Below are 72,089 nucleotides of genomic sequence, written 5' to 3' on the forward strand. Positions count from 1 at the left end.
GGCCTGGAGGTTCGTCATGCACATAATGTATCGGCATAGATGCGCTGCATGGAGATTGAGGGGCTGGCGGGGTGTGTGGCAGCACGAGGACCACCTCAAATTCATCCTGCTCAACCTCACGGCAGACCGGGCCTCCTCATGTGACCCCCTCGGGCATCAGAGTAGAAGTGGGTGGGAGGGCACGTGATGCTGAATCGTCCCTCAGAACGAGGTCGATTCACAACGCAGCGTCTTGAGACTCATGCCCTCGCAGTGAGGGCAGTCTGTCTCCACGAGAGCTGAATCTGCGTGGGCGCGGCCCAGACAGTGAATGAAGCTCTCACGCTGGTCTGTTGGCCGGATGTGTCTCTCACATATATATAAATAAAATATACAATAAATAAGGATAAATGCTTTGTAAGAATACGTAACACCTGCCGAAGCGCTGTGGGGAAATGAAAATATCTTAATAATCATACATCATTATGAGATTTCTATGGAAATCGTGGAAGCATGGAAGAAAATTAGATGGAGGTTGCAGATTTGGAGGGCGATACCACTTATTTTCCTTTTGCTAATACCACGGTATTATCAATGTCGATATTGTAGATACCGATAAACAAATCAATATTTAAGTCCTTTTTTACCATAAATCTCCACTTTTACTTTCAAAATGTGAAAGTGGAGATTTATAGTAAAAAGGACTTAAATATTGATTTGTTTCTCACTCAAACTTATTGGATCACTTCTGAAGATATTAATTTAACCATTCAAGTGCATTGGATGGACCTAAAGAGCTGAGAATATCTTCTACAAATCATCATTTGTGTTCAGCAGAAAAAGGAAAATCATACACATCTGGGATGGCATGAGGGTGAGTAAATGATGAGAGAATTAAACATTTTTGGGAGAACTATCCCTTAAACCCTAACCTTCCCAAGTATCCATAGTATTACCATTGTAGGCCTATTTTGTGATAAAATCATAGTAACCACAAAATTAAACATTGTTACAATGTTTACACCAAATTACTATAATAACACCATTTTGACTTTTGCCAAATAACATTGTTACTATAATATTACTATAGTTAAACCATGGTTAAATTAAACCAGATTAAACCTTCACCGTGACCAAATCACTGCGAGGAAATCAGCCTTTCATTTCATTTTTATATATCATTACAATTAGTATTAAAAGAAATCTGAGTGGAGACAGGAAACATGATGGGAAAAAGTGGGACAAAAGGCGTCTAACCTGGGTCGTCCACACGACAAAAGCACATCCACCATCATTACTCCCACATTTTCTGCAATGATGTTAGTGGGTGCAGTTTGTCTTCAATTTGTGTGTTTCAAATAGTGCAAATAGCTACGCTTTGTGGTAGGTGCTATTTACATCTAGTGCAAATATTCACTGTGTTATTAATTATAATGGGAGCAGTTGCGCCGCTTTCAGGGTAGATAGAAATTCAAGACTTCTTTCATAGAATATTGTCATAAACAGAAGGAGCTGTCTGATTAAGCCAAAACCAGTTTATTTTTTTGTTTAACTCTTATGTTGTGTTCATGTCTGTAACACATAACGGACAGGCAAGGAGGAGGCGGGAGCCGGCTAAACAGTAAACATAAAGTTTAATGGTAAACTTAAAACCAGCATAAACAAACATCCAGCGCGGCCGCGTGCGTCTCTCTCTCTCTCTCTCTCTCTCTCCAACCGGTGCCCCTGGCTGCCCCTTATCTCGCTCTCCCACTGATCATCTGATTCAGTGCCGGCTGTGCTCCCTCTCGGCCCGGCCACACCCTTCTCCTCATCACATGGTCATTTTGTTTTTACTTAATCCAATTGGAATAAAAGTCCTTGACTTTGTTCACATCTGGTATCTGAAAACACAAAAAAGTTTGGAATAATTTCTTTAAATGTTCTGTCTTATCTTATATAAATATACCTCTAACTGTGGTTTATGGGATGGCCATTTATGAATAACCTGGTAGTAAGCAGCAGGATACAAAGTTTAACACTTCTTCACATTAAGCTCCTGGGAAGAGTAAGAGGAGACACCCAGGTTGTAAAATCTGGTGAAAGTGCTAGGGGAAGCCCAACCTGCAGCTAGGCAGACGTCTTCAAGGGAAACACCAATAGACAATGCCCATGAAGATGCCATGCCTCTAGTGGAGTGAGCTTCTACTCCAATAGGGCTCTATATGACTTGCGATTCATATGCAAGTGCAATGGCATCCACTATTCATTTTGAAAGCCTTTGTTTGGAGACAGCCAACCATTTAAAGTGACATGTGACGCAGACAAAGAGCTGATTTGAAAGTCGCGTTTGCCTTGTGCGATTGATGCATGCAGTGCTCTTATAGGACAAAGTGTGTGAAGCCTCTCCACTTCTTTTAAAGTGAATGGAGGGGGGAAGAAAGCCTGAAGGGTAATAACCTGCACCCTGAAGTGAGTGGTCAAAACTTTCAGCGCTTGGCCTTTCCTTGGTTTAAGAATGGCTTTTGATAAGCCTGGTCCAAACTCTAAGCAGGATTTGTTGACCGACTGCTCTTGATTAGATACTGTTATACTGTTGATAGAACGGCCAGTGGGAAATGTCCGGTTGCTATGGCAGCGACATACACTTTGAGCGTAGATGGGGTGAGATCTGCATCTAAACGTTCTTGTAGAAAATGAAGTATAGGCTTCAGTGCCATAGTGCCATAGTGCCATGCCCGTTTGATGGCTGTCCACCAACAGTCCCCATCCAACCTGACAGAGCTTGAGAGGATCTGCAGAGAAGAATGGCAGAAAATTCCCAAATCGAGGTGTGCAAAACTTGTAGCATCATACCCAAAAAGACTTGAGGCTGTAATCGCTGCCAAAGGTGCTTCATCTAAGTACTGAGTTAAAGGTCTGAATACTTATGACAATGTAATATTTCAGTTTTTTTTTCCTTCTTTTTAATTAATGTGCAAAGTTATCAAAAATCAGTTTTTTGCTTTGTCATTATGGGGTATGGAGTGTTGATTGATTTAAAATATATATATATATATATATATATATATATTAGTATACTGTATTTATCAATGCTCTTTTTATCCTTCCGCCCATGTCTCTACTGAGGTCATAAAGATGAAAAACCACAGTTGAATTGGTGTGTGTGTGTGTGTGTGTGTGTGTGCATCATAAAACCATCAAATGCTTACTTTTCTGGTTGCTAGAGGCTGGTGTTAACATTACCTGAGTTTACTTTGCTAGATTAATTTCCTGTTTGACCAGTGCTGTGTTTACAGAGGGCAGGTGCTGATATTTTTGTTTTTGTTACTCATTGTCTCTGTCCCAATATGATAACAGCCCTAAAACAGAAGTGATTACAACAAGGTTTTCTCTTCTTCTTTAATTTTCTTTTCTTTTCATGTGGGGTATTATATTTGAATATACAGTATTATTACTTTCTGAATGATTTGCAACTTGAAAACAATTTTTTTTTTCTTAATTTCCATAAGGGATAGTTCACCACACACAACCCCAATTCCGACGGTATGAAAAATGCTAATAAAAACAAAAAGGAGTAATTTGTAAATTATATTTACCCTTTGCTATTTTGAAAGTGCTATAACTAAACATTATATGATGTTTTACCTTGTGAATTTCATTGTTTATTTGTTTATGTAAAGTAATTTCAAATCAGATGATTGCCACATACTCCAAAACAGTTGGGACAGTTGAGTGTTTACCATTATGAAACATCACCATTTCTTCTAATAACACTTATTTTCACCCATTTATCTATTATGCAGGTCTTCAACTGTACAATTGTACGGGGTCTTCATTGCCGTATTGTGCGCTTAATAATGAACCACACATGCTCAATTGGAAATGGTCAGGACTGCAGGCAGGCCAATCTCTCTGCTTATTTGGCCAGTATGTGGTTTGAAGTTGTCCTGCTGAAAATTCTGGGACGTCACTGTAAAAGACAGAGCTGGATGGCAGTAAATGCTGCTCCAAACATTTTACAAATCTGTCTGCATTAATAGTGCCCTCACAGATGTGTGAGTTACCCATGCCATGGGCTCTGACACACCTCTGGCCCATACAGACACCGGCTTTTGGACCTGAGGCTGATAACAGCTTAGATGGCCCTCTTCCTCTTTGGTCCAGAGAACACGAAGGCTGTGTTTTTCAAAAATTATTTGAAATGTGGACTCATCGGACCAAAAAACATGGTTCCACTGTTCTAATTTCCATCTAAGATGAGACCGAGCCCAGAGAAGTTGGCAGCTTCTGGACAGTGTTGATGCAGGGCCGGCCCGTGGCATAGGCGGAATAGGCAAATGCTAGGGGCGCCGCCCACCCCTTGGGGCGCCTGAACGTCCAAAGGAGTTTTTTTATTTTTTATTAACAATACAACTTTAATACTACAGATTAAAAAAAAAAAAAAAAAAACGATCATCCCACAAAAACATAACTACATTGCTTTCCCGATCCACCCCGGTGCGAGTGACGTATCAATACCAGATGTAATTATTCTTGCTGTTTGTGTGTTTAATTGTAGTATTTAGTATTTGATTTGAATTCAACCTCTAATAAATGCATAAAAAGAGCACATATGTGCGTTATAGCTCGCAACCACATCACAAATCGAGAATCCATAATATCTGTCTTTATATTTAAAACATTTTCAGACCTTTTTTTCCTCATAAAATTGAATTGGTGTTATCTTTTGAACTCTTGGCATGAAAACAAACATGAGGTTTCAAATGATATATAGTTTGTCAATATTACTTTAGGTTTTTATTAAGATATTATTGTTGTTAAATTTGGAGTCCTCCTCAACTTTCCCAACATGTCCAAAGAAGAGTTGGTAGAGCACTGTCAGACCCTGAGCACAGCTTTAAGTCATGATGGACAGCCAGATATTGATGGCAGGGAACTTGTATTGGAAATGCAAAACTTTCCACATCTGCCATCAAAAAACATGACAAACATTGAGCTCCTGACTTTCCTGCACAAGAAGAAGCTGACGGAAATTTACCCCAATATGTGGGTCGCTCTGAGAATCTCTGCAACTCTACCTGTTACCGTCGCTGCTGCTGAAAGCAGCTTCTCTAAGCTCAAACTGATTAAAAACTACCTGAGATCTACAATGGCTCAAGAACATCTCAGTGGACTTTCAGTCATTAGCATAAATCATGTGGTCTCCCAACAGCTGTCTTACATTTTGCATTCCAGTTTGTGTATAGTTATTTATTTTTTTGTGTATCTTTTTGTTTCTGTATTTTTTTTTCCGCAATAATCTTATAATATAAATTTATTTATATTATATTTATAATTTAGTTGTGTGTGTGTGTGTGTGTGTGTGTGTGTGTGTTTGTTTCCAAAATATTTTCAAAATAAAGAAAAACAAGACAAAGCTGCGCAGTTTGTTTCTGTGTGAGTGTATGAACACAATGATCAGTGGTGGAATTGTCTGTGATTCCAGGGGCACCAGGTAAAATCTTGCCTAGGGCAGCAAATTGGCCAGGGCCGGCCCTGTGTTGATGTAGGGCTTCTGCTTTGAATAGAAAATCTTAACTTGCATCTGTGGATGAAGCAGCAAATGGTGTTGAATAACAAAAGTTTACTAAAGTATTCTCAAGCTCTTGTCATTATATCCATAACAGATGAATAAAGTTTTTTTAGACAGTGACGTCTGAGGGATCAGAAATCATGCGCACTCCGAAGTGGTTTTCAGCTTGCCCTTTACACACCGAGATTTGACCACATTCCTTGAATCTTTTAACTATATTGTGCACTGTAGAGAGTGAAATGGCCAAAATACTTCCAATTTGTCTTTGGGGAACATTGTTCTCAAAGTGCTGGATTATATGCTGAAGCATCTGTTGGCAAATTGACAAGTCTGTTTTTTTTAACTCAAATACTATGGCACGATTGCCTCACCTGTTTAACATCTCCTGTTTCAAAATTCCTTGTTATTTTAACTCAACAATTTATTATATATTAGTCTTAAATTGCCCCATCTCAACTGTCATCTGATTTGAAATTACTATACATTAAAAAAACAATGAAATCCACAAGGTAAAACATCATATAATGTTTAGTTGTAGTGCTTTCAATATAGCAAAGGGTGAATATAATTTACAAATCACTCCTCTTTGTTTTTATTATCATTTTTCATACTGTCCCAAGTTTTTGGAATTTGGGTTGCAAATGAAAATTAGACAGTACTATATAAAGGCACCTCCTTTTCTCATCTTCTTGGGGCAATTGGCTGCTGACAAGTACACTGACATTGTTTTGTATGACATGAAGGCATACACAAAACAGTGATACACAAGTCATGTCTTGTGGGTCAGAGTACATCATTCAGAATGTCTTCCCTTAGATGACTGAGTGATACTGTAGAGGCGGGAGTTATAGAGTTAGAGGATCTCTGACTCTCGAAAGACTGCCATGTTTAATTACACAATAAATCTTTACAACCATAGCAATATGAATATTAAACACACAAGTCTGATAAATGATCTCTGGCTAAATGAATTCTTAATAGGTATTGCATTATTTATAAAGAGAAACTTCCATAGTGCTTTGGATTGGATATATGGGGATTTCGGACACTAAGACCATAAAGCATTCAGTCCTGTTGACTCAGGGGATTGCTGTGCCTTGTGGATGGCAGATGAATAGTCCTGGAGGGGGCAATCTGGCCTGTTAGAGCCCTGTAGATCAGCTTGGACAGATGTGTGGGTGTAAACAGGAAATTACTCTAAAAGATACTTTTTGCACCTTTTAAACACTACTGGTAATCTCATTCATAGGCATCACAACCAAACATTTTTAAAGGGTAAACTGAATACAGGCTGTTGCACTAGTGTGAATTTATTTATGTAAGTCAATATAAGAAGAGAGAATAAGAAAAGTGTTCAAGATCAATATTACTTTAGACTGATTACTGCAGAGACATTGCAATGATGCGTTATCCAAAGGGACACACAAAGCCACCCAAAGCTCTATGTAATGACTATAATTTTACATGCATAGCATACAGTCATTTTATTTAAAGCCAAATATAACATTTGCCTTTTCATTATGACAGTTATCCAAGAAATACACTGTAACATCCACTACAGCATTAGAAATTAAGGTGGGCTCAGGGCAAAAGTGCCACCAAAATTGCCCCTAAAAATCTAAATGTGGGCCAAAAAATGCTCTTGTACTGACCTCTTCAATTTTTTGTTTGTAACATCTGATATAGTTCTTAATATTCTATTTTATTGTGCATAATATGGCCTAAAATATTAGCTGATATTGATTTAATTATTCCCATAAAAGGTATTAAATTCTCAACCTTGAATTGATTAAACTGATGTATTTGACATAAACGAATGAGACACAGTATGTTTTAAATGGTTAGATGGTTGACCTGGAAAAGGTAATTCAGGGTTCAAATATGCCCCTTAATGTTATAGTTAATTCCAGACACTCATACACTGTATAAAAATGATTTATCATCAAAAATCAGCTTCACGTGGTAACATCTAAATTGAAAATTTGTTTTATGTCAAAATATTATTTTATATGACTGATTCAATCTGACTATGCTAGGATACACCAACAACATTTTTAAGGGTTAGATCAAATATTTCTCAATGTGATACTGTCTTTGTATGCGAAGAAATAATTTGATGAAGATCTGATTAAAATTCTCCAAACAACTTCCATGTAAGCTCTCTCCTACTATAGTTAAATGTGTGTGCATGTGTTTATGGATCCTCAGTAAGTGATTATAAAAGGGCTAAAGTTTCATGCATATAATCACTTCTGTATCTCTTTTGAGGTGAGTTGACCTCTTGTTCCCACAGTAACAACAATGCTGTTGATGCGCTGCAGCTAGTGTTACTATGGAAACTGCATTGAGATCATCAGGATTTACCAAAGAATTGAAAGCAATTAAAACAAAGAACAAGTCTAAATAGGGGGAGGAAGGGAGAGAATGAAAGAAAAAGATGAAATTATCCTCTTCAGACAGCTTGTGCTTATTCTGACTGCTAGCTTTGAAGTCTGATCCTGTTTTGGCAGGCATCATGGGTAATATTCACTATTATTCTATTTCATCCAAGTCAGCCAAACAAGAGGCCTGTAACATATTTCAATATGACTTCAAAGAACTAATAAAAATAAGAAAATGTAATTTATTGTTCATAGTATTTCAGAATACCTTGAAAGTATACTGGAATATAAATTATATTGGTAATATCTATTTTGAGTGTTCTGAATGTGTGTTATGCTCGTGTGAATGTGATTAGAGTGTTATACACATTTCTGGATGATTCGGTTGAGAGACCATACTTTCTCTGTCTAATTCCAATTGTTTACATTCAATTTGTAGTACATGTTTTTCTTCAAGAGGGTTTACATTTTGGTAATGATTCCACCACATAAGTACACCTAAAGGACTTCAGTGTGCCTACAGTAATCAGTCACACATAATTAAACGGCTTCATCAAAGCCTCCCACTTTCGAAAGCCGTTTCAATCATTAAGGTTGCCCCAAAAGAACCAATTTTCTGCCTCCTCATTGACGCCCTCCCAGCAAACGGCCCTGTCTACATGGAAGAGTAATTTAATAGTTTTTATGAATTAATTGCATTCACATCGTAAATCTTTATTTAGCTAACACAATAGCGTCATTGCATGTTTTTGCTGTCATCGGAAGATCTTTGGTGAATAGTTCAAGAGGTCAATAAATATATTGTTTGGCATAAAGCTATAGTGTTCTGTTCTTTGACAGAAAAGCTGTAAACTAATAAAGATTTGCAAGCTATGACAGTGTGCAGGCTTTTTCTATTTTTGTCCTCTTGTGGAAGCACCTGCCCCTGATGTGTTTATTTTTTTGGGGGGTTTAACAGCATTGGCCATAACCATAGGTTATCAACAAAATGCAATTTATTGATGCCTATACTGAATTATGAAACCTAAATTATAGAGCTCATATCAAATCAAGAAACTGTGGTCAACCAGTCACATTCTAGAACATAAATGTTTTAGAGATAATCAAACATTGCTTCTTCCCATGGCCTTTATGCACAATGCCAAGCACTTCTGCTGGAAAAACAATATAAAATGTATGAAACAGAGTTGAAAATAAATTATAGCTACTTTGAAGTTAATGTTCACATCAACCATCAGAATGGGGAAAACATTTTTTTGATATCTGTGATTTCAACCATGTCATGATTTTTGGTGCCAGAAAGGCTAGATTGAGTATTTCTGTAACTGCTGATCTCCTGGGATTTTTACACACAACTGTGTCTAGAGTTTAGAGAAAGTGACAAAAACAAACAAAACAAAAAAATCTAGTGAGCGGCAGGGCAGCAGACGGAAATTCCCTATTAATGAGAGAGGTCAATGGAGAATGGTCTGACTGGTTTTAGCTGACAGAAAGGCCACAGTAACTCAGATAACCATTCTGTACAGAATATGTATGCAGAATAGCATCTCAGAATGCACAACACGTCAAATCTTGAGGCGGATGGGCTACAACAGCAACATCTGTCAGCTGAGGTTACAGTGAGCACAGGCTCACCATAACAGGACAGTTGAAAACTGAAAACACGTAGCCTGGTCTGATGAATCTTATTTTTACTGAGGCACACAGATGGTCAGAATTTGGTGCCATTAACATGAATCCATGGAACCAGCTTGCCTTGTGTCAAAAGTCCAGACTGGTGGCGATGTTGTTGTAGCATCTGCTGTTCATGTCGGACCGGGACCACCCGATTCGACCACAAGTTTGCAGGCCTCAACACATCAAGCCATGCGTAACTACCTTGACTATAAAGTCAATGAACACCAGAGTTCATCATAATTTCTTCATTCAACGCGGAAGAAATTGATTGAACACCATCGACTTGAGGAACCATCAAGATGTCCTCCTGCGACTGCATCCGTGCTCTCACAACAGCCAAGGCAATTGCAAGTATCGTACCAGTAACTAACTGCACATAGTTTTAGTGTAAGCTGAAAACCCTTTGTAACAAAGGTGTGCTATTAAGTAAGAAAGCTTGTGGTATAACAGATAATTTGATTGTATCATTAATTCAGCTTAAGTTAATTCTATTAACCGATCCAAATGTTCATAATTAATTATGAGTTTTGATTAATTATTCATATTTCCCTTTTAAAGATATTTTGACTGTGGTATATTTTGATAAATAATCTCATCCCTGTTTCTAAATGATTTTGCTTCAAAGCTATACCTATATGTGTAATATTATTGTCAATAAGCTATGAGAATAAAATTACTCCAATAAGAGAATTAATCATAATTCTCTTATTAAAGCTAATTCCCTACAGTAGAAATTGTGAGCTGATACAACAAGACACGTGTTACGAATTTAATGGTGGAGAATTTTATTTAGACAAATAATCTAGTTATTTGTCATTTACCTAAATTATTGGTTGTCAAACACAACTGATTCCATTATAAATTTCCTTACATAGTAATGTAGAAATAGGACCATTTAATTTAATTCCTAGTGCACACATACTGTTTCCCTACACATTGTGGTGTAAACGTAAATGTTGGTACTTAACCTATACCATGTAAATTTTCACTACCAAATTCGCTACATATATTGGTGTGAGAATTTGGGCACTTAAACTGATTACTGTTTATTTGTGCTTTGTGGAACGTGCTGATGTTCATATGCATCGATTAAACTGTTTTCATTAGTGTTGACCCAGATCACAAATCCCTGGTGTTGGTTGCTATGGCGCCAAAAGTTCACGGGAAGACATAAAGAGACTCTTCCGGGGCAACTAACCGCACATGTGCAACCTGCAAATGCCATATTGTCAACACAGTACAGATAAGCTAATAGCATAACACAGCTAAGCAAGTTATGCAAACTATAACAAGTTAGCAAACACAGTTTGGGCCAAGAAAACATGATTTGATAGTTCAGATAGCTATCCGATCAGTAAAAACACATGAATTGACCAAATATTATACCACCATTGTCATTACAAGCAGACAGACAGACAGACAGACAGACAGACAGACAGTCAGACAGACAGACAGACAGACAGACAGACAGACAGACAGACAGACAGACAGACAGACAGACAGATAGATAGATAGATAGATAGATAGATAGATAGATAGATAGATAGATAGATAGATAGATAGATAGAAAAGGGAGAGAGTGATAGTAATTTAAAGCAGATTAAAGACTTTGTTTGGGTTTGTTTGAAAAGTCTTGGCCCATCTGAACATTCCATCTATGGGATTTAAAGGGATATTCAATTGTCCGCTGCACGATAACTGAAAGTCAGATCAGTTGTATAAACGTAACCAGAACAGTCTGAAGGTCTGTGCCAAGTTTGGTCAATGTCGCTTGGAAGCTCTTGGAGGATTTACAATTGATAATTTTGGTCTTGGTTTATTTCAGAAAAACCCTAAACCAAGTCTGTAGAATAACAGTATGTTGGCTTTGTCAAGTTGACAAATCCTTTCATATACTGTAAATACATGAATAGCTGATTTGTATTGATTAAAGGATGGGAGGTATAATTGCCTTTCTGACAGTCTGCCCATTACAGCATCCCCATTAATTAGCCCTCATTATGAGCTCCCCCTCCCAGTTCAGTCTGGATGAATTGGGTGCCAGATGGTGCCCTGTTTTACTGATAGTACTTGGAGCTCCCTCTGGATGACTGATGAAAAAGAGTGATCCAATCACAGCAGCATTGCAGAACTCTCTCTTGGCACCAAGAGAGAAACAGCACAAAGCTCTTCTCCACAGAGAGATCCTCAGTGACATCGGAAGAAGATGGATAAAAGTAGAAAGAAATTAAGAAAGCCTGCAGAGTGGTTGAAGTTCAGAAATCAGTGATTAAGTAAAAGTCAGCATTATAAACTTTAAAAACAGTACAGGTGAACTTCTCATGTTTACAACAAATGTATATACAGTAGTTCTATCAGGAAGACTTGCAGACTTGAGTGAGATTTAAGATGATATTTATTTGATGAATATAAAACAGAAAAGTAATGTCTCTCTTTGGCGTAGGCCCCGTCTGGCTGTCCGAAGAAGTTGTACTAGGAAACGTCATATCCTGGCGGAGATAGGAGGCAGGGGCGAGGAGCCTACCCTCGAGCAGGACGGGACTCAACTGGTGGTGGTGGGGTGGTGGAGGTTGCCATGTTAGCACACTGAAACAGCAATGTGATAGATTGTGAGCAGACTTATAAAGCAACGGCTTACATGTGATTGGCTGGGAATTACCCAGCTAATGGTGCGATGATGTACAGCTGCGCTTAGTTTTCCTGCTAGAACTACACTGCGCTTACATTTTCCAGACAAATTTAAAAATGTGTCAATGTTGGTACACTCCATTTTGCATTGCTTACAGTAGCATTGGGACAAAATGGAAGAATGAGTTGACTATGGCTTTAATATCTCCATTACACACCCAGCTTCTCTGATTTGGCTTCTGCTGAATCCCTGAAGCCCCTCATGATAGAAATTGCAATGCACCACTCAGGGTTGGTGCCTAGAAACAGAGGTGGACATATTTGTAGTATGCAAAAATCAGTGCAGAAGTAAATTCTTGGCCAGCGGCTGTGGAAATAAGCCAGGACAACTCAAGTCAGCTGCTATTCTCAGAGTGCATGAGAATGTACAGTACAAATGGGAGTGTAGCGTGGGATCATAGGGAAGGGTTTTTTTTTGTAATGATTGCATTGGGACAAAGCTAGCAAATGCTCAATGCTGGGTGTCAGATAATTTCAAAGCTGAAGTCTGTAATTTCAACAGAAGACTTTTCTCCTATCCCAGTTTACTATGCAGAGTCATAGTGTAATTTCTCATGATTGGCATATCCCCCAACTGCATGCATAGTCAGATTTCATTTCGTCCAGCATTGTAGGAGGCTTGGCATCAAAATACCTCAGTGCAATTGTGCCTAGCACCATTAGAATAATCAGGACTATCCACTAATGATAATGAGCAGGCTTATGGTGACACTCCTGAGGCGAGTGTGTGCTCAAAGAGAAGCAGGCCACAGGTGACATCAGAATGTTTTCTAATTAGCAGCAAGATCATAATTATCAGTTCAGCTTCCTCATAATGACAGGAGGGAGGCTCAGAAACATAAATGTTCTGAAACAGGTGCTTGTGGCTGTCTTATGGGCTTGGGAACTGTCATGTCTGTATGAGTAAATATGATGTGGCAGAACAGAAACTGACAGTTAATTTGAGTAGATTTTGAAGTGATAGATTTTTGAGAGTTCTGACATTCACGTGGGAGAATGGAACTTGTAGAGGCAGACGAAGGCAGAGATGGGCATAGATATTGAACGACTGAGGGATGGAAGATATTTCTCCATTATTGCATCTGGAGATGTGATAAAATTTTCCACAATCCTGTTGACAACTTATCTAACACTACAATTAGGTCCCATTTGTTAACATAAGTTAATGCATTAGATATCATGAACAAACAAATAGCAATATATTTTTACATAATTTATTTATCTTTTTTAATGTTAGTGAATAATAATATTATTCTTCAAAGTTCATGCTAGTTCTTTTGATTTTAAAAATCTATTACTATATGTTGAAATGAACATTAACTATATGCTTATCAAGTATTGTTCATTGTTAGTTCACGTTAACTAATGTTGTTAACTAATGTTGTTTTAAAATGTTAACAAATGGAACCTTATTGTAAAGTGTTACCTAGTTAAATTATAAACTTGTAAAATGACAATCTTATGTACTCCATATTGCTGTATGACACTATATTATATGGATGAGGCATACTGAATAAACAAAAGTTGCTGATTCAATTACACTAAGTGGTCCAGGAGCTATTAAATGTTTGCCCTTGCTGTGAGTAAGGCATCTAACCTTAGGTTGCTATATGGGCACTGTGCCTGTAATGTACTGTATATAGTATCATGTACTTTGTATAAAAACACCTGCTATATGCGCATACAACAAATAAATATGAATGTGAACATGATATATTACATAAATTTAATTACATATAAAATGAAAACAATTGATATACATTGGGTATATATATATATATATATATATATAACAAGGGTATACATTGAATACCATAGTAGATACATAAGGGTCAGGACACACATACAGTATGCATTCTATGAGTAGTGATGCAAACGCTTATAATTTAAACAATATTCAACCGAATGTTAAAAAAGTCTGTTTACATACTCAAAGAAAAATTAAGTAAGGAATACCCTGCGGATGAAAAGACCACTTAGTCAAAAGTAGATGCCCGTGCAATGTTTGACCAAACATACTGTATGCATTATATGGTTAAATCATAATTTTAACTTTTAACATTTCTTCAGGAACGCTTCACCCAAAACTATTTTGAGATCCCCTCAGCCAAAATCTTTTGTGACTGCATGCAACATGGCAATCAAAAAAAGAGAGACAGATCTGGGTAAAAGGTTTTGAGCCAAGGTCAGAGTACTCAGGCCAGGATGTTGGTGTAGAAAGACTAACTAAATTGGGTGGCCAATGGGGTGGCCAGGCTTCGGTCCATGGTGGCCATGGCCACCCCCTAGCTTCACCCCTGCCTCAGGCTCTTTAGCCTGTTTGAGAGCACTTGTGGTATAACAGAAAATGAAAAAAAGAAAATGAGCAACAGCCAAAGGAAGATTTGAAACGTGACATGATCACATTCAGCTCATGGTATGAGGCCATGTATTTAAATCCCTGCTTAAGGGTAACTCATGTATGTTATTGAGCAATACATTCAGTGGCATACCCAGCCACTGAATATTACTCAGGAAGGGTGTCAGACTGCATGATTAATTTGCATGTACATTTAACGGATTGTTATTAATAGTGAATGGGTTTAATAAACAGTGGATGGTAGGCTAGATGTGCTCAATATATCACCATCATGAGCAATAAAGATGGTAGCAGCAGATGTTGGTCGAGTCTTTCTCTGATGTGAAACATTTATCACGCATGTTCACAACGTACGTCACTTTTCATATCCCGGATTTTGCACCGTGGCAATAGATGCAGTATGTATGCTTCCTATTTCTTGCGCATCTTTATGAAAGATGTATGATGACGGACATTTTTGGTGTCGCAAAAGGGGCGAAATCTTCTCGCGCAACGATATCATAACCTCATTGACGTAGACAGCGATAATAAATAATGAATTTTGTCCCTCATCACGTGGAGGAATATTTTAACCCCTAAGTTACTACACGAGTGTATGTCTCCTCACTGTGCGTGCCCGAGACAGTGATGAAGCATCGCTCCTGACGACGACCTTAATCCGTAAAATGATAAAATGAAATTATTTCGCCGACTGGTCTTCTTTGGCTCATGAAAAATAATCGTTAGTGTAGCCTACACTGTGTACATTTTATTATACGCAAACGGAAGTGCGTCCTGCTTGGGTACCACCTGCATTTGGACTACACCACCGTATCATTCTGCGAACCGTAGCTCAGCACATCAGCATCGGCACAGCTGGACAGCGGGCACCCTGGAAGGTAAGCGATGCCCAAAGCCAGACACCGAGTCAGCCAATGTGCAGGCAATGTAGGCTACACTATGTTCTGCCAGAGTATTTAAGCCGGAGTTAGGGGCCGTTCACACCGAACGCGCATTTGCGTCCTTGCGCCTGGTTTTTTCAATTGTTTCAAATGTAAACATGCACTTGACGGACATCTTTGACCGTAACGCCGCGTCTCGCTTTTTTCTTTTCAGGGGCTGGCGTTTTTTTAGACGCCGTGTCAAGTTAAAAAGAACTTCAACTTTCAGAAACGCGTCGCGAGACGCCTGCGTAATTTTGTTCTATTAATTGCGGTGTGGTTTTATTTTATTATTATTTATTTGTTAGCCAAAAACGTGATCGGTCTAAACGGCCCATTAGAAACGAACACGGAATAATGTCAGTTCTCAGCTAGAAAGAAACAATGTAAAGGCGCATGCTTTAAAAAAAAAAGAAAGAAAAGGCCATCAATTAATAGGCTACATTATTCGGTCTTTTTAAAGAATACTCTTGGGATATGCAATTTAACTTTGTTTTAAACTAATGTAGACTCTTAATGTTGGACCAAATTGATTTTCCACATACACAAAGACGATTGAAAAAGAAAAATGATCGCATTTTGATATCAGCCGTTTCGTGTTCACGGAAGGGGCGGCAAGAGATGTTATCAAGTGAATGTGCAACATGCCCTTTCATTCCCATTTCCTCAATAGAAGGAAAAATGACATATCTAAATTATTAATGACTGTTTCTGGATATGCCCTCTTTTGATCACACGGCCTGTAGCCTACATATATTTGTTGCCGAGCGCAGTCGTATAGTAGGAGCTGTAGGGATTGAATCGAGGTTAATCTTCAGTGACATGATGGCAGTTACTTATGGATGCACCTTTGTTTATAACCAGGCGTAGAAAAAACTGCGGCGAGTCCTGCTGCTTCCATTTTCTACCAGCGCTGACCATGGTGCTGAAATATACACATTCTTTTTTAATATGTAATGAAGTTGTTGTTAATGTAATAGTACGCTATCACTTTAAAAATAGTTGTCAAGCGGAGAATATATTTCCCCTACTCAATCGAAAGAGAATATGCAATTAAAGGGGTAGTTCAAACAAAAATTTAAATTCTCTCATCATTTACTCTCTTTCATGCCATCCCGGATGTGTATTACTTGCTTACTTGTGCTGAACACAAATGAATATTTTTAGAAAACATCTCCGCTCTAGGCCCATACAAAGCAAGTGAATGCTGACCAAAACTTTGAAGCTCAAAAAAAAATCACATGAAGTCAGCAGTAATCCTTTTAGCAGTAAGACTCGTTTTTTTTTACTATAGATACTACTATAGACTTTCACTTTCACTTCTGAAGATTTATAGTAAAAAATAACTTCAATATTGATCTGTTTCTCACCCACACCTATTATATTATGAAGACTTATGAAGACATATATTTAACCACTCGAGTCGTACGGATTACTTTTATGCTGACAGCATCTGATTTTTGGAGCTTAAATGGTCTGGTCACCATTCACTTGCATTAAAAAGACCTACAGAGCTGAAGTATTCTTCTAAAAATCTTTGTTTGTGTCCAGCAGAAGAAGAAAGTCATACACATCTGGGATGGCTTGAGGGTGATTAAATGATTAGAGAATTTTCCTATTTTGAGTGAACTATTCCTTTAAGACTTTCGTTTCTATCTCTTCCTTTGTAGGAATAAATTGTAGGGATATTCATGTCTGTCACCTCCTTAGAAGTCTGATCATTGGTAATTGTGCATCTAACTGATCTTTAAGCAGTTAAATAGACTGCATCTCTGTAAAACAAGGTCTTAATTAACCAAGAACAGGGGCGTCGGACTGGGGGTAATGATGGACAGAATGGCTTCATTGATATACCATTATATTATCATTTGTTATATAGATATATAGTAATAACATGATATAGGTTGGAATAAAATGTCGCAAGACTCTGTTTTTCACCTGTAAAAATGGGGCATTCACCTATAATCTGTCTTGTCTGAGTACGCGTCATGATGTAATTAGCTTACTCCATTAATGTATCTACAGAAATTAATCCAAAATTGTTCATTCAACAGAAAAATAGTTTTTACAGAGAAAATGTGAGCTACAGTATACCTGTCAACATAGCTGTAGGTTAATATTTGTTTGATATTCATGTCAAAAGCCTCGGTTCATGCATTTTAAGTCTAGGCCTTCAGTGCGATTCATGCCATTAAGAAAACACAATGAATAAGACACTGTATGCCAATCATACATTATGTGGCAGTCATCTACTAATACCAATTGCTCCATTTTAAAAACACGTCCATGCACGAAAACCAGAACCAAAGAGGTCTAATACCAAGAAAAAGCTCTCTAATAATATTTGTGATTTAAATTTTGCTTGCTATAAATTTTGTTTCGTCAGGGTACACGGAATCTTGATCCGGCACTGAATGCTCAAGCAGCCTAATTTACACTTAGAAAACTCCTGATGTTGCTGTAACAATGCCAAAAGCACTTAACAATTTACTTCAAGTGAAAATCAGTCCTCCTTTCCTGTTTAATTAATCAATTGCATGATCATGCAGTATATCTTAGGTTTTTAAATCCAGAAGGATCTCTTTCTCAACGGCAATACCAGCAGTAATGACAGCTGACTCGTCAGCAAGATCTCCTGCTCTTCACTTTCAAATTACGTACATCACTTAAAGCGTGATTGCGTCACTCAAGGTCAGCTAGAAGGCCTGGACTGGAACATATCCTAAAGACCACACCCACAAGAGCACATAAATCTGATTGGCTGATGAATCTGACAATCTGACTTTAGTTGCCCATTTATTTGCACTGTTGAGAGTCTCTTTGGAAATTCTGATGGCCTGATGGGGTGGAACTAAGGCTCAAGTGCTGCTTTGGGCATGCGATTTATGAAACAGTTGTCACACTTTGCTTGTAAGCATAGAGGGATAAATTCTGATTGGATAAATGTTTTTGTTTTTTGCACTTTGTTTGCAGATTAATTAGGAGTGGAAAGCGATTGAAAATATCAAAAAGGTCAATGTGAAATTTTCATCACATTAAGCCACCAAAAGAATATGGCTGTGTCTTGTTTGTAAGGATGAGTCTTCCGGAGGTCGCGTGCTTAGAAAGCTGCAGTATACAGAGTGTCCTTCTTTAAACAAGCCTTGTTTAAATGAGACGCCCTTTGCAGAACGAACACCTTGTATTTGTACATCATATTTACAGGCAAATTGGCGTAATTGTTTTAGACTTTCCATTGAAGCAAAGAATTGTGGGTTGTGAGTGCCCATGAAGGATACACCTCATGCTTCCTCCAAATTCCCATGAAAGAAGGTCTCATTCGAAGGCTGCATTTGAAGTGGCCTACTCGCTTTTCTGAAACCAGACAGCCTCTATGACGTATGCGGCCGACAAATGCAACCTCCAAAGGAGACACAGCCTATGTGAGGAACAGTCCTGTCGTTGCGCTCAGATGCGTTTTCTATTTAAATAGACATTACTGATTTAGCATGTTTTCTGAGCATCAATGTAAATGCATGCAAACCACAAACATGTAACAAATATGTATGCAAAATAATAATGAAGTTTTAACGTTTTTAATTTATTGATGAATTGAATGAATTTAACACTTTTTCAAAAGCTAAAATGCAACCAATATGTTGAAAAACTGACAAAGTATAATTTGTAAAATTAATATTTTCAAATTGTATCTAGAAGGGTCACTTAGAGGGTTTGAAGGTCTATTTTTAATAAACAGAATGAGCAGAGAAATAACTGATTTTATATTTAAGTTAAATGGGCATTGTAAGCAAAATATTATTTAGCAAGTTAAGACTGAAATGTCTCAGGATAGACTAAAAAACGTGGCACTCTTCTCATTTCTGAATGTTATGGTGACGTTGCCAACAAGAAAACTCATACATGTATACAACTATGATTTATTTTGTTAGGAGGCTTTGAATTAGGGTTTGAATCCAGGTCGTACTGAGTGACTCGAGTCAGGCTTCCTAAGCAACCAATTGGCCCGGTTGCTAGGGTGGGCAGAGTCATGTTGAGTCAACCTCCTCATGGTCGCGTTTGCTCTCGGTGTAGCACATGGTGAGTTGTGCGTGGATGCCGTGGAGAATAGCGTGAAGACGCCACATGCACTAGGTCTCTGCGGTAACACGCTCAACAAGCCACGTGATAAGATGCGCGGTTTGACTGTCTCAGACATGGAGGCAACTGAGATTCATCCTCTGCCACTCAGATTGAGGCGAGTCACTAGGCCAACACGAGGACCTAGAGTGCATTGGGAATTGGGCATGCCAACTTGGGGAGAGAAAAAAAGAATGTGAAATAGTAGAGAGAATGATTTATTTCAGCTTTTATTTCTTTCATCACATTACCAGTGGGTCAGAAGTTTACATACACTGTATTAGTATTTGGTAGCATTGCCTTTAAATAGTTTAACTTGGGTCAAATGTTTTGGGTAGCCTTCCACAAGATTCTCACAATAAGTTGCTGGAATTTTGGCCCATTCCTCCAGACAGAACTGGTGTAACTGAGTCTGGTTTGTAGGCTTCCTTGCTCACACAGGCTTTTTCAGTTCTGCCCACCAATTATTTACTGGACTCCAATACCTTGACTTTGTTGTCTTTAAGCATCTTGCCACAACTTTGGAGGTATGCTTGGGGTCATTATCCATTTGGAAGACCCATTTGCGACCGAGCTTTAACTTCCTGGCTGATGTCTTGAGATATTGCTTCAATATATCCACATAATTTTCCTTCCTCATGATGCCATCTATTTTGTGAAATGCACCAGTCCCTCCTGCAGCAAAGCACCCCCAGAGCATGATGCTGCTACCCTCATGCTTCACGGTTGATATGGTGTTCTTCTACTTGCAAGCCTCACCCTTTTTCCTCCAAACATAACAATAGCCATTATGGCCAAACAGTTACATTTTTGTTTCATCAGATCAAAGGGCATTTCTCCAAAAAGTAAGTAATGTCTTTTAATTTTTGTATTTTTTTAAATATCCCCCTTTCTCCCCAGTTTGGAAAGCTTGCTTACTTGGTCCTCATGGTAGCGCGGTTACTCACCTCAATCTGGGTGGCGGTGGACAAGTCTCAGTTGCCTCCGCTTCTGAGATAGTCAGCCCACGCATCTTGTCATGTGGCTCACTGTGCATGACACAGTGGAGACTCATGGCATGTGGAGGCTCATGCTATTCTCTGCGATCCACGCACAACTTACCATGCACCACATTGAGAGCGAGAACCACTAATCATGACCACGAGGAGGTTACCCCATGGGACTCTACCCTCCCTAGCAACCGGGCCAATTTGTTTGCTTAGGAGACCTGGCTGGAGTCAATCAGCACATCCTGGATTCAAACTCCAGGGTTGGTAGTCAGCACCAAAACTTGCTGAGCTACTCAGGCTCCCAAAAAGATCTTTGTCCCATATGCACTTGCAAACTGTAGTCTGGCTTTTTATGGGGTTTTGGAACAGTGGTTTCTTCCTTGCAGAGCAGCCTTTCAGGTTATGTCAATATTGGACTCGTTTTACTGTGAATATAGATAATTGTCTACCTGTTTCCTCCAGCATCTTCACAAGGTCCTTTGCTGTAGTTCTGGAATTGATTTGCACTTTTCACACCAAACTACGTTCGTCTCTAGGAGAGAGAAATACAGGTATTTATACTTGTATTCTATTGTTTGAACAGATGAACGTGGTACCTTCAGACATTTGGAAATTTGTGGAGGTCCAAAAAACTTTTTTCAGAGGTAATAGCTGATTTCTTTTGAGTTTCCCATGATATCAAGCAAAGAGGCACTGAGTTTGAAGGTAGGCCTTAAAATACATCCACAGGTACACCTCCAATTGACTCCAGTTAAACAATTAGTCTATCAGAAGCTAATTGGCTAATTGTCTCAAGGTTTGACATCATTTTCTGCAATTTTCCAAACTTCTTAAAGGCTCGGTTAACTTACTGTATGTAAACTTCTGACCCACTGGAATTGTGTTATAGTCAGTTTAAATGTGAAACAATTTGTCTGTTAACAATTGTTGTAAAAATTACTCATGTCATGCATAAAGTAGATGTCCTAAATTACTTGCCAAAACTATAGTTTGCTAATATGTAATTTGTGGAGTGGTTAAAAAATTTGTTTTAATGACTTCAACCTAAGTGTATGTAAACTTCTGACTTCAACCCTTCAAACTGAGTGCTGTAGTGAAATATTAGGTTTGGTTTTAGTTCGATATTTGTGTCCTGATACTTAGAGATGTGAATTATATGGGAGGAGAAGGAGCAATAAATCTGATGGGCTGAAATTATGTTAGCCTTTGTGCCAAGCAGATTCACTCCACTCAGCATCCAGTTTATATAATAGTGCAGCACCCTAGAGGAGGAGGGGAGAAGAGAGGAAGACAGGAGAGCAGGGAGGAGTTGCACAATAGCCAAGGGCAAGGATCTTGCTGTGTGTGGGTGAAGACAAGTTTTATCAAATTTGAAGTTTCTGCATTGAAAGAGGCCTTCAAACAGGTCACGTATGACATCAGCAAAGTAATATGAACATGATACAGACATATCTCACTTGCCTGAGGCATGAGATATGTTAGGATAAAGGTAAATTTAATGTCAATTCACATTCTAATCTGTGAGTCAGTGGTTCTAGTTGATTGCGACCCAAAATGGGTTGCAATTCTGTTCTCCTATTATAGGGAAAAACAATGCTAAACTAGGTATACTTTAATCGTGCATAGTTAGGATAGCAAAATAAAAAGGTTTATCAGTTTTTCAAAGGGAGGAGAAAATGTTTCTTGAATATTTTGTTGTTGATGTCATTCTATAACCCTTCTTATACATTATGTTTAAGATAATTCTGCACCGAGGGCTTTTGCTAAGAAGAAAATCTTGACTATCCTCATCCTAATATTTTAAATCAACAAACAATCTGTGTTTGAGGACTGCCTGTTTAACAGTCTGTTCTCTATTTCACTCTTGCCTTCACTTCCCTCTGCCACGGTTTATGTTGGCAGAACTGTGCTATTAAAGAAAACTCTTGTACAGTCTGAGAACCTCCACTTTACTGGAGCAGTGTATGCAGTTCTACCCACCATTTCTAAACACCATCTGCTGTGGCTGTAGCTCTGGTGTGTTTTTCTATATATTTCAGTCTCTCATTAAACTGAAAACAACAAAACTATGGGATAGAAGATCTCTCATTCTTAGGGATAGTTCACCCAAAAATGAAAATTCTCTCACCATTCACTCACCCTCATGCAGTACCAGTGTTTATGACTTTCATTCCCCTTGTCACTCACTGGAAGTTGTGTCGATGTAGTGACACTAGGGGTCGCTCTTGGGAGCCCCAAACACCTCCAGTCTTTGAGAAAAGGCCAATGAGAATTGGCGAGTGGAATTTGCATGCCACTCCCCTGGACATACGGGTATAAAAGGAGCTGGATTGCGGCCACTCAGCGGTTTTGTGCCAGAAAGCTGAATCCCACTGCCGGTCCATTCACCTCTAAATTAAGAAGCGTATGCTGTTGGATATGTGGAGCTTTGCAGCGGCTTTCTCTCCTTCTGCACGATCAGTGTTTAAAGAGTATATATTCCTGACAAAAGAGTATATTTTCCCTAATAGAGCAAAACACATTGAGCGAAACACATTGAGCGAAAACATGAACATGGCAACATTGCGTTTGCGGCATTTCTACTTCCATGGGAAAGCCGCTCCAGTCGCTTTGCGCTGGAGGCGATTTGGGGATTTCAATGGCCGCTGTCTTGTCGGGTAAACCCCAGTGGACCTCCCGTTCCCCAGCATGCTCGTTTGCTACCGTCAAGCTCCGAGATGAGACCAACTCACCTCACAGTGGCTAACGCTTCCAACCTGTTGTGGTGGCTGGCCAGGACCATTCGATTTGGCTATGCGATTCAGTTAGCCAGGCGCCCGCCCCGGTTCCCACCACCCTGCATGTGGAGATCCCGACCCTTCTGCGCAAGAGGGCAATAGAGCCTGTCCCTGCAGCCAAGAAGAGGGGTTCTACAGCCCTTACTCCACTGTGCCAAAGAAAGGCGGTGGTTTGCGGCCAATCTTGGACCTACGAGTTCTGAACCGGGCCCTGTACATATTCCTGTTCAAGATGCTGATGTGGAAATTTTGGAGTGCATCTGGCATCAAGATTGGTTTGCAGCGGTAGACCTGAAGGATGCGTACTTTCAAGTCTTAGTTTTACCTCGTCACAGACCCTTCCTACGGTTTACTTTTGATGGCCAGGTGTATCAGAACAAGGTCCTCCCATTCGGCCTGTCCCTGTTCCCTCACATATTCACAAAGGTCACAGAGGCAGCTCTTGCCATGTTAAGGGAAATGGTCATCTGCATACTAAACTACCTCAGTGACTGGCTGATTCTAGCACACTCTCGAGAGTTGCTGTACGCACACATGGACCTTGTGCTCAGGCAACTCAGCCGTTTAGGGCTTCGGATCAACTGGCAAAAGAGCAAGCTCTCCCCGGATCAGAGCATCTCTTTTCTCTGGAAGGAGTTAGTCTCCATGATAGCGTCTCACTCTATGAAGCAGCTATTTGCCATGAAATGGCATTTGTTCTCAAATTGGTGTTCTTCCCGAGGGAGATGCGCAGTCGTCAGTGCTTTCCCTCCTAAGGAAGATGCTGGAGGGGCGGCTGTCCCCCTCCACCTTGAAGGTGTATGTTGCCGCTAAAGTGGCACACCATGATGCAGTGGATGGTAAGTCCTTGAGAAAGCACGACCTGATCATCAGTTTCCTCAGAGGCGCCCGGAGACTGAATCCTTCTAGGCCACGCCTCTTCTCCTCATGGGATCTCTCCATGGTCCTCCTGGTCCTTTGGAGAGTCCCGTTTTAGAAGCTAGAGTCAGCGTCTAAAACGGGGACCATACAAGTAGTCCATACAACACAAAGCTGTTTTATGGCCCCAGAAAGCTTGGAAGATAGTGCACTTGTCATATGGACTACAGTATGATGTCTTTATAGTGAACCTTTAATAGCGCTTTATAGTATTTGTCCTTTTTGAAGCGCGACAGCTCCTGCTCACTATAAACTGTTTTTCTATGGAATAGAGCTATTTAAAATATCTATTTTTAGTTTCCAAGAAAAAGTAACAGTGTCTTGTCCTCTCAAGGTATATTGTGGTTACGGCCCTGCCCTTGACTGCACTCTTTGCCAGTGTTCGATTTTTATTTTATTTTTTCTCTTTCTCACAGTTTTCTGTTAATTCTGACATAAGGGGCAACATTGGAAAATAGTGGAGACAACAAAACTGGCAGATGGGTTTAGTTGAATGGTGATGTTCTTTACTCCCTGCACACATACAGGATACAAATATAATTTTATACCCAACCTACATTTTCCTTTTTAAGAATAAAAAATATATAATTATTGGACTGGTTGCTAACAGAACTAGTTTCAACCAGTAATTTTTAAAAAATATATAGTTAATCCAAAATATAAATAAGACTCGAAAAGGAGGCCTAGCAGCATAAAAAAGGTTTTAGAACACACTTCTAAAAGATATCAAAATGTTACACTTAAATGCATGTTAATTTTTCCAAACACTTTTACATATTCAGGTCTTTAGAGACCCAGCACTTATATCTATCAAAAATGGATGTACACAATGCCCAGATAGTGTCAAATTTTCCAAATATTTTCAAAACAATTAGATAATAATAAAATAAAATATATTTTGATTTATGTTGATGTTTTATTTTTCAAGAGATAATTAAAACAAATCAAGACAAATCTAGAACAGGATTAATTATTTTCACACTGAAATTTCATGAGATGCAACTGGCTGTCAAACACATATTGAGCTACACATAACACATAATCTACACATAACAGATACATCAGCTACACCTAAGTTACAAATACGTAGGGTTGGGAGGGTTACTTTTGAAATGTATTCCACTACAGAATAAATGCTGTAACATATTCCATTAGATTACTCAAGGTCAGTAACGTGTTCTAAATTCTTTGGATTAATTCTTCAGCACTGGTAGATTTTTTTTCACTTGCTTTGACTATAAAAACTCTGTCAGTAAAAATAAATTCTCTGAAAAACCTAAATATCATATGCAGTGTTGTTTCTAAAACAAGATAAATAAAAAAACAATTTTAAAGGATTTTTTGATATTTTTAAAGGAAATTATTATTATTTTATAATAATAAATTTATCTAGAAAAAAGAAATTATGATGTAACATGAATTTTCTTGATAAACAAATATGATCGTGTCTGGTAACTCGTGCATGTAAAATGGCTAGAAATAGCATTTTAGCTTAGTGTAAAGATGACAATTTGCTGCTCGTATGAATGTAAAACATCATAAGAAAGTGTTTCACCGCTGTTCAAATGCACTTTGGATTGCATAATTTATATGTATAAATGTTTTCCATCTGAGAGGACTAAATATTAAATGAAACAAATTACAATAAAATGCAAAGTAATCTCTTAATTAATCAAAAGAGTGAATGTAACTGCATTCTAATTACCAATGATTTAAATTGTAACTGTTGTGGGAATACAGTTACTTATATATTGTATTTTAAATGCATATTCCCATTACAACCCTGGGCATACATTACACATACTGTATGTATTTTCTCAGGCACTCAGGCACAAAATAGATGAACAACTTATATTATTTCAGTAGTACACCCAAATGACAATAGTCATATCATACTCTTCATGTGTTACACTTGCTATAGTTTACATTAATGTTGTTTCTACATCAGCTAGCCATGTCAAATGTAAATTAAATCAATCACTAAAATATCAGCGCCACCTTGAGTAATAAATAACATGTTTAATATGCATGTATACACGCATATGGGGGACTGATACTTCACCGTTGTTGATAATTCATTTTTTGCACAGAAAATCAATGTGATATAGTGTTTATTTGTATGAATATAGTACTCATTTCTCTTGTCATAAAAAATAATATATATCCTATGATAGTACACTTAAACAGATATGAAATAATCTTAAAAAATATAATTTATAGAAGTGCGAAAAAAGAAACCTGACACTTTTACATACCTCGTGTCTCTCAAGACCCCAAACACTTTTGGTTCTTAAACCATTCTAAAAAAAAATGTTGTTACAATTTTGACATTTGTTTTGTTTTACACTATTTAGAAGAGATAGATTAAGGAATTCTAAAGAGGTTTGGGCACAATTCCAAAAAATGGATGAGGTACAGGGGGTGGAATGAGGTCCCGGGTCTCTAAAGACCTGAGGTATGCGTTTAAGGGTTAAATATGTTAGAAACCTCATATTCACTTTTTACCAGTGACATTCAATTTATACATTGAATCTGCATATACACTGACGGCCAAAAGTTTGGAATAATGTACTGATTTTGCTCTTTATGGAAAGAAATTGGTACTTTAATTCATCAAAGTGGCATTCGACTGATCACAAAGTATAGTCAGGACATCACTGATGTGAAAACAACACCATCACTATTTGAAAAAAGTCATTTTTGATCAAATCTAGACGGGCCCCATTTCCAGCAGCCATCAGTCCAACACCTTATCCTTGAGGAATCATGCTAAATTGCTAATCTGTTGCTAGAAAATCACTTGTCATTACATCAAACACAGTTGAAAGCTATTTGGTTCTTTAAATGTCACTTAACATTGTATTTGTGTTTGTTTATAAGTTGCCAGAGTATGCAATAGACTGGCATGTCTCAAGGTCAATATTAGGTAAAACAAATGGCAAAAAAGAAACTGCTTTCTCTAGAAACCTGTCATTCAATCATTGTTTTAAGGAATGGAGGTTATACAATGCTTGAAATTGCCAAAAGATTTCATACAAAAGTGTACACAACAATCTTCAAAGACAAAGGACAACTGTCTCTAACAAGGACAGAAAGAGATGTGGAAGGCCAGATGTTCAACTAAACAAGAGGATAAGTACATCAGAGTCTCTAGTTTGAGAAATAGATGCTTCACATGTCCTCAGCTGACAGCTTCATTGAATTCTACCCTCTCAACACCAGTTTCATGTACAACAGTAAAGAGAAGACTCAGGGGTGCGGCCTTATGGGAAGAATTGCAAAGAAAAAGCCACTTTTAAAGCAGAAATGGCTTTCGAAAAGTTTATAGTGGGAAAATAAACACAGAAAATGGACAACAGATAATTGGAAAAGAGTGTTATGGATCTTAACCCCATTGAGTTTTGTGGGAGTATCTGGACAAACTGAAAACTAGAATGCCAAAGATCTGCAAAGCTGTCATTGCTGCACGTGGAGGACTTTATGATGAGAACTCTTTGTAGTTTAAGTAGTTAAAGAATTATTATTTTTTTTTTTAATTGTAATAGTCATTTTTCACATTATTTTATGTGATCAGTTGAATGCCACTTTGGTGAATTAAAGTACCAATTTCTTTCCATAAGAGCAAAATCTGTTCCAAAAAGTATTCCAAACTTTTGGTCGCCAGTGTATATATATATATATATATATATATATATATATATATATATGCACTGTATATATAAACACACACACACACGCATGAGATTAATATGAGATTTTAGGATATTCTTAAGTGATCTTACTAAGCAAACATTTCTATGAGTAAATGTGTTAGTCTATAAAATACCATTGGAAATCATCCAGTGTTATATAAACACAACTGTGTACCTCTATTTGTGTTCTTTATGGCGTCATCTTGTCTGTTTGAGTTATATCCATGTACTGTGTTGTACCCCAGGCCACTGTTTATACGTGTGTCATAAGGTTGTAGGAAAGGACCTCTTATATTGGTTTGAACACATACTCCCTCGAGCACTCAAGGGATAAACAGCATCAATCTAATGTGACTTTGACAGGTTCACATTTGATACTGTGCACAACATATGATTTATTTGAGTTTTGATTTCAGAAAATTGAAATTGCAGACACTGCAGGCATTTAAGGGTTGGCAAATTAACTTTGCAGCATTACTTTACTGTTGCATTTACAACAGAGAGGGCATTTGACCAACTTTGTAGTTTCTCTCGAAATCTCAGTGCAAAACATTGTTCAGTGATATACAGTCTCAGATGTGAGTTTCTCTCTAGCTGTATTAGTTTTTTTTGCAAACATTTTAAAAATCACTGTTGCTGCTGCATACCCATCTCAAATTGTCAAGTGAATGTGTTTATTTAAATCAAAACAAGAAGGAACAAGAGGCCATGCATTATAGTGATTTTACAATGTTTAATATGTATTCTTGGGAACAATTTAAAGCAAAAGATTTTATTAAAAGGTTGCAAGTTGCTACATAATTTAGATAAAAAACACCAATGTTCAATTAACAGTTAAAAATAGCAGAATAAACATTTATAGTTCATTATATATATGCCGTTGAAGGGTGCAAGCAATGTAGCAACTTGGTGCATTCATATAGAATGTGTTGTGACAAAATTGTGTTTTAAAGTCATTTCACTATGTGGCTTCAAACACAGTTAATCCTTTCAGAATTTAGCAAAATAACTATACATTATATAAAATTCAGTTTAACATGGGGTAAAATTGTGTGCTGGTCCTCATTAAAAAAGAAAAATTATTCTGTGTTGTATATGGCTCTGATATCTTCAGTTAATAGGAACATGCACAGAAATAAGAGACGTGGCTATTTTTGGTTGAGACTTGGTTCTTTTTCACTGGCTCAAATTGTGAAAATGGGAGAGAAGACACACTCTCCCATTTGTGTGCTAGTTGTGTGGTTTAAACACATAGAAGTCATTATTGTGCTCAGACGCCATGTGCCTGAGCCACTGTGCCCTGAGGGGGTTATTCATCTTAATGATCTGTTACTGTTCTCCTGCACACAGTTAGACAGAGAGAGAGAGAGAGAGAGAGAGAGAGAGAGAGAGAGAGAGAGAGAGAGAGAGAGAGAGAGAGAGAGAGAGAGAGAGAAAGAGATTATGTTTACAGTGGAGCAGTTTTACTAATGGCAAAAAGGGGAGATATTTGCCCTGTAAATTTGGGGGGCATTTTATTTCCTGTATGACAGCATTTTCACCCCTAACCATACACTGATGAGCCAAAACATTATGATAACCTGACTAATATGCTGCTGGTCCTCTGCGTGCTGCCAAAACAGTGCCGACCCGCCTAGGCGGGGACTCTACAAGACCCCTGAAGATGTCCTGTTGTATCTGGCACCAAGACATTAGCAGCAGATCCTTCAGGTCCTGTAAGTTGCGAGGTAGAGTCGTCGTGGATCATACTTGTTGGTCCAGCACATCCCACAGATGCTCAACCAGATTGAGATCTGGGGAAGTTGGAGGCTAGGGCAACATCTTGAACTCATCATCATGTTCCTCAAACTATTCCTGAACAATGTGTGTGCAGTGTGGCTGAGTGCATTTTCCTGCTGAAAGAGGCCACTGCCATCAAGGAATACCATTGCCATGAAGGGCTGTACCTGGTCTGCAACTATGTTTAGGTAGGTGGCATGTGTCAAACTGACGTCCGCATGAATGACCGGACCCAGGGTTTCCCAGCAGAACATTGCCCGGAGCATCACACTCCCTCCACCTGCTTGTCATCTTCCCACAGTGCATCCTGGTGCCATCACTTCCCCAATAATACAGTGCACATGTACATGACCATCCATGTGATGTAAAAGAAAATGGGACTCATCGGACCAGACGACCTTCCTCCACTGCTCCAAGGTCCAGTTCTGACGCTTGCGTGCCCATTGTAGGTGCTTTCAATGATGGACAGAGGTCATCATGGACACTCAGACAGGTCTGTGTCTACACAGCCACATAAGCAGCAGGGTGCGATGCACTGTGTGTTGTGACACATTCCTCCCGTAACTATCATTACAATTTTGTGACTTGTGCCACAGTAGACCTTCTGTCTGTTCAGACCAGACGGGATAGCCTTTGTGCCCTCATGCATCGATGAGCCTTGGGCGCCCAACACCCTGTCGCCGATTTTTGGTTTGTCCCTCCTCAGACCACTGTCGGTGGTACTCACCACTGCTGACTGGGAGCACCCCAAAAGCTTTATGTTTCAGAGATGGTCTGACCTAGTCATCTGGCCATAACAATCTGGCCCTTGTCAAAGTCGATCAGGTCTTTACTCCTACCCATTTTCTCTGATTGTTTGCTTACCATCTAATCTACCTAGACCTTGACATGTGACCTTGTTTGGAAATGATCAATGTTATCCGTTTCACCTGTTAGTGGTCATAATATTTTTGCTCATCGGTGTATTAAAAACAAAACGAGTTGTCCGTTTATGTCAAATATGTACATTTAATGAATTTAAGTTGATATTCCAGTACTTATCTGAACAAATATGGTTGTTAATTATAAAATCAATATGCAAAAGTATGCAAATAATGCACAAAATATTGCAACCCAACACAACAATGCTTTATTTAAAAATAAACAATAGCTGGTCTCTGTGTTAGAGATTACAGCTCTGTATTTTATTGTGATGTATGTGTAATTTTGGTTTCAAGTTTTTCGTTTTTTAGTTTCTTCATCAAAACCCTCTTAATATTAGTTGGTTACATATTTAAAACACTCCTGAGACAGTGAATACAGGTACCGTATATCGATATCTACTGGTCACTACAGTTTCTGAAGAAGCACTAAACAAATAAACACATTTTGAAGGCTTTGAATAGAATAGAATAGAATAGAATAGAATTGAAAGAATAGAATAGAATTGACCAAATGTTAAAGGTCCTGTAAGCAAAACATTTTCCAACTCCATGAGAGATATAGTAAGTAATACTTTAAAGTGATGTTGTAAGATATCTCACCTGTCTCTGTGACAGCTCCTGTTAACAGCAAACAAAAATGTGCCTGTGGATCAATGACAATGACGCTTTCGACCTGTCAATCATTTTGCACATTCTCATTGTGTTGTAGTTGCAGCAAATTATTGAAACTTACTGGCATTTTTAAGCTATGTTGTTCACAACAGTTGTCAGTTTAGGGCACTATTTTGCTGCTGTTGATTTTAACAACCATTTCTGCATGATGCCGTCTCAGTAAAGCTCATTTGGAATCTTTGGAGAATGGAGTTTTGAAAGAGGTGACGTACCTAATCCAATGGCTCAGTCTTGTGAAAGTAGAACGGCTAAAAACACTTACAGCACATTTAAATAAAAACATATATACGCTCACTAAGCACTTTATTAGGAACAGCTGTACACCTATTTATTCATGTGATTATCTAATCAGCCAATCATGTGGCAGCAGTGTAATGCATAAAATCATACAGATACAGGTCAGAAGCTTCAGTTAATGTTCACATAAACCATCAGAATGGGGAAAACAATTGATCTCAGTGATTTCGACTGTGACATTATTGTTGGTGCCAGACAGGCTGGTTTGAGTATTTCTGTAACTGCTGATCTCCTGGGTTTTCCATGCATAATAGTCTCTAACGTTTACTCAGAATGGTGCCAACAACAAAAAACATCCAGTGAGCGGCAGGTCTGTGGACCGAAATGCCTTGTTGATGAGAGAGGTCAATGGAGAATGGCCAGACTGGTTTGAACTGACAGAAAGGCTATGGTAACTCAGATAACCCCTCTGTATAATTATAGTGAGCACAATAATATCCCTGAATGCACAACATGATGAACATTGATGCGGATGGGCAACAACAGCAGAAGACCATGTCGGGCACTTTATTAGGACCACAGTGTTCGCAATAAATTGCTCAGTGAGTATATATTACCGTTTGACTGATGGTGTCAAACGGTGGAACTTGTCACAAAGGCTATATCTAGATTTGTTCACTAACTAGAATACCCTAACTAGAATCGTTTTTGTGAATTATATACCTCCGAAGTAATTTTTTCATTATATTTTTGTTATTGCTCTAGGATAAACAAGCAAACATAATGAAACCACACTTGCACACATTTTGATTTGAATCAAAAGCTTTAAATATCTTCTTAGGATGAATATATTTTTCATGAAAGTCAGGTCAGGGTATGTTGCCACATGTGTCATATGTATGTATGTATATGTTAAAAAATCATTTGAAATACAATATCTGGGGCTTTTTTTGTCAATTTCAGAGGCATTTGTGCCCTGAGCTCTGATTTTTTTCTAACCCTGTGGTGGAGAGACTTCTGATTCTTCAAAGTGAATCAGACCCTGTGGTGGAGAGAGAATTCTTCAAAGTGATAGGATTGATGAGTTTAAAGGAGTGAGGGAAGGAACAGGGTTAGTGGTGAGAAGAGAAAGGGAAAGTAGGGGAAACAGCTATAAAACTATGTGTTGAAAATGTGTCGAAGAGGTTTGAAAGAAATAGTGAGAGAGTAGATTAAAGAATGTCAGATCAGGAAATGAAACCCAAAGAGAGCAGGTATGAACAGGCTGGGGTTTGTTATTTGTCTCTTCCTATTTGGCTGAAGACCAGGTCTCATCAGCAAATGTTATTAGTTTTCAACATAGGTCGATTGATGTTATCTCCAGTTCCTTCCTAACAAGAGGCCCTCGAGATGTCAAATCAACAAATCATTACAAAAAGCCATTAAAATGGGTTCAACCTTTCAAAGCTTTTTATATTTTTTCAATTTCATATTCATTTAAAAATCTATTTGAACTGATTAACTGGATGACTTATCCACTGATTTATCAGGATGGACTGGAAATTAATGATTAATGAAACATCACTTTATGTGCCTTTATACTGAGTCTCTTGTTTGGTTGACAGTCCCAGCTGTCATACACAGTTTGGTTTTCTAAAAACCTGATAATAACATGCCAGCCTTGTGTTCTGTTTCAAATCTAAGAATTGCTTTGAACTGATATTTGACAGTACAGAAATTGAGAACTGTCTCATGCCATTAAAATTCTCATTTAGATTTATTTGAGAAAGCTTCTAACGTTCTTGACAATCATGTTTAGCCATGCAGTAGCCATGCCTGGTTCACATCTGATTTTTGTGACCTAAAATGACAATCAAATATTATGCTACTAATAGTATACCATATTATCTTAGGATATTCTATCTTATTATTATTATTATAATTTTTTTAAAGCATTCATTCTTCTGTTAATCTACAGTAAGATTGACTTTCTTACACAAGAATAAGTTCTTGCCTCTTATATGCAGTAATGCATGTATATGTAAATCTGGTGAAAAGAGCAGTACATTTTAGGCTAACATAAAGAAACACAAACATTTAAGTAGTAAACAGCCTTTGAGTGTTTCAAAAAGTGAATGATTGCATCTTTTCAGAAGAAATCACAAAATATTTACTGTTGTGCTTAGAATTAATGGGATAGTCCACCCAAAAACTATAATTCGTTATTCTTTTCATTATGACTTTCTTTTTCATTATGAAAGACCAAATATTCATCATGACATTGCTTCTTCTGTGGAATACAAAAGGATGTTAGGCAGGATGTTAGTGCCTGTCACCATTCACTTTTATTGTATCTTTTATCCATATAATTAAATTGAATGGTGACTGAATCTAACATTCTCCTTTTGTGTCTCCATGGAAGAAAGTCAAGAAAGACGGAACAACACGAGGGTGAGAAAATGATGAAAGAAATGTAAATCTTGGATGAATTATCCCTTTAAAAACTAGATCAGTTTCATAAATTTAATTTTCCATTAAAGGGATAGTTGAAATGAAATGAAAATTCTCTCATGAGTTTTCTCACCCTCATGCCATCCCAGATGTTAATGACTTACTTTCTTCTGCTGATCACAAACTGAGATTTTTAGAAGAATATCTCCACTCTGTAGGTCTACACAATGCAAGTGAATGGTGGCCAGAACCTGAAGGTCCAAAAAGCACATAAAGGAAATGTAAGTACTTAAAAGTAATCCATAAGACTCCAGTTGTTAAATCCATATCTTAAGAATTTATATGACAGGTGTGTGTGAAACAAATATCAATATTTAAGTCCTTTTTTAGGACCTAAATATTAAATGGCAATCTCCACTTTCAGTTTCACTTCCACATTCTTTGTCTTTTGTTTTTGATAATTTACATTCTTCATGCATTTATCGCCGCCTACTGGGCAGGGAGGAGAATTTATAGTAAAAAAGGATTTATTCTGATCTGTTTCTCACCAACATATATAATATCGCTTCTGAAGATATGGATTTAACCACTGGAGTCATATGGATTAATTTTATGGTGCCTTTATATGCTTTTTGGACCTTCAAAGTTCTGGCCACCAAACACTTGCGTCTTGAGGACCTACAGAGAGCTGAGATATTCTTAGTTAAAGCTTAGCTATTGTTAGATTTTCTAAAAATCTTAATTTGTTTACAGCAGAAGAAAGAAAGTCATACAATTTTAGATGATGTGAAGGTGAGTATATGATGAGAGAATTTTCATTTTCTCGTTGAAAGTCTCATTGAAATCTCTTAAAGAGGCAATATTTACCACGGAATTATATGTAAGGAGCATTTTTTATTTTTATGAGGGCATATTTTAGGGCAAATGTTATGTCATCTACCTGAATTGAAGGAATTCATAAAAATACTTTTTCCGCCTGAATAATCAGATTAGCTGCTACGTATGAAATTAAATAAACACCACATAATTTCATATTATAATGTGTATAACTAGGCCTGGAATAGAATATTAAGTAATATATACATGTAAGAATTAGAAGAATTCGTTAAGGGGAATATTTCAGCCACACATTTTCAATTTAGGGACATTTTTGTCACTTTCAGTGGCATTTCCTGTATACCCTGAGCCCCTGTTAATTTCCAACCCTGAACTAGACTCACTTGATGGGACTTGAAGCATCTTATATGAATCACAATATGAATGGCAAGAATGATGATTCATCAAACTGTTGGTGTCATCTCACTTCGTTCACAGCATTGCTTCATCCTCGCCCTCGCCCTATGTGGAACCCTCAAGTAATGATGCTCCAGTGAAGGATAGCGAGACTGGGACATATCAGCTGCTTTCTGTGTGATCACTTGACCATCACCCAAAGCTTCACCGTTCTTCAGGCCTTACATTCTCCTCACAGTCTCTTCCCTCCTACCCCATCTCTGGAAGCTGTCTGACCTATCACAAGGCTCCAGGATGAGTGGGTTCATCGGCAAACTGGATCCTCGGCGGATCCAGTGGGGGGCCACTTGGTATGCCTTCCAGTCCCGCGTCCTGCGCACAAAGCCGGTGGAGTCCATGCTGGAGAGCACAGGTGGCACTGGGGCTCATGGCACCAAACTCGCCCGTGTGCTCTCCACCGTAGACCTTGTGTCTTTGGGAGTGGGAAGCTGTGTAGGTACGGGCATGTATGTGGTATCTGGACTGGTTGCTAAGGAAATGGCAGGCCCTGGGGTCATTGTGTCTTTCATCATTGCTGCTGTGGCCTCCATCCTGTCAGGTGAGTGTAGCACCACTTCCTCTTCCAGTCAGTCTGACACAAAGAGGAAAATACACAGAAAACTATTCTAGTCAAGTGTAACTGTTGGCCATTCACACAAGATGCAGTCTTGCGTTAAGGAAAAGCAAGATGTAGTACAATGGAATGAAATAGAATACATGCATCTCGAGATATGTTTTTAAAAGTTGATCTGTTTTTTTAACTGGATATGGTGTCTTTAAAAATCAGTGCTCATACACGTGGCTCCTAAAAAACTCAGAGATAAGGTGCAATAGTCAAAGATATCTGTCTAGGTCATCTTTACATAGAAAATTAACCTAAAAACAAGACACAGTCCCTGGGACAATGGCTGAGCGGCAAATGTTTCTGGTTGTCTGATTCCTCATCACAATGGCCCCTTGATTTGTACAACATCTGTTGCACAGGTGATACAAATTTGTACATGTAGGATGTTATGTGTTTGAAGACAAAAATTAATTATATTTATATAAATAAATATATTCTATATACAAATTATAGTCTATAAAAAAAATATATTACATTATATGATATATATCATAAAGTATAATTTTATATTATATTCCATATTCTATATATTTATGGTTATGCACTGCTCTGTATCTCTGATGTCAGAGAGTAAATAGTGGATTGAATGTAAAAACAGATAATCCTCTTCCATTCACTGTGTAGTGGGGATACTGTATAAGGATCCAACCTGTAAAGAGGGATTTCCCTCTTGTTATCTAGCCCTCTGGGATTCTTTGGGTGTGACATTTAAGAATTGATCTGACACTCAAAGCAAAAAAAAATCAATGCTCCCATCTCAGCAACCTGTTGCAAACTTGCATGCTTGTATTGAGTTATTGCCCTTGACTTGTGGCATACACGTTGTAACAATAACAACTGGCATCTCTCCACAGGGGTGTGCTATGCTGAGTTTGGTGTGCGTGTGCCTAAAACTACAGGTTCAGCCTATACTTACAGCTATGTGACGGTGGGTGAATTTGTGGCTTTTTTCATTGGCTGGAATCTGATTTTGGAGTATCTGATTGGCACAGCAGCAGGAGCCAGTGCGCTCAGCAGCATGTTTGACTCCTTAGCCAATCACACCATCAGTGGCTTCATGATCAACCACATAGGAACACTCAATGGCCTGGGTAAGTAAAATCAACATCAGACCTTGTTTTAAATTTGTGTTTAAAACATTATCACCAAAGTTCAAAACCTGGGACTCCTGGGATCAAGATTAATCATATCACTGCAACAAGAAAAGCTTTCAAAGTGTTGTTTATTTTACAAGAAAAGACTTGCCAGTTTGGAAAGACAGACAGTTTTTTAATGCAGTATGTTTCTCAAAGGAGTTAAAGGATTGAGGTCATGTCACTTGTTTATGATGGAAGAGTATGGAATTGACACAGTAATAGCCTTGACACACACTCACAGCAATTGCAAAAAAGTTGGGCTTAATTTATTACTAGATTGGAGTTGCACTGTGGAAAAGAGTGGGACCTCCAACTCCAGCATTCAGTAGTTTGATGTTGTCAACGATGAGATGAATGTGAGGAAAGTTTGTTAAGACAGAACCGCCTCCTTCACAGCTTCTCTTTCAGAATGAAAAATCTGCTCCATTTACATTTCTGATGTGAAAAATAATAACTTTTTGGGTTGGGCGTTTGGTGTTAAAATTAGGACAGAATTATTTTCAAAGTGGTGAAGCAAATTAAATCTTTACATATTTTTGCTTCACTAATTCTTTTTGTGTAAAAAGCACTTCTTCCATGCATCATGAATGCTGATTATGTAACCCCTTCTTAATTATTTAATAGAATGGGCACAGAGATGGAACAGCCAGATATTTGTGAGACAACAAGCACAGTCGAATTGTCAGCGTGCAGTGAGTTCCAGAATACTGGACATAATACATAATACTAATAGTTGGAGTAGCGTGACCTACAACTTTGTTAAGGTCTCACAAAAGACAGCAACAGATGGATAAATAAAATAAGTGTATTGGGCACTCTAGAAAATAAAAAATATGTGCTCCCCACCCATTGAGTCAATGTCCAGAAAGAAATTGCATATAGGCTACTGTATCTATCCCAGACAAAACATGATATATGATGCCAAAATACATATTGTTATCTTGTCCAGTCAGAAGCAGTTGGAATATCTCTTCTTTTCCTTTTACCAGACCCCTTTGCTCTTAGAGTCCAACAAAATCTGTGTGTCTCTCTCTCTGCACACATAAAACAGCCACATTTCACTCGATTATCATTTCCATATTGTTAGTTTGCAGAGTATTTTTTTAAAGTGCATAGTTTATTCATGACAGCACTGAGGGTTCAACTGAGGACTGTCAATTATGATGCTGTGAAAACAAGTGTCTAAGCTTACTGCTGTCTTATGGAAGACAGGAAGACATGAGAGTGAAAGGCATCATTCTTTCACGCTTACCATACATGCTGTCTGTACTACCGGGTTTAATACAAGATTTATCTTGCAGTTGCAATTATGTCTAGATTGTAAAGTGGCTAATCTTGTGAAAAACACCCTATATGGCCAAAAGTACAGTATGTGGACACCCACTTCTATTCCAGTTTGACTATTCCAGTAATCTAGATGCTATACTATAAAATGATGTTCTAGAAAATTACTTCCAACAAGTGCTTCCAAATTTGTGGCAAGAGCCCCTTTCTGTTCCAACATGACAATGCCCCTGTGCATAAAGCGAGGTCCATAAAGAAATGGTTTACTATGAGTCAGGTGTGGAAGAACTTGATAGACTTCCACAAAACCCAGACCTGAACCCCATTAAACACCTTTGGGATAAATTGGGATGCCGACTGCGAGCCAGACCCCATTGCTCAAAATCACCATGTGACCTAACTGATGCTCTTTTGTATGAATGGGACCAATCCCTGCAGCCATGTTTCAACATCTAGTGTAAAATCTTCCCAGAACAGTGGAGGCTGTTATAACAGAAGGAGGGATTAACGCAGATAGTTTTAAAATTACGTGTTCAAATACACACACATGTGTGCATTGTTTGGGTGTCCACATACTTTTGGCCATATAGTATTATTATGTTTTGAAATCCATGTGATAAATTATTGCTTTATCACCTCTTAGGTAAAGGTGAGGAGTCATATCCTGACATCTTGGCCCTCGTCATAGCCATCCTTGTCACAGTGATAGTTGCTCTCGGTGTGAAGAACTCAGTGGGCTTCAACAACGTGCTGAACGTCATTAACCTGGTTGTGTGGGTGTTCATGATGATTGCAGGCCTGTTTTTTGTTAGTGGAAGCAACTGGGACGAAGGACGATTCCTGCCGTATGGCTGGTCAGGGGTAAAGTGTAGTTCAATTATTTTGTGAGCATGTGATATTTATGGGCTTTTCACACTTGAAATTCTTAACCCAGGATCATTTTTAACCCTGGGCTAGCATAATACTGGATTATCTTGTTTTACGTTTCATACTGTTCATACTTTATTTTGGTTCAGTACAGTAATTCACTGTCTGCACTGCAATTAAGGGTTAGCATCACTTTGGAACTTAAAAGTGGTGGTGGTGTAGTGGGCTAAAGCACATAACTGTTAATCAGAAGGTTGCTGGTTCGAGCCCCACAGCCACCACCATTGTGTCCTTGAGCAAGTCACTTAACTCCAGGTTGCTCCGGGGGGATTGTCCCTGTAATAAGTGCACTGTAAGTCGCTTTGGATAAAAGCATCTGCCAAATGCATAAATGTTATGTAAACCAGAAGAACTGCATTTTAAAAAATAGGAGTGGTGGTGGCGTAGTGGGCTAAAGCACTTAACTGGTAATCAGAACTGGCAATCAGAAGGTTGTAGGTTCGATCCCCACAGCCACCAACATTGTGTCCTTGAGCAAGGCACTTAACTCCAGGTTGCTCCGGGGGGGGATTGTCCCTGTAATAAGTGCACTGTAAGTCGCTTTGGATAAAAGCGTCTGCCAAATGCATAAATGTAAATGTAAATGTAAGTGATGCTACGCCTCTTTCAACATTGCAAGTATAAAATGTTGCTTAACTAAGGATTAAAAGTTGCCTTAACTTTGGTTAAAAAGATTAAGACCCAGAGTTTGGCATAGTGTTTGAAAAGCTAGAGTGATGCAACAGCAGATAATTGTCTGTTTTTGTTGATGCAAAACTTACCATTTTAATTTCACAGTGAAAAGGAAAATTTAACATCATCCTAGAGTCTTAAATTCACAATACATGGGCACTTATTAGATTAGCAAGTCAATATTGCTTTGACTCTCCTTTTGAGAAGGAAATTACATATTGTTGTATCTATAATCAGTCATTCTGTTTAACAGGTCATGCAGGGTGCAGCCACTTGCTTCTATGCCTTTATAGGATTTGACATCATAGCCACAACTGGAGAGGAAGCCAAGAGTCCAAACACCTCCATCCCCTATGCTATCACTGCCTCTCTGGTCACCTGCCTCACTGCCTATGTATCTGTAAGTACAGGCGTAATGTGAATAGTTAATCACTATATGTACACTAGTTTGAGGTTCTGCTATCCATATATAATAGACTGTTGTATATAATCGATATCCCAAAAAAATTAAAAATAACTCACCATGATTGTTGTATTTCCTGTGAAAGTGTCTTTCGGTGTGGTAAAGATTTTGAATTATATAAATTACTGAAGTTCGGGCATGAAACTCTGCACGGTGTAAGGGTGTTTTGAACTTGTCTGTCATCTAGTTGGCTCACATGGTGTAAGTGATAGATAGGCTAAGTCACTATTTAAATTAGCTCTGGGCTTTCCTGATTCAGGTACACATTATGAGTCAGGTCACTAGCCGTTTATTCCATTTGGCCAAGCTGGATCAGGCAAATATAGAGATTTAGTTAATTAGCGTTACAACATTCGGCCAAGCAGGACAAGACACACTTAGCTAGCATACACTCGGTGCACATGTTTCTTCAGAGCAGCAGCAGTACACAACTAGATCTGCTTAGTTGGGGGTTTGTGTTTTGTGTTATGCGTTATGCGTTTGTGCAGCTTCCCTGCTTTTGGGGGGAGCAGCATGTCCTACATGCTCGTTGCAGCTTATCTTGCTTTTTGTCTAATTTTGCAGCAGCAGCATGTCCACATGCTTAATGTCCTGGTTACTTTCTTAACCTCCGTTCCCTGATGAAGGGAACAAGACATTGTGTCGATGTAGTGACACTAAGGAGAGCCCGGAAACACCTCTGATCTTTGATAAAAGGCCAATGAGAATTGGCGAGTGGTATTTGCATGCCTCTCCCCCGAAAATACAGATATAAAAAAGCTCAGTAGTGCATACAGCTCATTAGGTTTTGTGCTGAGGAGCCGAGAATAAGGTCCTGGCCATTTCAGCGGTAGTTCAGCATTGTGGCAGGAGGGACACAACGTCTCGTTCCCTCCAACGAAATTAACCAGGACGTTTCCTATCTGTCACTCACTCGACATTGTGTCGATGTAGTGACACTAGGGGTCCCCTACAAAAATGCCACAACTGTCTGAACTGGGTTATGTGGATCAGCAGTGTGAGACGGGCCTGCCTGTAACCTCCCCTGATGCAGTGTGAGTGTCGAACAGACCTTTGGGGATGAGTTGAGTACTCAAAAGAATGGGGACAGGCTTGTCCTAGTCATGCCTCTCTTCTCTCTTTTTTCCTTTTCTCCCCAGAAAAAGCGAGAATTCGCTTACCGACCGGACGCCAGTGTCCACGTCGGGGGTGTGTCACTCCTAAGGGGAAGACACCACAGAGACCACACACCGCCTAGAGAGTGGGGGAGGAATTAAGCGGAAATATGTCACATGGTCTTGCCGGGTCTAATCGGAAATATGTCATGTGGAGAAGTCCCATGGTAGGTCCTACCCATGCTGGGGAGGAAGCTCTATGAGCATGGAGACTGGGGTTCCTTTGCCAACAAGGAACCGTTTTTCAGTGGGAAATACATCACAAGGGGTTGCCTATAGGGAACCGGCGCATGCAGAGCACCTATCTCAGCACGGGGCATAGTTAGCACATGTACTGGGCTGGCAGTGAGTTTCTCTGCAAACTCATCTGTCGCAGGGCTAAGAGGAAATCAACCAGGGAACACCTTAGTGAACACTGCTGGGAATCAACAATGCACATCTTCAGCTCGAAGGAGGTGAAAGGTGCTAGGCACAAGCGGTATACCCGGCCGGTTGGTCGGTCTGGACTTATCCGTTTGTTCCTACTGGAGCATGCAGCGAAATAAAAGGAAAAGGGACCAAAAGATTTGTTCCGGGGGACGGAGTGGTCTGCTTACCAGCTCCAGGGCAGTGGCTTCTGCCCCTGGGTCACCCCTCTCAGGGGCGCTTTGAGGTCTTCTTTCTTGCGGCCGGCCGTGAGATGGGTGGGGTCTGCTTCCTGCGGGGGGCTCGACCTGGGAGATGGTGGCGTTCAGGAAACGTGTCTTGTCGGCCTCACGCATCTCAACCAGGTTCAGCAACAGGTGGCTCTCCTGGACCAACAGTGTGGACATCGTCCGCCGAGAGACCACGCCGTGACCTTCATTGCCCAGAGGGCAAGGTCGGTCACTGAGCGCAGCTCCTGCATCAATCCCGGGGCGGAACTACCCTCGTGCAGGTCTCCTTGGCTTGGTGGACCTGCAGGAGAGCCATAGTGTGCAGGGCGGAGGTGGCTTGTCCGGCTGCACCTTAGGCTCTAGCTGTCAGGGAAGACGTGAGCATACAGGCCTTGGATGGGAGCTTCGGGCGCCCGCGCTTTTTCCCGTGCTCTTTTACAAGGGAAAATGCTCTTTTAGAATATACTCTTTTAGATCTGCTGAAGCACCCAGGGGCAATCTCTGCAGTGCAGCAGTGCAGAGAGGGGAGAAAGCTGCTATAATGCGCCGCAAGGATCCAGCAGAGGTGAGGGATGGAAATCGCTTGATCAGCTTGAACCATCGACTGTTCGGCTCAGTAGAGAAAAGGTAATGAGCGGTATGCACATCCCCTCCTTTTAAACCCGTATGTCCAGGAGAGGGGCATGTAAATACCCCGTGCCAATTTCTTATTGGCCTTTTTATCAAAGATCAGAGGTGTCGCCATGCTCTCAAGAGTGACCCCTAGTGTCACTACATCTACACAACGTCGAGTGAGTGACAGACAGGGAACTCAATATGTCTGTGTATGTCCAAGCAGTAGCAAGACTTCATACTTGCTCTGCAGCAGCAAAAGCAGCAGGACAGATATAGCACGCCAAGACCAAAATCCTATTAATATGTTATACTTACATTAACATGCTAAATCATTCCATTTGTCATGACTGAACTTCTATTACTGTGTTAATGTTTATTACTATGATGTTCTCTTTAAGATGTAGTATAGCCTTAATCTTTTTTCCTTTGTTGAATCTACCGAGATTGACGATAATGCTACTGTAGCTGTATTGATATCCTTTGGCTCATTCCTTTTCTTTTCTTTTTTTTCCTGGTTTGTTTATCTTGTGATTGGAAGTCATTCCAAGTCATGTGGAAAAGTTCTCTAGGTTTAGTATTAATTATATAATTTGCAAGCTGTTTGTACTAAATGGAACCATCACAGACTGTGATGACGTGTTTCCACCATATTTAGAAGCAAAAATATAGCATTTTTTTTATTATTTAGTGTCAATTTTTTACATTATACTTTGTATTATATTACCCTGTATGAGGTATCTCATACAGCTACTGAGGGAGTGACAGAACATTTGGCATCTTTCCCATTTTTTATTCTTTTGGAAAGCCGTGAAAGCGTAATAGTGGATTTATTCTTTGGCTAATGGGTAAGCAAAAATTGTATTTGATCTGATTTCCCATTCACCACTATATAAGTTTTATAAGTTCTACTGAATCCAAATGATTGATTACTTTTAGAAACAAAACAAAAAAAATCTAAAATTCTGTTTTGATGATGATGAAAGAAACTGAGGGTGAGTATCAGCAAATTATTCATTTTTTGGGTGAACTATTCCTTTAAAATCTAGTCTTAGTGTTTACAGACATCAAAAATAATATATTATTCTCTTTAAGCTATCTGAATTGATTAAAGTTCACCTCTTTAGCACCTTGCAAGGCTGTCTATCTGTAGGCGGTTGTCATAGTAACGCAATGGGTTTTAACTCACCAACATGCATCTTTCTGCATTTCAAGACAGTATTCTATATATATTTTTTGTATTTTTATTTATATTTTATTTATGTATATTACTCTGTTTTTTCTGAAAGATCATCTTTCCATCCTCTAAAAACTCACCTCATTCTCAGAATTGACATAACCAAAATGGCTCCTCATATTCACAAATACAGGACTGTCTGATGAGAAGCAAATGTGATAATTAAAATAATTCTCTCCTCCATATCTAATTTTGCTTTGATATTGCACAGACTAATTTTAGTCCAGGCACTTCAGTTTTCTGTGTTTGTATGCATTTGAGTGTTTATGTTAGAGATTTTTAAAGGATGGTGATGTTTAATTTTCTAATATATTTATAAATACACACATTGGCTCTGTCTCTCTCACAGGTCAGTGTGATCCTCACCCTAATGGTCCCCTACACTGAAATTGATACAGATGCTCCACTGATGGAAATGTTTTCCCTACATGGCTTTCAAACTGCCAAATACATAGTGGCCATCGGCTCCATTGCCGGACTTACAGTCAGTTTGTTGGGCTCTCTCTTCCCACTACCGAGAATCATCTACGCCATGGCAGGAGATGGTTTGCTCTTCAGGTAATGAAAAATTAATCACCCACAAATTCAAACGTTCCATGAATAACCTTCTCATCAGTTTAGGCCACAATAGTTATGTACAGCCCCACCTCGAACTTATAGTTCAACTGCCAGGTCCAATCCAAATCCACAGCCAAAGGTGCACTTAAGTCCAAACTAGGTTATGTTAGGGTTAGGTTAACATGGATCATTAGGTTTTGTATAGTCCATGCCAGCTCAAGTCAATTCTGTCATTAAAGCATAAAGTAAACATTCCAAATAACAAGTAATTCTGAAAATGTTCAATTACATTTTTCACTGAAAGTGTTAGGTTGATAATATATTTTGTAATGTAAACATTGTATTGTATGGATAGAATAAATAAATACATAAATAAAATATTTTTTACAAGTGGTCTCAGACTTTTGGATCCCACTACATTTCAAATGATTAAGAGAACTGAGCTCCTACCATGATGCAGTGACAAAAGAAATAGAATTGAATGCCCTGCCATTTGAATTCAATGCCCACATATTGCATCTCTCATTGAGACTTAACATTTTCTTTACATAATTAATATTTGGATGATAGGTATCAGATTAGACCAGATGAGCTGTCATGAAGTTGTCACCTGCACATCTGATGACAGCTGTATGTTGCAGGTTCCTGGCCAATGTGAGCACATACACAGAGACTCCAGCAGTGGCCTGTGTAGTATCAGGGTTTCTCTCGGCTCTGCTAGCTTTGCTCGTCAGTCTCAGGGACCTGATTGAGATGATGTCCATTGGCACCTTGCTAGCCTACACACTAGTATCAGTGTGTGTGCTCCTGCTGCGTTACCAGCCTGAAGGAGACATCCATGGTTTTGTCAATTTCCTCTCAGAGCAGAACGCCAAGCGTAAAGAGGGCGTGTTGGCTGAGTGTGAGAAGGAAGCCTGCTCACCGGTCAGTGAGGGCGATGATTATGGAGGACCTCCATCCAACACCTGTGGAGCAAAGAACCTCCCATCCCTGAGTGACAATGAGATGCTGATTGGTAAGCCTGACAAGTCCATCTACACTGCCAGTCACCCCAACTATGGTACCGTGGACATGTCCTCAGGCATTGAATCGGATGAGACAGATAGCGTTTACCTGTTGAAGCTAAAGAAGCTGCTGGGGCCACGCTACTACACCATGCGCATTCGTCTTGGCCTACCGGGCAAGATGGACCGGCCCACTGTTGCCACCGGGCGTATAGTCACACACTGCGTCATCCTGCTCTTCATCCTCATCTTCTGTTTCTGCTCCCTCATCATCTTCGGGTCAAGTCAGATAGCAGAGGGTCAATGGTGGGCTGTGATACTGCTGGTGGTGCTAATGCTGGTCATCACTCTCTTGATCTTTATCATCATTCAGCAGCCTGAGAACCCCAAACGTTTGCCTTACATGGCCCCCTGCGTACCCTTTGTCCCAGCCTCCGCTATGCTGGTAAACGTTTACCTGATGCTCAAGCTCTCCAGCATCACATGGATCCGTTTTGGTGTATGGTGCTTTGTGGGTGAGTTTTTGCATTATTATAAACAGAAAAGTGGAAAAATATATAAATGGACTTATGGACTGTCCATAAATTTTTTTCTTTTAGTTTTTTTTTTTCAGTCTGCAATGTATTACAAGACTTAAAGGAATAGTTCACCCAAAATAGTTCACCCTGTAAATTTTTTAATCACTGTCATGTTGATTTAAACACGAATGCTATTACTTTTTCCTTGGAACACAAAAGGAGAATTCGGAAGAATCTTTATGCACAATCTTAAAGTTTTATGCAGTTATTGTTTTCAATACAATAACTGAACAAATCATTATTTTGAGCTGGTTCTTTTCAATTAACCCATTGATCCAGTTCACAAATAATATTGAATTAATTATTTATGATTCGGTCAACTGGAACTCAATGAACTGGTCGCAACAACTCTCGAGTTAACAACTCATTGAAGGGAAAATTGTAAACAATTAAAAATTCACACAGTTCCTCAAATAAAATGATTGTGTTTCAGAATACTTTGAATATAGGTTCTTTGTGTGTGTGTGTGTGTGTGTGTGTGTGTGTGTGTGTGTGTGTGTGTGTGTGTGTGTGTGTGTGTGTGTGTGTGTCATTTTTTAAGCTTAACAGACACGGCAAGCACATATAAACAGTTGTTGTGTGGAAAAGAGATGTTTGAAAATTCTTCAGATATCTCCTTTTGTGTTCCATAGAGTAAAAATTATATAATCATATGGGTTTAGAACAACATGATGGGTGAGTAAATAATAATAGAATTTTCATGAGAGATGATGATCAATATCCGTTACTTATTCTGAGACTTACATTTGTGCATTCCCTCATGCATGTGTGCATTGTGTGTGTTGTTTATGTGTGTGTTCGTCTCTGCAGGTGTTCTGATCTACTTTGGCTATGGCATGTGGAACAGCACCCTAGAGATCATGGCACGTGAAGAGGAGGCCCATGCAAGCACATACCAGCGCTATGACATGGGCGTGGATGACAATTTAGCAGTAGATGATGATCTGCACCCTTCAGGTGATGGGGGGCAGTGCCAACGCTGGGGCTCCAATGAGGGAAGAGACGGGCAGCAGAAACAGCAACGCCAGCAGCAGAGGGAGCCTCAGCCTGATGGCCCGGACAGTGTGGACAACCACAGGACCTCCTCTTCCTTCTCACACAGCAGGGCCAAAATCAAAGCTGCCAAAGCTGCTCCAGGTTTTGATGCATTGGTGGTCGATGATGATTTGGACGATCCTTTGGAATGAGAATGTAATTTGAATGTACTTGTCTGCCAACAACTGCAGAACCCTTGGGCTAGGTTGTTATCTCACTGCAATTAATATTTATTTTATTCCCATTCCTTAATTTGCAGCCCTTTTTCACTGATAGGATAGTCAAATTGGTCAGGATGTGAGTTAACTTTTAATACATCATGAATCTTTTTTTATAACATAAATCCAAATATTCACTTTTTCCCTATTCATTTAATATTTTGGTCATTAGTTCTTATTGGATTCAAGTTAGAGAGCTCGTCAGACTCACCAACATACAGCAGTCTTATGACAACTAGTAATCATATTACAAGATGGTGAAATAGTACAATATCATATGTCTCGGTTTGACTTTTATTCCCATAGAGCAAACCAATCAACAAACAGAATTTAAAATCAAAACAATACAGGCATCAAATTTAGCTAGCCCCCAATCTAACACATTTGGTAACTCATTCCATCTTTATTTATGCAATACAAATAACTATATACAGTATGTCAATAACCTGTAAAAGCTTCCCTCATCTTGTTCCAAACCATGATGTTTTCTTCCATGTTACACAAAAGTTATTTTCCTATTAAAATCAAGGTTAAGTTTGGGTAAGGGGTTAGACTTTAAGGTTAGGTTTAGGGTTGAATTAGAGGTTAAACAGGATCAATCATAATAACATAATTTGTTGTACGAGCCAACTTGTTTGATTACTATTTTGCCATCTCATTCTATTATTACAATTTGTTCTGTTGGACTCACGAAGCATCTAAATATGTACAATGTATTGTTTAATTTCTCCCCAAATGGCATTAACTAGCATAATATTTATTGCCCTCTTTTGAGTAGTGTACTGTGGCCCAGTCAGTTATCACAGTCCCACACCTTTCCCCAAAACGACCCTTTACCAGCTGGTCAATATAAAACCAGTGGACACATAGCCATGGGAAGCCCTTGCTGCAGTAGTTCACATTAAAACACTGTGCAATTTGCACAGACTTTTGTTATTTGAGAAACTCAGATGCTACTATTGCTTTTCTTAATCAACTTTAATATTGCATTTCAAAAAGGCTAGTTTTGAGATACAAATATAGAGGACAGCCAATGTGGCCCCACTATGAGATAGTTGTGATTGACGTAAGCAGAGAATCAAACCCCTCTTTCTCTTTCTCTTCCACTCTAACATCTAGCCCAAGTGAGGTTTGGACTGTAAGTTTTCACAAATAGTAATTGGACTTTGCTTGCAATAGTGCCTTCATCTGTCTGTGTGTGCTTTAAATATGACCATCAAGATGTCCATACTTGTTTGTTTTTCGTTTTTGTCTGTCAGTATGTTTTTTGTAGTGTTTTTTACATAAGGAGGCATATATGGTTGTTATCTGGTTTGTGTGCCTGTCAGCCATCATATTTCACTACCGAACATTCATTCATCCTTTGTGCAGGTGACACAGATTCATCCTTGCAAGCAGGCAGCTCTGTGTAAATAACGATGGTGTGACCACAGTACGATATGTGTCTCTTGGCCGGTCAGTGTCCCTTCAAAATGGAAAAAAGAAAAGAAAGGGAGTGAAATTTGCATGTAGTGGGGAGCATGTTGTGAATTTCTATCTGGCTGTACTCTTCTGCTATTTCCTCCCCCATAATTCAACTGATCTCTCCAGTCCAAATCTACTGTGTCTGTGCTACAGCTCTGCCAGCCAAAAAAGGGGGAAAAAAAGAAGAAAAGAAAAAAAGACAACCAAGCCGGACCTCAAATCCATAATTCTATATTAGAAAATCCAGTCCAATATCATGGGAGGCCTTATGTGGTAAAAATGCAGTACATCATGCTATGTTACTTTGAACTTGTATGCCCTCTCATATATGTGAAAAATATTTTAAAACTTTGAAGAAGAAAAAAGATTAAGTTGCCATAAATTACTTGCAGGCTGTCTCCTTTGAGTCCCATCGGCTCTTTGCATACATTTGCCAACCAGCATAGTGTATAGAGCTTTATTTGGGGCCTGGGTTGGTTTGTTTCTCCCATCTGGTGGTCTATGATGTGATTATTTTTGTTGCTGTGGCATTTTGCTGAATGTGTAGCATGTTCAGACATATAGAGCCCAGAGTCAAACTATGTTCTTGAGTATTTGCATGTGTGGTGACTGTTGAAAGACTTGATGTAACACTCAAATGTAGTATTCTGAGAGATGAGGGTAGCAGCCTGCCCGTATCGCCCCTCCAATCCCTCCTCTTTCCGAGTGGCCTCTGTTTACAAAGCAAGCCAAAGTCTGCAACCTTTGTTTACTGTATCTGACAAAAGACACCATTTTACTTCCATAGAGTAGAGCACCATATAACCGTGTGAAGACTTAAGACAAAGAAATCGAAAAGAAGTATTTTTTTACAGGCTTATAATTACTTCAGGTTCTTGGTGGGATGGCTAGGCCACCATTGGTGATTTTTGTTGTTTCTCTTATGATTCAGCAAAAATTCTAAAGAAAAGTGGTGAAACCATATATTTTTTATGACCTCTTTCTAAACTGATAAAACTGGAGACTTTTGGATGTTGATATATTAGTTTTGATTTAAAGGGAAAGTTCTCTCTAAAAAGAAAATTCTGTCATCGCTTATTCACTTTCATGTTGTTCCAAACCCCTCCCAGATAGCACACGTACATCTCCAAGATGTATTTTTTTTATATTTTAATCTTGAAAGCATCACAATCTTATTAACATCTGCTAAAAAATCTTAAAAAGATCAGATTTACAAACATTCTAAATCATAAATGTCTCAAATGCATCTGCCGAATGTCTTATTGACATCCGAGACATCTGTATTGACATTTCGTTCTTCTTAAAGATATATAGCAGAGGAGCAAACAACATTAAAAATACGTCTTCCAGATGTAAACACACATACATCAAATAGATGTCTGGAACACACATGGAGATATTAGGCAGAATTAACTTTAAACTTTTTGACTTTTAAGTCACTATTAACTTTCATTGCATGGAAAAAATTATGCCATGAAAGTGAATTGAAGAAAAACAGTCACATGAGGGTGTGTAAATGATGTCAGCATTTTCAACTATCCCTTTAAATGACTGTTAGAATGTACCTAGCTCTAAAGCTTAGGCTCAAAGAGGGCACAGTTAAGAGAAAAAACTACAGAGATATTTTATTATATACAGGTCTGGAAAAAACCACTATCAAAAATGATTCCACTATGTCTTTTAAAGTGAGCTACTATTTGTTATTTGTCTTTGAGAAAAGGTACAGTGTTTGTACTTCGTAAGCTATCTTTCCTGCTCATAGTTTGTTTGGTATTTGTTCAGGAAATGTGGAGATTGGCTTCTCTTGTAAATCTGATACTTGTTTCTGCTGTATATTTTGGTATGTAGTGGATGTATTATGGTTCCTATTATTATTTTGTTTTTAATCTATTTATTGTTTCTTCTACTTGTAGTTTTGCTCTCCAGTTGCACTGTGTAATAAGATGTATTGCTTCCATGCAACAATGAAAGTAATTTATTGCAGATCAGATAAGCGTGACTCTTGATTTTCACTTCGCTTAAAGGCAGTTCCACACAACCCAAAATCAGAGGTCATAAATATCCTCACATGGGTGGCTTGGGTAAGCAGGCTTGCTCTGTTTCCTGTGGGGTGGAGCGGTGAGGCTAGAATAACACAGATCTGAGGGTAGCACCTGAGCGCAAGGGAAACATACTGGTCATACTGGGAGGGGTGCCTCTGGCTCTGCAATGGAATGAGATAAATGCACAAACAGATCGAGACATATTGTTCCATAATCATTGCTACAGTGGTGGTCTATGTCGATGTAGTACAATATGGTTTTGAGATATCAAAGCATGTTGTTATGTTTAATTCATACAGTTCAGACCTGTCTGTCTGTATGGCGTAGACATCGACACAACCAGCTCTTCTGAAGCACACTCCTTCTCTTGGAGGGTCTTCAAAATGTTCTTCCTATGATGCACTCATAGGACATCATTTGTATTCATTTTCTGTCATCACCCTATCAAATTCAAATGTGATGTCCTTATTGTACATAAACTTTGTGATGCAAAATAACTTGGTGCTATGATAAACAGACATCCTGGATGTGAGGAAGACCACAGGACCACAGCATGTGGCAGATTATTATATTTTTTCCTAGATGCTTAAAGATATCTTTATATAGAAATATACATGTAAATAGTATGCACTTTATGCTTATGCAAACACATCAAAGAAACACAACCAAATTCTTGTTCTTCATTACTTGCTTCAATGAGTTACTTCAATACTCCTACTCTTAATATTTATGGTAAAGGGATAGTTCACCCAAAAAAATGTATGTAATCATTTACCCAGCCTCATGTAGATTCAAACCTGTATGACTTTAATTTACTTTCATTCTGTTAAACAGCTCCTTTGGTGTTCCACTGAATTAAGAAAGTATATGCATTTGGCTCAACTGGAGGGTGAGTAAATTATGACAGTATTTTAATTTTTGGGTGAACTATCACTTTAATGGCTTTCACTTACAGAAATGCAAAAGGTGATATTACTGTAACACTTTGTCACCAGATACCAGCACAAAACATTCACAAAAATGTCCTGGAAACTCTCAGGAAACACATTTTTCTGTTCAAATCAAGGTCAGTCTCATACTGTGTTTTTTTCTTTCCAGATTTTGTATTTTTTATTTTACTGGAACATTAGGTACCATAAACACAATTCTGCAGTTTTTTTTATGCTCAGCAGAATCCGTTATCCAAGGACAACACAGTCAGGCTACAACTATAGTCACGGTTACTGCTTTTCCACATAGTATGATTATTCTCTTATGAAATGTATCCCAGCAGCACTTTGAACAGTGAATGAGGTTGTCATGTGTTTGTTTCAAATACAGACATGCCCTGTTCTAAAAAAAATCCTAAAGAACTCCCTAATGAACATCTAGAGGGTTGAAGTAAAGGAATAGTTCACCCAAAAATGAAATTTTCTTATAATTTACTCCCAGATGTGTGACTTTCTTTTTCTTCAGCAGAACCCAAACAAAGATTTATAGAATAATATCTCAGCTCTGTAGGTCCATACAATACAACTGAATGGTGACCAAAATTTTGAAGCTCCAAAAAGCACATAAAGCAAGCATAAAAGTAATCCATAGGACTCCAGTGGTTTAATCTATATATTCTTAAGCTATCTAATCAATTTTGGGTGAGAGCATTCCAAAATATAATGAATTTTTTCACAGTACATCTTGCCATTTAGTCTCTAGGCATAAGCATGATTTCAAGATTTAATACACTTCATAGTGCTTGATGCATGCGCAGAACACTAAATGGCACTATAGTAAGTGTAATCGAGCTGGAAATCATTACCCCCAAGGAGGCTGCTGATGTCAAGATTTATTAATCACACAGCCATGGAATCTTCTTAGAAAAGAAAAAAAATTACAATACCTTTGTGCATGAAGCAAGTCTGGCACAGAAGAACTTTATTGGTCTGCTCAAAGCCCAGACCTAAATGGCCAACAGCAATGTCTGACCTCAGGATGCTCTTGTGTCTGAATGGATGTAAACCCCAGCAGCCATGTTTAAACATGCAGTGGAAAGCTTTCCCAACTCCCAATAAATGCCAATGGTTTTTAAATTAAGTATTCAACAAGCACATATGGGTGTGGTGTTCTGGTGCCAACATACTTTTGGCAATATAGTGTATTTCTGATTCACCCTTCATAGGATAAGTTCATATTACTGTTGTTTGTGCTGTGGATCTTTTTCTTCTTGCAACCTTGTTGAGCTACATGTTCACATGTTGCTTTTATCTTCGATTTTTGACTATATGTTACATCACACCTTGCCTTCGTGGATCCTATCCAGAGAAAAAAAGAGGGAGACCAGCTACAACTAGAACATAAATCTTCCTTTATGGCCAATTACAACTGTTAACCTTCTGTCAGTGCTGTTAGCCAGTCATTGAGTTGCCCATCATTGGTAATGGGACCAACTTCTCATTGGAGTAAGAGAAATCAAAATCATGCCCGATTCACTCTTGAGGGTTGTTAGTGAGAATGAATGAGAAATTGAATGATGATGCAGTGTACTTGCCTTAGCATCTGGCAGCTGCCGAGATGCTGTGTGTTATACAGTATATAGTCCCTTGGAGAGCAATTCTGCATTCAGTGACAGAATTTTAGAGTTTTATTTATAAAAAATGTGACATTACCTGTAAATAAAAACACTTTCAATTTCACAGCTGAAGAAGAGGCACTTTCACATGGACAACTTTGTTTATTACAACAAACATAATACAAATTGCATACAAGTATTACAATAAATAACAAAATCAGCTACTTTTTTGGTCCAATTTTGGTCTAATATCGTTTATGTAGCTAGAGTGAAAACAATGATCAAGACATTATCTTAACTGTGTGTGCTTGACATAAACAGTGTTCTGAAATTAATTACAATTAAAAGACATTTGTACTTCATACCTTTTCAAAACAACTGAAACTAAAAACTGTTAGTATTCATATAAAAATACAAAATGCATTTCTCACTACAAAAATAAGATTTTAAAAAAGGCACATTATACTGCACAGAGTCAGCAAATTACCACATGGAAAATAAATCCTTCATTACAGGTCCCTTGATTACAGCAGGTCCTTCACCAATGACTGTCCCTTGTTACGTAACATCTGGGTGAGCTAACCCTGCCGCCGAGTCAAAGGGACATATATCAGCTGTACAATAAGAATCTACAGTGTCACCACTGAAGATAGAGACATGGTTGAAACGATAAACAGGGAAGAGAGGGGGGAAAGCAGAGGGAGAGAGAGCAGAAATGTGATGGGCTGGGTTAAGTTGCTAATGGTCTGCTGAGCTGAAGTACACAGGAGTAATCCCAAAGCTCACACGTGAGCGCTTTTGGCATGGTTATTGGAGGCAGTGCCAGGATGGGTGGGGCCCTGTTTGGAGTAGTAGAATCGATTGTTGTCAGTGTATGAAGCAGGGCTGTCGACTGAACAGCAGGTGATCATACAGCCTCCCAGCAAACAGAGCGCAGTGCCCACCCAGCCAGAATACAGCGAGAAGCCAAAGGACATCAAGCCTCTCTCATGATGGGCCCCAATGGGAAACCACACAGTGGAGATGACACCACAAATAGCTATGGAAACAAGGACACACAGTTAATATGAAATGCTTTTTTCTGCATGTTCCATTAAAAAACCTAATATGGTGGTGACAGATGTAAATATGTAAAGCACTCAAAGGGTTAAACAACAATACAGAATGGCACAATTACTGGCTCAGATTGCCAATTACAGTTCATCATATAGGGTTGCCACCCATCCAGGATTTTCCAGGATTGTCACGGTTTTTGGCCATCTGTCCTGGAAAAATGTAATTCCATTCCGGAATGCAAAATGTCCTGGAATTTCAATATTTGTCTGAAGCGTTCACACATATGAACTCTTGTTTATAAGCACGCTATGCAAGGAGGACAATCAAACACATTCTCATTTGAATCATAAGAAATTGTGCTTAATTTCGGTGAACTGGTTTGTTTGTTTGTTTGTTTGATTGAGACTTTTCACTTTTGTGTGTACAATACTTTAAACTTTAGTCTACTATAACATTTTAATGTTTTGGAAAACAAGTCCAAACAAAATAATGTCCTTCCTATTACTGTAAGACCTCTTAGGTTCATAATGCCCAACACTTTCAATTTCATAACAAATTTCCATCAAATTTGTGATCCTTAACTAAATAAATTAGTAAATATATATATTTACATACTAAATTCTTACTTTGATTAATAAATTACATTTGGTGGCTTAAATTATTTAAACGCATAAATGTTGAAATGCATACTGTAAATCTTGAAAATATTTTTTTTCAGTAATTGTTTGTGTACATTAATTTTATTTCCTTTGGTTTACTTTATACATAACTTTATACTTTATAAAAACCTAATTTTACATTTTAAAACGTTTAAATGACCAGTATGAACCACAAACTCAACTGCTTAATGCCAAAATAAGTAAATAATAAGTTAAACATGTACACACACACACACACACACACACTAAATATTTTTTTTTCACATTTCAATTTCATAACAAAATTCAATCAAATTGAACTGAGTAAACTTTAACCAAAAAAAAAAAAAGAATATTTAAAGTTTTGTTTAATTTTAGTTTTGAAGGAATGAAATTTAAATGTTTATCTTAAAAATAGGCTACAATATTTGTTGAGTACTTGTTTGACTGAATTATATGATATGTGTACTGTAATTTCCATTTCAAACCAGGTGTATAAAATCATTAATAATTTTTTATTCTTGTTTAATGGCCAGCAACACGACTTGCTCAGGTGTGCTGGAATTGTACATGGCCAAAGTAGCAACGCTGTCCTCACATCAAAGCCAATGGAACTGAGTAGCCTATTAAATATACACAAACTAAAGGGCAATTCGACTTCACATGGTAAAAAAAAATAAATAAATAAAAAACGTAATCCTGAGATGAAAAGGGAGTAGGTCTCATTATAACTCTAATTATGTGTGTGTGTGTGTGTGTGTGTGTGTGTGTGTGTGTGTGTGTGTGTGTTGTGGGCAGTGTGCACATCTAAAAATCGGGATTTCAGAGTGGTGATTCAAATTTAGCGGGCTCTAAGATTTTATAATTATTGGGGGTTTTCTGTAATAAGACAATATTTTACAAATCCCATGATTACCAGTCAAAAGCATTAGGATTCCTCCGAGCACGGATCGTTTGTTCTTGGCGCTTTCCGGTTCACTTCCGAGGTTAATACAGGACATGGACATGAGCACGAGCGCGACAGCAGGCAATCCTAAAATCGATGCAGTGACCATTAGCGCTCGAGATGTCTGGATGTAAGCTGGAAAGAAGGTTGAGGAAAGGGGAATCAGAATTATTTGTACTTGGTTTTCATGATAATTCAATACATATGTTTTTTATGTATGTCATTTTTAATAAAATCATGTAGGCCTATTTATTAAAATAAGCCAACTGCTATTTCACACAAAGACGAGCAATTTCACTCCCAGATACCAACCAGACGTACCAAATGTAAGCCAGCTTTGGCATACACTTGTTTGCTATCTGGGTTAGGTATTCTGAAACATTTATTTGATATTTTTCCTCACTAAGGAATCTACTCTGAGGTTCACGTCGACTATCAAATCTGACATCTAAATCACGCAGATGTATTTAGTTTACAAAAGTTTGCCTACACACAATGGACTATCAAGAAAGCTTGAAAGGATGAAACTATTAACTAGCCTGTAACTATTCATCAATACCCACCTGGTAAATCGAGAATTTGAGTCAGTGTGATGCAGTGATACAGTGCTGTTGATATCACACAGTCAGCCCACAGACCTTTGGCCTCCAGTTCATCCATCTTCTTGCAGGTGTTCATGTTATATTTACAAGTGACGACCCAGTCATTAGTACCAGTGGCGATGATAAGCCCGATCCAACCAAGAAAACTCATTACAAATCCCGTGAACTGTACGCAAGTATTTGCCATGATGTACAATATGAGTGCGAAAAATATGTCCAAAAGACAAAAACTAATACTTCCTCAATATGAACAGATAACCTGAAGCCTGGCTGAATTTATCTGTGGTAGTTTCCAAATTTGTTAATCCATTGCTCAAAAATCATGGTGAGTTGTAGGTCCCGATTGTGTGCAGCATTCCACGTTAAATGAGTATGTGTGAATTGTTAGCAGTGCTTTTATAGGGGAACAATACAAAAGGAAAAAAAACTTTCAGCCAATCACATGAGTAGAGACGCTTCCCAAGGTTACATCTTATCTCTTATTTCACGCTCTCCTCGGTTTCCCTTGTTCATTGTCTATAATATAGTAGTAAAGTATTAGTATATTATGTGAAAACATTACGCGAAGCCTCTGCAAAAACTGTCTTATTATCTAAATCTCAGAGATATATGTACTGATGTGGCATGATGACGGTGTAGCGCCTTTACATGCCTAATTGCTATATTTGTGACATACGGCTGCCATCTGCCGGTCTCTTACTCGGTAAGAATAATTTACTATAAGAAATGTGTAAAAACATGCCTTTCTTCCCAAAGTGGCTTAATAATATTCGTAAATCATTTTAAACGCCCAGATAGCACACGTCCATCTCCGAGATGTCTTTTTAAGAGAGTTTCATCTGAAAAGCATTGCATTATAATTAAAACTCATTCCTGAGATAAAACACGTCATACATACAAAAGTCCTCTTTATGTTAAAAATCAAGAAATTCACAATTATAAAAATACTGAAAAAGTTCAATCTAAAGGAAATGTGTATACTTAGAGCATTCATTACATATATATTTAAAATAATATCATTAGAATTTTTAAAGCATGCTCAAAACTTGAAAGCACATGCAACTTATCTTGTCCTCATCAAGAAGTCACAATGTTAAACTGACAAACAAAGTGTTTAAAAATGCAACAAATGCATACATTTAAATATCAAATGAAAGGTAAGGATCTGTAAGATATCGAACAATACATAAATATTATTTAGAATTGGTCAAAAAAAATTTATGTTTAGATAATCCTGAATAAATCAGACAATGACATGGTCAGCTTTAACTCTGAGTATCCCTTTCCAACTTCCTTCTCATGGTGCCTACAACAGTAGTACACTTGGTCTGGTAAATGTTATATTTTTATATATTTCAAACAAACAATGATTAAGTCTCTGTCACAGCTTCAACATGAGAACACCGTCATAGCATTGTAATAATTTCTGCATTTTAGTTTAGGGGCAGATTCAGTTGAAGAACAAAAAAGGCTGCTTGAGCATTCAGTGGTGTTTCAAGTTTTGAAAAGTTGTGCTGCTTTCCATTCAATTCAGAAAGTCGGATTTTTGGATTTCCTACTAGGAAAAGTGCAATGAAAGCATCTTGAAGTCAGAATTACAACTTGTAGGCTCATGCAGATATTCTCAACTGCGATTTCGCCGAGATGAGGTGTAGGTTGTCTTTGGGACTCTAAATAAACACAATAAACATGCACAGGTGTGCACAGGGGTGAAAATAGCATCTTACACTATTTGCACTTTCTGCAAGAAAATATGCTTTTGTTGCTATTGTACTAAGTGTAAATAGCATCTGCCATCTTTTATATGTGTAATTTGGAGCTTTTGACTTGGTGATCAGTAACCAAACATTCCACATAACAATCATTCAACATCAGTAAATGTATTATATCATCCCATTCCCAACCGTTATCTTTATATAAAGTGACAAACTACATTTGTCCACTAGGGGGACTCATTTGACTTCTAAACATATTTTTTGTGTTGGACACTAACTCGTATTCTGAGCAGGGGTTAATCTGATCTTCAGTGAATGCTTCATTCCTGTTTGTTCAAACTCATTGTGGAAGCATTCCATGTAACCTGAATAACAATAGGAGTTTAACATTCAATTTATAAAGGTTCCTACTTTCCTTCTAATCAGGTCTGAATTAAGTGGCTAGCAACTGTATTTCCTACATTCATGCCTGAGTTCATTAAATATGCAAGTCGTCTTTTGTTTACCCTTGCTTGTGAATGTAATAAGCTGTCAGAATTGCCTTGTTCCTCTGTGTCTATCATTCATCAGATCCTAGAAATCACCTCACAAAGATCTTGAGCAATTCATCACTTGCTCCAGGAACATGGCAGCATTGAAATGTGAAAATTAAGCTAATGAAATGGGTCCTGACATTGGTCTGATCAAAATGTATTGCAGAACTGAGCCATGCTGTGTAAGCAACTTGCTTGGGAACATCTTTAAATCACCTGATCACAAATCGTTGAGGCTTTTACCTCTATCACTCAATTACATCTCTCATATCAGGTCTTAACCATGGACAGCAAAACTGTTAGTAGCTGAGAGACGTCAGAAACAGCTGATTGTGAATATTACGCTGCCAGGTATTAGGAGCCTTCTCCACTTGTAGTTTTGTAACATGTAAGCTTTCATTATTGACTTGACACTGATGATGGGGTTTTCCTCTTTATGTTGCCTGATGCAGCGCCAGAGCTCAATGACAAAGCTTCTAAGTGTGTATCTATGATTTTCATTGCACTTGAAAATGACAACCAAAAACTGTCAATATCCAGAGCAACAAAACCAGTCATTGAATAGATTTATTAGATGATCAGAATCGTTTATAGCTTGGATCTACTGTATGCTACTGATAATTCATCTTACTATATAATGGGCGGAGCACATTAGTTTAGGCTCTGTTCAAACGAAATGGCGTTCAGAGACTCAGAGTGCTCCTATAAATAAATGTGTAATTTCATGCTCTGCCTCTCATTAGATCCAATGATATTCTCTCATGTGACTGATGGTGCACTAGCATTTGTTTATTGTGTCTGACCTCTTTCCTCCCAGCTGAAGGTTATTTAGCTCTCTTACTGAAAATATGTGTTTGGCACATACACACAGAGTAAGGAAGCTACAGTATATGAACTCCTCTTTGTACTGTTTGTCACTATAGTGAAGTCTTTGAGCCCAGCAAGTGCTTCCTGATTCTGCTTTATCTGACATTTGGTTGGTTTAAGCAGAGACTGTGCAAGGGGGAGGAGATGGACTACTGGGTGGAATATGAATGGTTAAGATTGTAATGGATTGAACTGGAGGAGCAGTTCTCAAACACATCATGATCAATGCAAAAGACTAGTGCCTCCCACCAGTGAGGCATCTGTGTCCTAATGAACAGTAACTACAATTCATTGCTAAAGGGGGGCATAGTGGGTGTTTAGAGACAGATCCCCAGGACACACACTGCAGCTTCCTCTGTTGAGTCTGTATGTACTCATCTGTGTGTTCATCATTCTCACTGAGCCACAGATTTACTGCTGCTGAGCCTCCAATGCATACTGCACAGTGATTTGTTTCGCTCAGCACATGAGACAATAAAACATGGTGGATCAGTAGTGGATAACTAAACAGTTATTTCCAGAGTCTTCTGCATGGGGCCTAAATCCTCCTCTGCTTTACATTGACAGGACTGATTGTACTGTTGTCCCAATGGGATGTTTATAGCTGTGTGGATGAGCAAATTGTCACCATTTTCATTTCAAGGTTTTATTTGCATTTTCTCATGCCTTACTCCACTGTGACTTTGTCCAATCACTAATCTGAGAAAATCCTACAAAGCAGTTACAGTGCATGCTGGATTCTCTGTTCACCGAAAAATTGCATCAGGTTTGCAGCAGTATCTCCCTAGTATCAGATTTGTATCCATAGCAGACAATATAGTAAGTCTGGGTGAAATATTTTGTTGTCAACAACTGAGACAGTAATCCTTGTTTTTGTAACTTGTATAAATCTGAGGAAAAAAACAAAGCCTCTGGCACAATATGGAAGCATGATGTGACTTCATTTTGTCATAGTAAAACCTAAAACCATTAGCCGCTTGTCAACAATGAAGTTATTCTCAAATCAAAGAAATAACGTTACAAGCATATCAAACCGTCAGAAAAACATTTCACACTGCTCTGACATCTGTTACTATTAAGGAGTTTATTTTCCAAAATCTAAGAACCAAATTCTAGTTATTCAAGTTGTTTAGAGATTTTTTGATTTTGGCAATATTCTTGTTTCAATAAAATGTTTACTACTAATAATGCAATGCTAAGTTGTTTTGAAAACTGAGGATAACTTAGTTATCCTGAGCTTCCTGTCTAAGGTAGACAGAAATACTGAGGTATAAGAATAACTTTGTGTTTTTTATTTTTTTACATTAAAGATTAAATGCAAATTACACTTTCCCCCTTCCGCTACTGCTCTGTTTTATTAATTAACTTGTGTTGCTTTTATTTCCTGAATACATGACCAACATGTAAATATATTATATTTCTCTGTACTGATAACAATTGGTTCAGCTGCAATGCAAGTGGGTCAGTGACATGACATGCATATTGTTGTGTCTGAAAGCATTATTTCCTTTTAAAATAATTGTATTAAATTATGACACATATCACTTTATTCTATAAAACCTATTTAGTTTGAATACATTTTCAGACATTCAAATAATATATATTTTATGTTTTGGCATCTCAAACCCCAAAAATGTCAGGCTGCACAACCATCTGTGCAAATGAACAGACTAAGAAAACAATATAAAAAAGGTGTTTTAATGATAATACATTCAAAATAAAATACTATGGCATGAGAAATTATTTAGCAGAGATAGGCCTCTTCTATTAAAAGTAATGGTACATAGGCTTTTGGACTATCCATAAGCAAACTTTGAGTAGAGTTACTGAAAACATGTATTTTTTATACGCACTTAAAATTAACATCTGGGCCAATAGAAAGTATACGTTTTGCTCCATCCACCCATTTGAAGTCACTTTAGTGAAATGACTGCATATAAAATTCACACTTTGGGATGGTACATAGGCTATTGGACTATCCATAGTCAAAGTTTGAGTAGATTTGCTGGAAACATGTCTTTTTTTTATTTATACAGCCTTAAACCACAGGAACAAAATAAAGTAGATGTTTCGCTTTATCCGCCCAGTTAAGGCCGCTCGTGTGCAATTATTGCCTTGGGTGAGATAAAATGTACACTTTGGGATGGTACATAGCCTAATGGACTATCCATAGGCAAACTTGGAAGAGAGTTGCTGGACAATTTTATTTTTTATACACTCTTAAACTTTATATCTGGGCCAATACAAAGTAGACGTTTTACTTCATCATTCAGTTGAAGTCACTTGTGTGAAATTACTGCCATGGGTGAGATCAAATTAACACTTTAGGATGGTAAATAGGTTATTGGACTGTCCATAGGCAAACTTTGAGGAGAATTTCTGGAAAAATGTATTTTTATACACACTTAAACTTCACATCTATGCCAATACAAAGTAGAAGTTTTGCTTCATCCACCCAGTTAAGGTTGCTCATGTGCAATTACTGCCTTCGGTGAGATCAAATAGACACTTTGCGATGATAAATAGGCTATTGGACTATCCATAATAAAACTTTGAGGAGAGTTGCTGGAAATATGTCTTTTTTTATACACCCTTAAACTTCACATCTGGGCCAATAGAAAGTAGACGCTTTCCATCCGCCCAGTTAAAGTTGCTCTAGTGAAATAGCTGCCTTTGATGTGATAAAATTGACACTTTGGGATGGTATATAGGCTATTAGACTATCCATAGGCAAAGTGTGAGGATAGTTGCTGGAAATATGTCTATATATATATATATATATATATATATATATATATATATATATATATATATATACAGCCTTAAACTTCACATCTGGGCCAATAGAATGTACATATTTTGCGGCATACACACTTTGCCTATGGACTATCCATAGGCAAAGTGTGAGGATAGTTGCTGGACAGGATGTTAATCTACAACACAAACACAGTAAAATCTTTTATATTACAGACAGTAGCTACATTTATAAAACACAAGCACAAATGAAGTAGGCACAGACCTTGGCTCTCTACAGAGATAGATCCAAATGTAATAAGGTATCCTCAAATGTCCACAAGTGCTGAACATATCAACCACTTATGTCCAAATGACAGGCCGACAAACTCTATATCATCACAGCAGAATTTCTCTCACCATTCACAAAGAAATAAATTAGAACCACATAATTGGCTATAAACAGTCAAAAGAAACAGTGTCTATTTACACTAAGTGGAAATAGCCCATCTTGTTGGCAAAGGCTATTTACACTAACTCTGTCCCCGATTGAAACAAACTCTGGCAACATCTATGACTTCAGGGGGTGCTACAGCTGCATGCAGAAATAGATGTGTTAATTTATTTCTGTTTTGTTATTTTTTTTATTTTTCATTGCATCACAAATGCCATGGACTCATCTAGCCCCAAAGGCTCGAGTCAGATTCAAACAGGACGGGGACTGGGTCAGGAGGCCTGGGAGGCGGCCACAGGACGGGGACTGGGTCAGAAGGCCTGGGAGGCGGCCACAGGACAGGGACTGGGTCAGAAGGCCTGGGAGGCTGCCACAGGACCACAGCCATGGAGGACTCCGGGGCGGAGCCGTGGAAGACTCAGGTGGCAGAGCCAGGGAAGGCGGAGCCATGGAGGACTTCGGGGGCGGGCCGTGGTAGGCGGAGCCATGGAGAACTCCGGGGGCGAGCCGTGGAAGGCTCCGGAGACAGGACCGTGGAAGGTTCAGGAGACAGGGCCGTGGAAGGCTCCGGAGACAGGACCGTGGAAGGTTCAGGAGACAGGGCCGTGGAAGGCTCTGGCGACAGAGCCGTGGAAGACTCTGGAGGCAGAGCCGTGGAAGGCTCATGAGACAGAGCCGTGGAAGGCGGAGCCATGGAAGGCTCAGGAGACAGGGCCGTTGAAGGCTCAGGAGACAGAGCTGTGGAAGGCGGAGCCATGGAAGGCTCAGGAGGCGGAGCCGTAGAAGGCTCGGGAGGCGGAGCCCTGGAAGGCTCTGGAGACAGAGCCCTGGAAGGCTCTGGAGACGGAGCCGTGGAAGGAGGAGACTGGGAAACAGAAGCCTTTCTTCTCCTCCTCCTCCAGGCGGGCGAGGCTGTGAACGCTGGCTCTGGGACGGACGAATTTTGAGTTAAACTTAAAATTACATTAAACGATTAAATGAGAAAACATAAATCCACATTGTGTGGTTCAAAATATAAATTAAACCTGGAAATAAAGTTTTAGGATTTTGCAGATGCAATTCACCGAAAAGGGCTAAATAGTTGATCGGCTTGTGATGCGTGAATGTCTTGACACAGCCATTGAACAGGAAAATAAAAAATGGCACTCCATGTCAAAAAGGTTGCCGACCCCATCCCTAGACAGTAATTCTAATGTATATAATGTTTATACATTTAAAATGGTCTCACCTACTTTCCTCAAACTTTGCATTTAGGCATATAAAGTTAGCATATAAGGGGTGTAAAATTGAAAAGGTTCCAGCACGCTTCAATATTTTAGTCATTTATTTTAATCATTTTAAAATATTATTTAAAATATATATTTTTTTATTCTCACTTCCTGTTCTTAATTTGTTTTAATTAAGATTCAAATTGAATCCTGTTTTTTTCTTTATGTAAAGTCTTTTGAATTTAGGACCTTTATGTATGAAATGTACTATATAAATTAACTTGTGTTGCCTTAAACTTGGCATATGGATGGTCCAACAGTATGTATCAGTCAGTCCACGGTCGCTGCCTAGTTTTTTTTATTTCAGTAGGACCTGAATGTTCCCGAATCAACATCAATTGTTGGTTTGTCAACCTATCACTGCCCTCTGATGTCATCAACATGCTGATCAACGATCAAACATTTATTTCAACAATTCCCTCCATTTTTACAACTACCATTCAACAAGAGGTGTTGATAAGTTATTCGGTGCTTAACTCTCTCTGCATTTCTTTTTGCAAACAAAAATGTATTACTGAATTCATTTAGGGTGCAATATGTAAAATGTTTCACGTAATATTCGCCTTTTTTTGCCAATGAGTGTACAGCTTGTAACGCAACTTCAAAAATGAGCCCTTCCCGGACTTCCTAGGTTGCCTATTAAAGCCTGTAGACTACTTTTTATGCGAAGGGAGCAGGTCGCTTTTGCCGGGAAAATCTCTCGAAAAGGCTCTCGAGAGCCTTGCCTCAGTCAGTAGCATTTCTTTGCTATTCAACAGTGACAAAAAACTGCAACACAAGGTAACGTTATCTTAGAGATGGAATCCAGCAAACGTCCAGCTCCCAGCACAAAAAAACTAAAATAAAACATGTATCTTCATCACATGATGCACAGTGATGGACTGGCCATCGGGAGGACTGGGACCAATTTGCTGAAATGGGCTGCTGTGTTATGCAGAAAGGGCCACAAAATGACAAAGGGGGCAGTGATATGCAGATAAGGACAGTTTCTACCGATTTCTCTTCCCAGTCTGCCCTTTGTAGTGGTGGTGATTTTGATTTAGGGGTGGGTAAAAAAATTGCGATCTTCATTTCAATGATCTCGATTCATAAATCCTAAGATTTATTTGAGTAAAGTAAAGTTTGTGTAATAGGGCTGCTAAAGCTTCCATTTGGGGCTTGATATGCTTCAAACACATTTTCGTGATGCCGTAATTGTGGTGTGAGACAACAGATGCTTGTGCCAGTGATGCACTCTGCTCTATATTAAGTGTAATACTGGAGGGCACGCTTCAACCGGGCTTTCCTCTGAATCAGCACTCCAGAGATGGTATTGTGCTGATCTGAGTGCTGACCTGATCACTTGATATCGCAGCGGCTTCTTTGATGATCTCAAAGTTTAACTTTGCCTATGATCCATTTGAATTACAACAATTTCTAGTTTAACGTGCTATTGATCATGTAAAACCCTCACAAACAGCGAGACAGCCCCGACAAGTCAGAACTGACAGGAAAACAATACATCATGCACTGTCACTTTCATGCTGCAGAATTGTTTTATTTTTGTTACTACATATAACCCTTGTTAAAAAACATTATGAATTTACAGTAGTAACAGTAAATGTGGTATTTTGACAGAAATGTAATAGTATTAAATAATTTATTATACATTTGTATTACAGCTGTGGCAGGTGTTAAAAAGACTATTTACATTGACCAAACCACAGTAATTACAACTTTAGTCTTAAAATCAGAACAGAATCAAGAGCTTGTGCATCAAAATAGATTCAGGAAACCGGAGTCAATACATAGCCCTATCTCAGTGACTTGAGACTCAAGTCTTTTGAATCGATTCAACAAAAACATTCATTCAGATTTGTTCATTGACCATTACTGCAAGTTACACATTTGCACCAGTGGATGGCGCCTAATGAAATTCTTTTTTTTTTTTTACTTCTGCATTTTGAACAGTGAAATTCTAATGATCATTTATTTAAAAAAAATGTGTGTGTTATCTATTCTAAGAGACTTCAGTACAGCAGAGTAACATAACCATTTCCTAGCAATGACAAAAAAGCATATCTATCATATTGTGCTCTTGAGTTATCAAGCTATACAATTTTTTTTATAAAAAATAGTTGTGATTATTAACAATAAAATATTTTCAATAATGATAATAACAATAATATTGGTTCTCTTTATAGTTAGTCTTTACAGGCATGGAAACCAGTAAATCAGTCTCGCGCTTTCTCTTTCAAAAGGGAGAGACGACAGTGAAGGAGAAATATCCAGAGTGGACCGATCAAAATGAGTGACAGGCATGGTACCGCGGGACAATCAAACATTTCATTGGCCATAGTTTGGGGACCCTTTAAGTAAAGCATCAATCTCTTTTTATTACTAAATTAATTGAATGAATACAGAGTGGTTGTGCATAGAATGTTTGTTCAACATAATGGGCATAATATCTCTGAAGATGCCAATTTTCAGCAAATTCATCCTGATATCAGATAAAAAATGATCAATGTTAGTGAAAAATATTTGGGGGAAATGCAAACTCGCATGTCATGTAACTAACTGTAAACAAACAATGCGGAATTCCTGGAAAATAGTAACATTTTCATTTTTGCTATTACTTTATACTCTCTATAATTTAGATTTTCACAGTTTTCATGTCTGTTAAAATGTAAAGTTTGTACCATGATACATTTTAATGGATTCTTCTACCAAAAATTTTAATTCAGTCAGGACCACTTCCATTCAAGTGTATAACTTTTATTGACAATTTCTGTTCTGGTGAAGCTCCTCGCCCATCCATTCAGCCATGCATGGACAAAGTGGTGAGAGCAGTGAATCCAACATCCCTCTCTTCAGCAACATTACAATTGTTAATTTGCATAATAATAACTCTAAATCAATCCTGAGTAAATAATAGTTTGGTAACACTTTACAATAAGTTTGCATTTGTTAACATTAGTTAATGACTAATTAGTTGACATGGACTAACAATGAACCACACTTACCGGTATTTACAGCATTTATTAATCTTGGTTAATGCTAATTGACATGTACTAACATATTTCTTAACATTAGAAATATGTACATGTTATTAACGCATTAGCTAATGTTAATTGTCAATGAACAAATCCAACATTCAACATTACCTAATATGTTACTAATGTTAGTAGGTTCTTTACTAACAGAATAAACTCTGACTCTGAAAAACACCAAAAGATAGATGCCCAGGGTCCCTGCTCATCTGCGTGAATGTGCCTTATGGTACGTTCACATACAACGTGAAACAAGCATTTTGTGCGGGATGATTACATACAAAGTCAAGGAAAGACGCGGATAGGGCGGCGCTATTGAAGCTAATGGTGCAAAGTGAAAACGCGAAATCGCTTCATTCATGTGTTCACACGAGTTTACATTTTTCAACTCGAGCGAAATATCTGCATGACGCGTTGATGCGAAAGCCTAGCTGCATTGATATTGTCTGGATGTCACTGACGTTGAAGCAGAAGAAATCAGGAAAAATAGGTGAGAAAATGGTTGTAGCAGTGTGTGGGCACCCGGAATTGTATGACACAATGTCAACGTAAATTGCATCCAGAAAGTATTCACAGCGCTTCACTTTTTCCACATTTTGTTATGTTACAACCTTATTCCAAAATTGATCTAATTAATTATTTTCCTCAAAATTCTACAAACAATACCCCATAATGACAACGTGAAAGAAGTTTGTATGAATTCTTTGCAAATTTATAAAAAAACAAAAACAAAAATCACATGTACATAAGTATTCACAGCCTTTTCTATGACACTCATGGTGCATCCTGTTTCCACTGATCATCCTTGAGATGTTTCTACAACTTGATTGGAGTCCACCTGTGGTAAATTCAGTTGATTTTCTGTAGACCTCCGAGACAGAATTGTATCGAGGCACAAATCTGAGGAAGGTTACAGAAAAATGTCTGCAGCATTGAAGGTCCCAATGAGCACAGTGGCCTCTATCATCCTTAAATGGAAGAAGTTTGGAACCACCAGGACTCTTCCTAGAGCTGGTCGCCCGGCCAAACTGAGCGATCGGGGGAGAAGGGCCTTAGTCAGGGAAGTGACCAAGAACCCGATGGTCACTCTGACAGAGCTCCAGCGTTTCTCTGTGGAGAGAGGTGAACCTTCCAGAAGAACATCCATCTGTGCAGCACTCCACCAATCAGGCCTGTATGGTAGAGTGGCCAAACATAAGCCACTCCTCAGTAAAAGGCACATGACAGCCCACCTGGAGTTTGCCAAAGGCACCTGAAGGACTCTCAGACCATGAGAAACAAAACTCTCTGGTCTGATGAAACAATGATTGAACACTTTGGCCTGAATGGCAAGCGTCATGTTTGGAAGAAACCAGGCACCGCTCATCACCTGGCCAATACCATCCCTACAGTGAAGCATGGTGGTGGCAGCATCATCATGCTCTGGGGATGTTTTTCAGTGGCAGGAACTGGGAGACTAGTCAGGATCGAGGGAAAGATGAATGCAGCAATGTACAGAGACATCCTTGATGAAAACCTGCTCCAGAACGCTCTGGACCTCAGACTGGGGTGAAGGTTCATCTTCTAACAGGACAACGACCCTAAGCACACAGCCAAGATAATAAAGGAATGACAACGTGTTCCAAAACCGATAGTGACTCAAGAGTTTTAATGATCGTTTTTTATTTTTAATCCATTTGCAAATTATTATGATGGTCCAGGATCAACATCAGCAAACCAACCCAGAATTTAAATTATTATGATGGTGCTGGAACAACATGGTGACAATTATGGTCCTGGGTCACCATCAGAAAATCTAGCCCAGACTGAAATTACTATCATGGTCCAGGATCAACATACTACCAATGATGGTCCTGGATCAGCATCAGCGCAACTACCCAGAATTTAAATGATTATGATGGTCCTGGATCAACATGGTGACAATGATGGTTTTTGATCAACATCAGCAAATCCACCCGGAATTGAAATGATTATGATGATACAGGATCAACATGGTGAAATTGATGGTCCTGGGTCAACATCAGCAAATCTAGTCCAGATGGAAATTACTATGATTGTCCTGGATCAACATGGTGACAATGATGGTTCTGGGTCAACATCAGAAAATCCCCCCAGAATAGAAAGGATTATGATGGTCCAGGATCAACATGGTGAACTTGATGGTCCTAGGTCAACATCAGCAAATCTTGCCCAGATTAAAATTAATATGACTGTCCAGGATCAACATGGTGATAATGTCCAGCCTGGTCTCCTAAGCAACCAAATTGGCCTGGTTGCTAGGGACGGTAGAGTCACATGGGGTAACCTCCTTGTGGTCGCAATTAGGGGTTCTCACTCTTAATGTGAGTCTTCGCGGTGTCATGCACAGTGAGCCACGTGATAAAATGCGCAGATTGATCGTCTCAGAACCGGAGGCAACTGAGACTTGTCCTCCACCACTTGGGTTGAGGTGAGTAACTGCACCACCATGAGGACCAACTAAGTAGTCGGAATTGGGCATTCCAAACTGGATTGCCATTCACCGTGGGCGTCGCAGAGGAGGACCCTACCTCTCCTCCCACAGTGGTCACTCTCCAGTCGTCCATGGCGCTGCCTGTCACGCCAGCCCCACCTGTCAGCGAGCTCACCCCCACGCCTGTCGTTGTCCATGAGCCAGCACGGTCAACTTCGTCTGCCCGGAGGAGGAAGAGAAGACGGGCTTCCGCCTCCCGGCCCACGCCTGCCCCGGTCTGCGTGCCAGAGCCCACGCCAGCCCCGGTCTGCGAGCCAGAGCCCACGCCTGCCCCGGTCTGCTAGCCAGAGCCCACGCATGCCTGGGTCTGCGAGCCTGAGCCCACGCACAGTGTTCCAGCGTTGCCAGTCTCATCCGCCCGGAGGAAGAGGAGAAGGGGAAAGTCCTCTGCCCTCCAGCCTCTGCCTCCCGCAGCTCCGTCCCCAGAACCCCCCGTGGCTCTGCCCTCTGTGTCCAGCGGACCCAAGCTCACGCATACCACAGTTAACCAGCCAGTGCCAGAAGCCTCAAACGTCAGTGAGCCAGTGCCAGAAGCCTCAAACGTCAGTGAGCCAGTGCCAGAAGCCTCAAACGTCAGAGAGCCAGCGCCTGTAGCCTTGACCGTCCCTGAGCCAGTGCCTGTAGCCTCGACCATCCCTGAGCCAGCGCCTGTAGCCTCGACCGTCCCTGAGTCAGCGCCTGTAGCCTCGACCGTCCCTGAGCCAGCGCCAGTAGCCATGACCGTCCAAGAGCCAGCGCCAGTAGCCATGACCGTCCAAGAGCCAGCGCCCCTCGAGCCTCCCAGGGCTCCGCCTTTCAAGTCTCCCGAGTCTTCTAGGGCTCCTCCTCTCGAGCCTTCCAGGGCTCCACCTCCCGAGCCTCCCAGGGCTCCGCCTCTCAAGTCTCTCGAGTCTTCCAGGGCTCCTCCTCCCGAGCCACCCAGGGCTATGCCTCTCAAGTCTCTCGAGCCTCCCAGGGCTCCTCCTCTCGAGCCTTCTAGGGCTCCGCCTCCTGAGCCTCCCAGGGCTCCACCTCTCATGTCTCCCAAGTCTTCTAGGGCTCCTCCTCCCGATCCTCCCAGGGCTCCGCCTCTCGAGCCTCCCGAGCCTTCCAGGGCTCCGCCTCTCAAGTCTCTCGAGTCTTCCAGGGCTCCTCCTCCCGAGCCTTCCAGGGCTCCGCCTCTCAAGTCTCTCGAGCCTCCCAGGGCTCCTCCTCTCGAGCCTCCCAGGGCTCCGCCTCTCAAGTCTCTCGAGCCACCCAGGGCTCTGCCTCTCAAGTCTCTCGAGCCACCCAAGGCTCCGCCCCTCGAGCCTTCCAGGGATCCGCCTCTCAGGTCTCTCGAGCCACCCAGGGCTCCACCCCCCAAGCCTCCTACGGCTCCGCCTCACGAGCCTCCCTCGGCTCCGCCTCCAGTGGCTCCCTCGGCTCCGCCTTCTGAGCCTTCTATGCCATTGCCTCCCGAGGCTCCGCCTCCCAAGCCTCCCTCGGCTCCGCCTCCAGTGGCTCCCTCAGCTCCGCCTTCTGAGCCTTCTACGCCATCGCCTCCCTCGGCTCCGCCTCCCTCGGCTCTGCCTACGCCTTCCACGGCGCCACCTCCCAAGCCTTCTACGGCTCCGCCCACAGTGTACCCCATGGCTCTGCCTGCCTCTGCTCGGCCCCAAGGGTCTCCTGCGGCCCTACTTGCGCCTCCTTCGGCGCCGCCACCCAAGTCTTCGACTGCTCCGCCTCAGAAATCTTCCTTGGCTCCGCCTCACGCGGCTCTGCCAGCTCCCCCAGTGGCCACTCCTCCTCCCAGGCCCCCTGAACCGGTCTCTGTCCTGTGGCCACCTCCCAGGCCCCCTGAACCGGTCCTTGCCTTGTGGCCAGCCCCCGGGCCACCCAAACCTGTCCCCAGATTGTGGCTGCCTCCCAGACCACCTAAACCTGTCCCTGCCCGGTCGATGCCTCCCTGGCCTCCTAAACCTGTCCCTACCCGGTGGACGCCCCCCAGGCCACCTGACCCGGTCCCCGTCTCATATCCCCATGGACTGCCTGTCGGCCCTCTCGGTCTCCCTGGTCTGCCTGTCCGTCCCTTGTGCCTCTGTGGACTGCCTGATTGCCCCTTGTGCCTCCTTGGTCTCTCTCTGTGTCCCTTGTGCCTCCTTTGTCTGTCTCTGTGTCCCTTGTGCCCCCTTTGGTCTGTCTGTTTTCCCCCCTTTACTAGCC

At 39.4% G+C, this 72,089-nt stretch overlaps 2 protein-coding genes across 2 annotated transcripts; one reads left to right on the forward strand and one right to left on the reverse strand.

Annotated features, from left to right (window-relative positions):
• The first annotated feature begins 15,055 nt into the window (after positions 1-15,055).
• Positions 15,056-51,485, forward strand: LOC127648660 (probable cationic amino acid transporter). Its single transcript, XM_052133372.1, has 8 exons — positions 15,056-15,516; positions 35,406-35,922; positions 36,843-37,079; positions 39,052-39,269; positions 40,261-40,407; positions 44,458-44,666; positions 45,308-46,185; positions 47,059-51,485. The coding sequence occupies exons 2-8, from the start codon at positions 35,619-35,621 to the stop codon at positions 47,433-47,435; spliced, it is 2,370 nt and encodes a 789-aa protein (XP_051989332.1). The 5' UTR covers positions 15,056-15,516; positions 35,406-35,618; the 3' UTR covers positions 47,436-51,485.
• Positions 51,486-53,702: 2,217 nt separating this feature from the next.
• LOC127649432 (claudin-11-like) lies at positions 53,703-57,148 on the reverse strand. Its single transcript, XM_052134510.1, has 3 exons — positions 56,756-57,148; positions 56,163-56,327; positions 53,703-54,591 (listed from the first exon to the last, which is right to left on the reverse strand). Exons 1-3 carry the CDS (start codon positions 56,979-56,981, stop codon positions 54,335-54,337), a joined length of 648 nt encoding a protein of 215 aa, XP_051990470.1. The 5' UTR covers positions 56,982-57,148; the 3' UTR covers positions 53,703-54,334.
• Positions 57,149-72,089: the final 14,941 nt, after the last annotated feature.

Source organism: Xyrauchen texanus, chromosome 9 (genome assembly GCF_025860055.1).
Source record: "Xyrauchen texanus isolate HMW12.3.18 chromosome 9, RBS_HiC_50CHRs, whole genome shotgun sequence".
In the NCBI taxonomy this organism is placed as follows: domain Eukaryota; kingdom Metazoa; phylum Chordata; class Actinopteri; order Cypriniformes; family Catostomidae; genus Xyrauchen; species Xyrauchen texanus.

Bases quoted from the DNA above. Each gene is read 5' to 3' on its own strand.
- LOC127648660 (XM_052133372.1), top strand. From the start codon at position 35,619: ATGAGTGGGTTCATCGGCAAACTGGATCCTCGGCGGATCCAGTGGGGG. The intron at 35,923-36,842 runs GTGAGTGTAGCA...ATCTCTCCACAG, and splicing joins TGTGGCCTCCATCCTGTCAG to GGGTGTGCTATGCTGAGTTT. The intron at 44,667-45,307 runs GTAATGAAAAAT...TGTATGTTGCAG, and splicing joins GGAGATGGTTTGCTCTTCAG to GTTCCTGGCCAATGTGAGCA.
- LOC127649432 (XM_052134510.1), bottom strand. From the start codon at position 56,981: ATGGCAAATACTTGCGTACAGTTCACGGGATTTGTAATGAGTTTTCTT. The intron at 56,328-56,755 runs GTGGGTATTGAT...CCTTCTTTCCAG, and splicing joins TCAAATTCTCGATTTACCAG to CTTACATCCAGACATCTCGA. The intron at 54,592-56,162 runs GTAATCATGGGA...TTGTTTCCATAG, and splicing joins AATCCTAATGCTTTTGACTG to CTATTTGTGGTGTCATCTCC.